Genomic DNA, 72,089 nt, shown 5'->3' with positions numbered 1-72,089 from the left:
AACGAGCCTTATCACATGTCCTGCTATCACACTATGTATGAGGAGAACCCAGCGTATAACGACGGGAAAAGTTGAGGGAGCCCTCCAACTAGGGAAGGGAGAGTGGAGACCCCTAAACAGATCTGACAACAAACCCTGACTCCCCTATAGACCCTAAATAGGTTCTGCACCTATCGCCAAGCAGGAAACCTGGCCCTAGCTGACCCTAAAGCTAGGCCCTAGGTAGGAAGCGGGAGTGGTGAGCACTAAGTCAGCCACACTACAAGCTAAAGTACACACAGGGGAAACAAACATGAAAATACACTTCGATCCAAGATGACACCGCAGAAAGCAGGTCAACAATCCACGAAGGAACTCCAAGGTAATTCTTGTCGACTACTAGAATTCCAAGCCTGAATAGGTATGACATGCTATCACTAGCAACTCTCTGAGGATCTGAGGGTATTTAAGGACACAGCAAGGAAGTGCTGATTAGCAGCAGAAAGGTGAGGATACCTCAGGGTCCTAAAGGGAATGGTATAATCCCCAAACAAGGTGAGGATCACAGCTGAGTCCTAAAGAGAGAGGAATCATAAAAGGATCAGGGAGATGTTTGTAAGGCCAAACGCAGCAACCTTTTACAGCTGGACACCGTATGACTGTCTGTCAACCCTTATACACCTGTGACACCTTGTAGCGTCGGCGTCCCTGCCTCCTGCTAGGCAGGGACGCCGTTCCCCTCACCTCTCCGCTCCATGCCCGGCGTCTTCCTCCCGCTCTGCTGGCAGCGCGAGCTGCTTCCCAGCCTCTGTGCTTAGGGCGCGCGCGCTCCCCCTCTCTTAAAGGGGCCGCACGCGCCGTCCTAAGGAGTCCCCGGCCAATGGCCAGAGGACCTCACCATATATAAGGCACCTCCTCCAAAATGGAGGTGCCCGAGCAATGTTGTTGCAAAGCCTTTCAACTCTGCTTCAGCCCTCAGTTCCCGTTACCAGTTACCTGCCAGTCACCTGCCAGATTCCTGCTTGATACCTGCCTGATACCTGCCTGATATCTGCTTACCTGCTTGCTATCCTGGGGTCTGACAGTCTGCCTACCAGCTCCTGCCAGTCTGTCTATGGATCAGTCCGCCTGCGGACCAGGAAGTACCTGCCAGATACCTGCCTGCTAGCCTACCTGGAGGCTCTTCCGTCACGTGCTGTGACCACCTGCTTGTCCAGAGACTCTTACCCGCTCACCTGGGAGCGCTCACCTGCTACCTGCCTGCTAGCCTACCTGGAGGCTCTGCCATCACTTGCCGTGACCACCTGCCTGTCCAGAGACTCTTGCCCGCTCACCTGGGAGCGCTCACCTGCTACCTGCCTGCTAGCCTACCTGGAGGCTTAGCCGTCACTTGCTGTGACCACCTGCCTGTCCAGAGACTCTTGCCCGCTCACCTGGGAGCGCTCACCTGCTACCTGCCTGCTAGCCTACCTGGAGGCTCTGCCGTCACTTGCTGTGACCACCTGCTTGTCCAGAGACTCTTGCCCGCTCACCTGGGAGTGCTCACCTGTTACCTGCCTGCTAGCCTACCTGGAGGCTCTGCCATCACTTGCCGTGACCACCTGCCTGTCCAGAGACTCTTGCCCGCTCACCTGGGAGCGCTCACCTGCTACCTGCCTGCTAGCCCCGTCTAGAGACTCTTACCCTGCTGTCACTTGCCGTGACCACTAGTGTTGAGCCACCCCCGTAGTGTTCGAGTTCGGTTCGGTTCATAGAACACCGATGTGTTCGTCGAACTGTTCGTCGAACACCTTCGAACACCGTTAAAACCAATGGCAGGCAAACAAAACACATAGAAACACATAGAAAACACCTTCAAAGGTGTCCAAAAGCTGACAAACTGCTCAGAAGACATAACTAACACATGGAAAAGTGACAAGTACATATAGTCATGCGAAAAGAGGTGGAGGAGTAAAAGGAGGGGGAGACACAGATATAGGCATGTCATGCCCTTCTGAAATCCAAAAAGTGAGAAGCCGACACGGCCAGTCCGCTCCTGCCCGTGCCACCTCCGTGTCGCCGGGATTGTGCCAGAGCCGTGGTGAACCCTGACGGCCAGCCCCCCTCTCCCAATACTGGTGCCTGTCCGCTGGTGGGTCGAGCGAGCCCCCCTGTGGTGGAGGCAGCTCTAAGCTTTTTAATTTAAATTGTCTCTCTAATTTGAATGAATACACTTTAAATCCATTTACAAGGATCTATTGGAGGGCAAGTCTCATGCCAGCAGCCACGTAATTCCAGCTCCAGTAGCGTCCACTAAAGCTGCTGCAGTTAAAAAGCTTTTATAACGATCGAGCTTGGCTGTCCACCGCAAGGCATCCTACTGCCAGTCCCAGCCCCTATGCCTTGGGGTGTCTCCTGATGCTTTTCACTGAGTATCCCGTGGTCCCGAAGCATTTCCTTTGAAAAAATTAAGTGTCCAAACTACAGGTGGTGTAGCTTGCTTAACAGCAGGGATAATCCGCTGACTAGCAGACACTGCTACTAGGAACAAAGTATTTCCTGGGCTAGATGCAGTTAAAAATTTGTAATTAGATACTCTCGTTGGATGCTGAGAAAGCATTCCATAGAGTCTCCTGGCACGCCATATATTATTCTCTTAAAAAGTTTGGGGTAGGGGACTAGGGGACCCTTTTATAGCCAAAATCACGGCCCTGTATCGCAATACGTCACCTAGGCTGAAGATAAATGGAACTGTAGCACCCTGAGGGCTCGGTTGCTACAGAGGTATTGCACCTCACCCAGAGGTGTGATATCTCGCTCTCAGGTAAGGATGGAGTGTGGATCAGGACCCGACACCTGCATGCATTACACCACATTGCCGTGGGGCAGGGCGACCAATATGCCCCTGAGATGGGCACGACAGTCCCTGTCCCTGGCTGGAGTGGGGGGAGGGAACACTGAGGAAGGGGAACCCTGTAGTGCAGGAGCAGGGAGGAAGCAGTTCCTGGGTGCATTGAGAAGGGAGTATAAAAGGTGGGCACCATCTTAGTTCAGTGCAGAAAAGTCTGAGCAGAAGTGACAGGGAGCAGGGGCTCTGCATGAGCTCTGCTCCGGAGGCGGGCCTAGTAACAGAGGCCCAGGCCTGGAAGAGGGAGAAGGAAGGAAGAGGAGCGGAGAAGGCTCCAGGAACGAGGAACAAAGGGATCCCAGGGGTGCGGACGGGCGAGTCGCCACCGCACGCCCGAATCCACCTGCGTGGAGGGGTCAGGCCAAAGGGGGAGACCGGTCCCCGAAACTAGTGGAGGCGGGAAACGACCCTCAGCTAGAAACCGGAGGCTGTGACATTTTATGTGGCGCAGCCCCTCGCTACAACCGCTAGGAAGGCACCACATAGGGTCAGGGAAACTGGCGCCAAGTTTACCAAGAGGAGGCCCGAGGCAGCCGGACAGAAGGGTTGGTAAGAAAGGCCAGACAAAGGACACACAAAGGGGGTCCTGTGAAGTGCTCCAAATTTATCTGGGAGTTGTCTGAGCCCCTCACCTGGTGAGCACAGTACGACGTGGGCAGCCGTTACCTTCAGACGTGGTCTGGATAATAAGAACTGTGAGTAAAGGCCCTGGACTGCATCACTGACTCCGTGTCGTTACTGCTGCTGCCCTGCATCATCACCCCCATCCTCCGCATACACTGCCCTGAGGCTATACTCCTCCCGTGGGGAGTTATGCTACGCTCTGCTGCACCCACAGCACCAGCCTCAGCGGTCTGCCCTGCAGCGGCGGTTCACTCTGACCGCAATCCACGGGTGGCGTAGTCGGACATTTAAACATCAAAACCACATAAATAGTTCCGCCTCTGGTTTGACCGCCCTGAGCAACGGAACCGGGTCGCCGCTACGGAGACTACAACCACCAGCATCCACCAAAAAGGGTCCGGCTCCGGGTGTCCCAAGGCCCAGGGGGCGCGTCAGAACATTTTCATCACCTTTCATAATCACCAAAGGGACAAGGCAGGGATGTCCTCTGTCCCCTCTCTTATACATCCTAGTGACGGAGCACCTGCTCTCATCATTTCGCCATAACCCCAATATTAGGTGGATTGAGGTGGGAGGCACCGAGTACAAGTGCTTTCTATTTGCTGATGATGTCCTAGTATATATCACTCAATCACATATATCCATCCCTGCTGTTATGGCTGAAATAGATCACTTTGTTACATGGTCAAATTTTAAAATCAATCCAGTTAAGTCTGAGGCCCTCGATGTCTCCCTCCCCAAATCCATACAGGATTCCATCCAGTCCAACTTTCCCTTTGCCTGGCCCTCACAGGGTATCAAATACTTAGGAATTCCTATTCATAGAGACCTCTCCCATCTATGTTATCTTAATTTTGGGCCCTTCATTGAACAACTCCATACAGACCACGGTTGGCAAGTTAGAACTGTAAGATTCACTACGTGAACCACTGGTGTTTTGTGGAAAAGCACATGTATACTGTGTTCCAAATTATTATGCAAAAAGTGTTTAGGAGTGATAAGGGAAGAATTTGTTTGTTTGCCAGTTAAACTCATTGATGGTGATGTGTGTCAGGGCTCTTTATATCACTGTAAGCAATTGCAGACACCTGTGCTAATTAGTTTGGCAGGTGTGTCCAATGAAAGGCAAGACTACTTAAGAAGGCTGTCCCACATTATTAAGCAGCCTACATTTTCTGCCAAAATGGGAAAGAAAAAGGATGTGTCGGCTGCTGAGAAGCAACAAATTGTGGAGTGTTTTAGGTCAAGGCATGACTACAATCAACATTGTGCGATGATCAGGATGAAGTGTCTTGGCAATCAAGAAGTATGTAGCTGATTCACAGTACACTCGTGTGCGTGCTGATAAGGGAAAATTGAGGACTCTTTCCTACAGGCAATTACGTCAGGTTAAAAGAGCAGCGGCAAAAAAGCCTTGTCACAGCAGCAGACAAGTTTTTGAAGCTGCTGTTGCCTCCAATGTCCCCCGAACAACAAGATGCAGGGTCCTTCAGAGGTTTGCAGCTGTGCATACGCCATACTGTCGACCTCCTCTATCCATTTCACACAAGCAGAAACGGCTCTAGTGGGCCAAACATTACATGAAGACTGATTTCAAAACTGTTTTGTTCACGGATGAGTGCCGTGCAACGCTCGATGGTCCAGATGGATGGAGTGGAGGATGGCTGGTTGAGGGACACCCCACGCAAACACGGCTACAGCGCCAACAAGGAGGAGGTGGAGTAATGTTTTGGGCTGGAATCATGGGGAGAGAGATTGTCGGCCCCTTTAGGATCCCTGAAGGGGTAAAGATGAACTCCATAATTTATGTGGAGTTTCTCAAACAGCACTTCCTGCCATGGTTCAAGAAGAAGAACCGTGTATTCCACAGCAAGATCATTTTTATGCATGATAATGCACCGTCTCATGCTGCACATAACACATCTGCATCTCTGGCTGATATGGGCATAAAAGGGGACAAACTTATGGTGTGACCCTCATGCTCCCCTGACCTCTACCCCATTCAGAGCCTCTGGAGCATCATCAAAAGGAGTGTCTATGATGGCGGGAGGCAGTTCACATCTAAACAACAGCTCTGGGAGGGTATTCTGTCCTTATGCAAAACAATTGAAGCAGAAACCATCCAAAACCTGACAAATTCAATGGACGAGAGAGTTCAGAAGCTCCTTTCGAACAAGGGGTCCTATGTGCAAATGTAACATCGCCTAGAATAAAGTTTTGAGTTGAAAACTGTTTGATTTCAGTTTCTAATAACCTGCTAATGCTTATAATTTCAAAAATGACCATTTTTTTGGTCTTTATTAAAATGAAAAGGTTGATCAAAGAGTGTGGGGGATCTAAGAGTGTGGCAACCCAGTAGTCAGGATTACTTCAAATTCTGACAATCTGAGGGTCATGTTGCAGGTAGTGCAGCAAGAAGGCACTTATGTGTCTTGCGCATCTCGGAGCCCCAAATTATTTTCCGGGCTAGATGCAGCTAAAATTATTATTCATTTTAAATCTGGTGGAGCTTAGTATAGATGGCCTAATAGAATCAGTACTGCACAGTACTGCACACTGCTACAAAGCCCAAATTATTTCCAGCCAAGATACAGATAAACATGATTAGTAATTTTAAATCTGGTGGAGCTTAGTATAGATGGCCTAATAGAATCAGTACTGCTACAAAGCCCAAATAATTTTCCAGCCAAGATACAGATAAACATGATTAGTAATTTGAAAGCTTAAAATGGTTGGTGAGGTGATTTTAACCAATCATCAAGCTTTTACTCTCCCCAGGATGACACAGGGGTAGAAAAGTCGTTTTGGATCCATGATTTGATCATCTTTAGAAACGTGAGTCTGTCTACATTATCAGTGGAGAGCCGCGTGCGCTTATCTGTCAGCACACCACCAGCAGCGCTGAACACACGTTCAGACAGAACGCTGGCAGCGGGGCATGACAAGATCTCCAAGGCGTAAGTGGCTAGCTCCGGCCATTTATCCAGATTGGAAGCCCAAAAAGAGCAAGGGTCCAGTGACACAGTCATGGCTTCAGTGTTTACTTGGAGATACTCCTGTACCATCGTCTCTAGGCGTTGACTATGTGTCAGACTTCTTGTCTCCTGTGGCCTTGCAAAGGATGGGCTAAAAAAGTGGTGAAATAATTCCGCAAAATTGATGTTACCAGCACATACTGTGTTTCTGTTACGGTTTGAGTGCAGAACACTCGACGGTCCCACGGTTGGCAAGTTGGAACTGTGAGATTCAGTACGTGCACCACTGGTGTTTTGTGGAAAAGCACATGTAAGATTCTGCAACAGTCTCTGCTGATACTCCTGCATGCGTGCATCCCTTTCTATGGCAGGAATAATTTCTGCAAATTTACTTTTGTACCGGGGATCTAACAGTGTGGCAACCCAGTAGTCAGGATTATTTCTAATTCTCACAATTGGAGGTTCATGTTGCAGGTAGTGCAGCAAGAAGGCACTCATGTGTGTTGCGCATCCAGGAGCACCAAGTCCCTGTTGTGTTGGTGGCGAGGTAACAATCATGATTCCTTCCTCTGTCCTCTCCCACCAACCTCGCACAACAGAAATGTGATCAAGGTCTCCCTCATCTGATGAGTCTTCCATCAGTTCGTCCTCCACTTCTTCCTGGGCTCCTGCACCTTCCTCACTAGTTTGGCTGCTACCATGCGCCCTGGTAAAACCATCTCCCCCACCCTCACATGCCTGCCGCCTTGGTGCTGCTGACCGTCTGGACCTTGCAGATGTTAGCCCTTCCGCATACAACTCCTCCTCCTCTACTTCCTCCACCTCCTCTTGTGCCACCACCTGACTCCGAATTCTGTTTAACATGTGCTCCAGCATGTAAATCACCGGAATAGTCATGCTGATAATGGCATCGTCAGCACTAAACATCTTCGTCGCCATTTCAAAACTGTGCAGAAGGGTGCATAGGTCCCTGATCTGAAACCACTCCTCCAGCATGATTTGCCCCACCTCTGGATCTCGTTGGCCCAGGCTATACATCAGAACGTATTGCATCAGGACTTGTCGGTGCTGCCACAGTCGCTGCAACATGTGCAGAGTTGAATTCCACCGGGTAGGCACATCGCATTTTAGCCGGTGAAGTGGCAGGCCCAACGACTTCTGTAGAGATGTAAGTCGCTGAGCTGCGGGATGCGAACGGCGGAAGTGAGCACACAGCGACCGTGCCCTCAGCAGAAGGCCATCTAGTCCGGGATAGTGGGCTAAAAACTGCTAGACAACCAGGTTCAACACGTGAGCCATACAAGGCACGTGTGTGACATTGCCCCGGCGAAGGGCAGCACCCTGGTTTGCAGCATTGTCGCACACGGCCTTCCCTGGTTTCAGGTCCAGTGGAGACAACCATTCATAAAATTCGTTCTCCAGAGCTGACCACAACTCCTCAGCTGTGTGACTCACATTTCCCAGACATTTCAAAGTAAAAACCGCCTGATGACGTTGAGCCCTACTGCCAGCATAGTAAGGAGGTGTGCAGGATCCCTTCTGTGCAGTTAGAAAACTTGTGGCATGACCAGACAGGCTTTGGGTGCAGGTGGAGGACCGAGAGGAGGTTGAGGAGGCAGAAGCAGTGGAGGAACTTTGAGATAAAGAGGATTGACGCACAACTCATGGGGATGGCAAGACTTGGACAGCAGCCCCTTGTCCTGCTGTCACCATAGTTACCCAGTGCCCAGTCAGCGACAGGTAACGCCCCTGTCCATGCCTACTCGTCCAAGTGTCTGTGGTGAAATGCACCCTGTCACACACAGAGTTTCTCAAAGAAGCGGTGATGTTGTGTGCGACATGCTGGTGGAGCGCAGGCACACCTTTCTTTGAGAAGTAGTGCCGACTGGACATCTGGTACTGGGGCACTGCGACGGACATAAGGTCTCGAAAATCCTCTGTGTCCACCAGGCGGAAAGGCAGCATTTCTGTAGCCAAGAGCTTGCAGATGGTGAAATTCAACCTCTTAGCTTTCTCATGGCTAGGAGGAAATGGTCTTTTACTTGTCCACATCTGAGGGACTGAGGGCTGGCAATTGTGCTTAAACGGGGTTGATAAGGGTGTCCCCGGCAAACTGCCGGTCTGTGAGGAAGATGCAGGCGGACATGTTAGGTTGCCTTGATCCAAAGGTGGTGCTATCAATGTCGGACAGTGCTCAACACCAGCTGGTGTTACCACCTCCAAAGAAAATGATGACCTGCCAATCACGCTGGCTGTTGCGGGAAAAGAGGTGGCAGGTCTGCGCCCCCAAACAGGTGTGACTGCTGTCCCCCCAGTCACAGAGGATGAAGAGGCCGCGGATGCACAAGATATGGCAGACGGTGGTTGGCCGGGCCGGCTAGGCCGCATTGTAGCACAGTGAGCTTCCCACTGCAACTTATGCTTCATGTCCATGTGCCGGTTCATGCATGAAGTACTCAAACTATGTATTTTTTGGCCTCTACTTAGCTTTTGCTGACAAATGTTACAGACAACACGAGTTGGGTCATCTTTATCGATCTGAAAAAATGCCCAGGCTATGCAAGGCTTAGCACCCATGTGACCTGAAGAGCCACCACGACTTGTGGTGAGAGGCAGAGTTGTGTTTGAGGATGCAGTTGTTGACGTGCTTCCAGTACTACGTCTCTGTCCAGGAAGGCGCAACCTGACCTCGTCGTCACTAGCATTCTCCTCCACCTCCTCTGCTGACCTCATCTCTTGGCTGACTGTAGGTTGACAGTAAGTGGGATCTCCAACCTCATCATCATCACCCTGTGCGTTATCACACCCGTCGTCCTCAGAGCCAACCTGTTCCTGCCCTGACAAAAAACTAAAGTTGTCGCTCCAATCAGGTATTTGAGTCTCATCATCGTCTTCCTCATTGTCTCCACCAACAGCAGTTACAGTTTGGGAATGAGGGTCTACATTATGGTCAGAACCTTCAGCGTCTGGTCCTGGATCCGACTCATAAAGATTCTGGGCATCAGTGCAGATCATTTCCTCGTCTGGATTCACAGAAGCGCTGGAGCCGACCTCTGATTCCCAGGCTATAGTATGAGTAAACAGCTCAACAGACTCAACCATCTGTTCTACCTCATACTCAGACGGGTAGCTGGAGATTTGGGAGCTGTGAGGAAGCAAGTGCGATTGGGGTAACACCTTTGAGGACTGGAGTATTTGTGATGTTGAAGTTGATGTGGAGGAGAGCCCACTTAAAGGAACACTTGATATCCGTTGAAGCACCTGCTGTTTTTGTGCCTCATCTGGAATTTGTAGCGATTGGCGTGGCCGTAAGAAAGAGATCTTATCACATTGTCCACTAAAAGAAGTAGACATTTTAGTTTGGCTGGAAGATGGTCTTTCTTCTGCAGATGTTACTGTTGCTTTAACACCTACCCCACGGACACAACCTTTTTTCCCCTTCCCAACACGCCTATTCCCCTTTCCACCAGCAGCAGGCCTTTTTCCACACATTTTGGTAGTTAACTAATTCACAACTCTGGAGTTGTTTGCACAAAAACACAATGGATGGGGACCGAGCAGAGCTGAGTGGCCAAACTGTGGTATTAGGCCAAAACTATTGGCTGGGTTAGAAGCAGAAAAAAATTATATTCAATTTGCAACCTGATGGAGGTCAGTATAGATGGACTAATAGACCAAGTCCCACACACTGCTAGAAGCCCAAATATTTTTTCAGAGCTAGATGCAGAAAAAAATTATATTCAATTTGCAACCTGATGGAGGTCAGTATAGATGGACTAATGGAACAAGTCCCACACACAGCTAGAAGCCCAAATATTTTTTCAGAGGTAGATGCAGAAAAAAATTATATTCAGTTTGCAACCTGATGGAGGTCAGTATAGATGGACTAATAGAACAAGTCCCACACACTGCTAGAAGGCCAAATATTTTTTTCAGAGCTAGATGCAGACAAAAAATTATTTTGAATTTGCAACCTGATGGAGGTTAGTATAGATGGACTAGTAGAACAAGTCCCACACACTGCTAGAAGGACAAATATTTTTTCAGAGCTAGATGCAGAAAAAAATTATATTCAATTTGCAACCTGATGGAGGTCAGTATAGATGGACTAATAGACCAAGTCCCACACACTGCTAGAAGGCCAAATATTTTTTCAGAGCTAGATGCAGACAAAAAATTATTTTGAATTTGCAATCTGATGGAGGTCAGTATAGATGGACTAATAGAACAAGTCCCACACACTGCTAGAAGCCCAAATATTTTTTCAGAGCTAGATGCAGATAAAAATTATTTTTAATTTGCAACCTGATGGAGGTCAGTATAGATGGACTAATAGAACAAGTCCCACACACTGCTAGAAGCCCAAATATTTTTTCAGAGGTAGATGCAGAAAAAAATTATATTCAGTTTGCAACCTGATGGAGGTCAGTATAGATGGACTAATAGAACAAGTCCCACACACTGTTAGAAGGCCAAATATTTTTTCAGAGCTAGATGCAGACAAAAAATTATTTTGAATTTGCAACATTATGGAGGTCAGTATAGATGGACTAGTAGAACATGTCCCACACACTGCTAGAAGGACAAATATTTTTTCAGAGCTAGATGCAGAAAAAAATTATATTCAGTTTGCAACCTGATGGAGGTCAGTATAGATGGACTAATAGAACAAGTCCCACACACTGCTAGAAGGCCAAATATTTTTTCAGAGCTAGATGCAGACAAAAAATTATTTTTAATTTGCAACCTGATGGAGGTCAGTATAGATGGACTAATAGAACAAGTCCCACACACTGCTAGAAGGCCAAATATTTTTTCAGAGCTAGATGCAGATAAAAATTATTTTTAATTTGCAACCTGATGGAGGTCAGTATAGATGGACTAATAGAACAAGTCCCACACACTGCTAGAAGCCCAAATATTTTTTCAGAGCTAGATGCAGATAAAAATTATTTTGAATTTGCAACCTGATGGAGGTCAGTATAGATGGACTAATAGAACAAGTCCCACACACTGCTAGAAGGACAAATATTTTTTCAGAGCTAGATGCAGACAAAAAAATATTTTTAATTTGCAACCTAATGGCGGTCAGTATAGATGGACTAATAGAACAAGTCCCACACACTGCTAGAAGCCCAAATGTTTTTTCAGAGCTAGATGCAGACAAAAAATTATTTTGAATTTGCAACCTGATGGAGGTCAGTATAGATGGACTAGTAGAGCAAGTCCCACACACTGCTAGAAGGACAAATATTTTTTCAGAGCTAGATGCAGAAAACAATTATATTCAATTTGCAACCTTATGGAGGTCAGTATAGATGGACTAATAGAATGATGCTATGCCCAAAAGGTTTTACTTCACTAGGTGCAGTAAAAAAATTGGTATTCTATACACAGGTGGTGTATCTTGCAACACAGATAGGCTACTCCACTGACTAACACACTCTGCAATAGGCCAAAAAGGATTAGCTTTGCTAGATTCAGCCAAATGCTGTGAAAAAAACTTGCACAGCACTGGCACAGACCTGCCTGGCAAAAACTGATAGGAACTGATGTAACTTAGTCCTGAAAAGGACTGCAATTACAATTAGTCTTTACTCCCACAACCTATCTATTTAAGAGCACAGACCAGCCTGATAAAAGTCGTAGGAAATGCTGCAACCTAGTCCTTAAAAGGACTGCAATCACAACTATTCCCTACTCCCAAGCTATCTGTAGATTTGTGCGAAAATTTGCTTGAAATTAACAAGGTATAGCGCACACAGCAACAGCGGTGCCGTCTAACACGCAGCTGCAGCAGTGAGAAAATGGTGGCGACGGGGAAAATGGCTGGGTCTTATAGGGCAAGGACATGTGACATACACTGCCAATGACACATGCCCTTGCTTGTGTGAAAAAAAGCACTTCGCTCCGTGTGTGCGCTGCTGATAGGCTGACAGATTGCACCTCCCCACTGTAAATGCGGGAAAGAGAAAAAAAAATGGAGATCTTCATTATTCCTGCAGAGATCCATCCCCTGCCCCTCCCCCCGCCCCGCTGTACACTCAAACTGCGTATTAACATTAATTTTCATCATTACTGAGAAAAAATCCAGTTATGATTTTGGTGCTCGAACAGTTATCGAACATAACCTCGAGCAGCCGAATTTTTCTCAAATCGTTCGTGTTTGCCGAACGGCTCGAACACCGCCCAAAACAGCTTGAATTTGAGATTTGCGAACAGTTCGAGTCGAACAACACTCATCTCTAGTGACCACTTGCCCGTCTAGAGACTCTTACCCTGCTGTCTTGACGTGACCACTAGTGTTGAGCCACCCCCGTAGTGTTCGGGTTCGGTTCGGTTCGTCGAACACCGGGATGTTCGAGGAACTGTTCGTCGAACTGTTCGTCGAACACCTTAGAACACCGTCGAACACCGTTAAAACCAATGGCAGGCAAACAAAAACACATAGAAACACATAGAAAACACCTGCAAAGGTGTCTAAAAGCTGACAAACTGCTCAGAAGACACTCTCTTTAAAAAAGCCGGCCGGCAAATTCAGCAGCGGCATACACCGGTACCCGACAATTTAGACAATAAGGAATAGAGCATCACACATAGATTAGATAGATAGAAACATGTCAGTCACACATATAAGAAGCACAGTGACAGTGTTGGTTACTGCACTTGTCATTTAGTGTAAAGGATTTATTAAAAAAAATATTAGTGTTTTCATGCACCGTCTCTTTAAAAAAGCCGGCCGGCAATTCAGCATCTGTACCCGACAATTTAGAACAGAAAGAATAGAGCTTCACACATAGATTAGATAGATAGAAACATGTCAGTCACATATATAATAAGTACAGTGATAGTGTTGCTTACTGTACTTGTCATTTAGTGTAAAGGATTTATTTAAAAAAATAATAGTGTTTTCATGCACTGTCTCTTTAAAAAAGCCGGCCGGCAATTCAGCAGCGGTACCCGACAATTTAGAACAGAAAGGTAGAGCATCACACATAGATTAGATAGATAGAAACATGTCAGTCACATATATATGAAGTACAGTGATAGTGTTGGTTACTGTACTTGTCATTTAGTATTAAAATAAAGGATTTATTATTAAAAAAATTGGCGTGGGGTTCCCCTTAATTTTAGGCTCTAGCGGAGGTTAAGCAGACGGCTGGGGCAGATGTTTAAAGCCTGGGAAGGGGGTAATACCCACGGAGCTTCCCAGGCTACTAATATCAGCCCCCAGCTGAATACATAGCCTTTACTAGCTATTAAAATGGGGGACCCCCCAAAAAAAATGACGTGGGGTCCCCCCTAATTTAATAGCTAGCAAAGGCTAGGCAGACAGCTGGGGGCTGATATTAATAGCCCAGGAAGGGAGCCATGAATATTGGCCCCCTCCCAGGCTAGAAACAGCAGCCGTCAGCCGCCCCAGAAATGGCGCATTCATAGGATGCGCCAATTCTGGCACTTAGCCTCGCTCTTCCACGCTGCCCTGGTGCGGTGGCAGGGGGTAATAGGGTTGGGGTTGATGTCAGCTTATAATGCCAGCTGACATCAAGCCCAGGTTAGTAATGGAGAGGCGTCTATAAGACACCCCCATTACTAACCCCATAGTCAAAGTTAAAAAAAACACACCCACACCCAGAATAAAGTCCTTTAATTGAAATAAAGACACAATCCTTTATTGTTCTAAATTAAACCATACTTACCATCACGCCCATTCCAGCTGAAGCCAACGATCTCCTGCAATAAAAGAAAAATAATAAAGCAACCTCATCCTTACCTTTCCATGGTTCCCACGACAGCTTCAGCTCTGCTACATCGAGATGACAGGCTGGACCGCAGCAGAACGCTGCCATCCAGCCTGTCATCCCGCAGACACTGAGAAGCGCAGGCTTGCTTGCGCTGCTCAGCGTCTCTCTGTGACGACATCCAGATGAGCCGAGTTCATGTCCAATGAACTCGGCTCACCTCATGCACGTCACTGACAGCGTGGGAAAATTCTCACGCTGAAGCGCTGATTGCAGGAGAATTTTCCCACGCTGTCAGTGACGTGCAGGAGGTGAGCTGAGTTCATTGGACATGAGCTCACCTCCTGCACATCACTGACAGCGTGGGAGAATTCTCCTGCACTCAGCACTTCAGCGTGAGAATTTTCCCACGCTGTCAGTGACGTGCATGAGGTGAGCCGAGTTCATTGGACATGACCTCGGCTCATCTGGATGCCGTCACAGCGAGACAGTGAGGAGCGCAAGCATGCCTGCGCTTCTCAGTGTCTGCGGGATGACAGACTGGATGGCAGCGTTCTGCTGCGGTCCAGCCAGTCATCTCGATGTAGCAGAGCTGAAGCTGTCGTGGGAACCATGGAAAGGTAAGGATGAGGTTGGTTTATTATTTTTCTTTTATTGCAGGAGATCGTTGGCTTCAGCTGGAATGGGTGTGATGGCAAGTATGGTTTAATTTAGAACAATAAAGAATTGTGTCTTTATTTCAATTAAAGGACTTTATTCTGGGTGTTGTGTTTTTTTTAAATACTTTACTAGAAATTCATGGCGGTCATGTCTAATACTGGCGTGACCCCATGAATTTTGGGCTTGGGGCCAGCTGATAATACCAAGCTGGCCCTAACCCCTTTATTACCCAGTAAGCCACCGCACCAGGGCCCTGGATGAGTTGGGTACAGCGCCAGAAGATGGCGCTTCTATGAACGCGCCATTTTCCGGGGTGGCTGCGGACTGCAATTTGTAGCGGGGGGGGGCCCAGAAAGCTTGGGCCTCCCTGCGCTGCAGATTCCAGCCCCCAGCTGCCTAGTTGTACCTGGCTGGACACAAAAATAGGGCGAAGGCCCACGTACTTTTTTTTTAATTATTTCATGAAATTCATGAAATAATTAAGAAAAAAAGGCCTTCCCTATATTGTTGTGTCCGGCCAGGTACAAATAGGCAGCTGGTGGTTGGGGGCAGCCCGTTCCTGCCTGCTGTACCTGGCTGGACACAAATATAGTGCGAAGCCCCACTTCAATTTTTTTTAATTATTTCATGAAATTCATGAAATAATTAAGAAAAAAAGGGCTTCCCTATATTGTTGTGTCCGGCCAGGTATAAATAGGCAGCTGGTGGATGGGGGCAGCCCGTTCCTGCCTGCTGTACCTGGCTGGACACAAATATAGTGCGAAGCCCCACTTCAATTTTTTTTAATTATTTCATTAAATTCATGAAATAATTAAGAAAAAAAGGGCTTCCCTATATTGTTGTGTCCGGCCAGGTACAAATAGGCAGCTGGTGGATGGGGGCAGCCCGTTCCTGCCTGCTGTACCTGGCTGGACACAAATATAGTGCGAAGCCCCACTTCAATTTTTTTAAATTATTTCAGGAAATTCATGAAATAATTTAAAAAAAATTGACGTGGGGCTTCGCACTATATTTGTGTCCAGCCAGGTACAGCAGGCAGGAACGGGCTGCCCCCAACCACCAGCTGCCTATTTGTACCTGGCCGGACACAACAATATAGGGAAGCCCTTTTTTTCTTAATTATTTCATGAAATAATTTAAAGAAAATTGACGTGGGGCTTCGCCCTGTTTTTGTGTCCAGCCAGGTACAACTAGGCAGCTGGGGGCTGGAATCCGCAGCGCAGGGAGGCCCAAGCTTTCTGGGCCACCCCCGCTGCAAATTGCAGTCCGCAGCCACCCCGGAAAATGGCGCGTTCATAGAAGCGCCATCTTCTGGCGCTGTACCCAACTCATCCAGGGCCCTGATGCGGTGGCTCACTGGGTAATAAAGGGGTTAGGGCCAGCTTGGCATTATCAGCTGGCCCTAAGCCCGAAATTCATGGGGTCACGCCAATATTAGACATGACCACCATGAATTTCTAGTAAAGTATTTAAAAAAAACACAACACCCAGAAAAAAGTCCTTTAATTGAAATAAACACACAATTCTTTATTGTTCTAAATTAAACCATACTTACCATCACGCCCATTCCAGCTGAAGCCAACGATCTCCTGAAATAAAAGAAAAATAATAAAGCAACATCATCCTTACCTTTCCATGGTTCCCATGACAGCTTCAGCTCTGCTACATCGAGATGACAGGCTGGACCGCTGCAGAACGCTGCCATCCAGCCTGTCATCCCGCAGACACTGAGAAGCGCAGGCTTGCTTGCGCTCCACAGTGTCTCTCTGTGAGGGCATCCAGATGAGCCGAGTTAATGTCCAATGAACTCGGCTCACCTCATGCACGTCACTGACAGCGTGGGAAAATTCTCCTGCACTCAGCGCTTCAGCGTGGGAGAATTCTCACACTGAAGCGCTGAGTGCAGGAGAATTCTCCCACGCTGTCAGTGACGTGCAGGAGGTGAGCTGAGTTCACTGGACATGAGCTCACCTTATGCACGTCACTGACAGCGTGGGAAAATTCTCCTGCACTCAGCGCTTCAGCGGGAGAATTCTCACGCTGAAGCGCTGAGTGCAGGAGAATTCTCCCACGCTGTCAGTGACGTGCAGGAGGTGAGCTGAGTTCATTGGACATGAGCTCACCTTATGCACGTCACTGACAGCGTGGGAGAATTCTCCTGCACTCACCGCTTCAGCTTGAGAATTTTCCCACGCTGTCAGTGACGTGCATGAGGTGAGCCGAGTTCATTGGACATGAACTCGGCTCATCTGGATGTCGTCACAGAGAGACGCTGAGCAGCGCAAGCAAGCCTGCGCTTCTCAGTGTCTGCAGGATGAGAGGCTGGATGGCAGCGTTCTGCTGCGGTCCAGCCTGTCATCTCGATGTAGCAGAGCTGAAGCTGTCGTGGGAACCATGGAAAGGTAAGGATGAGGTTGCTTTATTATTTTTCTTTTATTGCAGGAGATCGTTGGCTTCAGCTGGAATGGGCGTGACGGTAAGTATGGTTTAATTTAGAACAATAAAGGATTGTGTCTTTATTTCAATTAAAGGACTTTATTCTGGGTGTTTGTGCTTTTTTTAACTTTGACTATGGGGTTAGTAATGGGGGTGTCTTATAGACGCCTCTCCATTACTAACCTGGGCTTGATGTCAGCTGGCATTATAAGCTGACATCAACCCCAACCCTATTACCCCCTGCCACCGCACCAGGGCAGCGTGGAAGAGCGAGGCTAAGTGCCAGAATTGGCGCATCCTATGAATGCGCCATTTGTGGGGCGGCTGACGGCTGGTGTTTCTAGCCTGGGAGGGGGCCAATATTCATGGCTCCCTTCCTGGGCTATTAATATCAGCCCCCAGCTGTCTGCCTAGCCTTTGCTAGCTATTAAATTAGGGGGGACCCCACGTCATTTTTTTTGGGGGTCCCCTATTTTAATAGCTAGTAAAGGCTATGTATTCAGCTGGGGGCTGATATTAGTAGCCTGGGAAGCTCCGTGGGTATTACCCCCTTCCCAGGCTTCAAACATTTGCCCCAGCCGTCTGCTTAACCTCCGCTAGAGCCTAAAATTAAGGGGAACCCCACGCCAATTTTTTTAATAATAAATCCTTTATTTTAATACTAAATGACAAGTACAGTAACCAACACTATCACTGTACTTCATATATATGTGACTGACATGTTTCTATCTATCTAATCTATGTGTGAAGCTCTATTCTGTCTGTTATAAATTGTCGGGTACCGCTGCTGAATTGCCGGCCGGCTTTCTTAAAGAGACGGTGCATGAAAACACTATTATTTTTTTTGATAAATCCTTTACGCTAAATGACAAGTACAGTAAGCAGCACTTTCACTGTACTTCGTATATATGTGGCTGACATGTTTATATCTATCTAATCTATGTGTGAAGCTCTATTCTTTCGGTTCTAAATTGTCGGGTACAGGTGTATGCCGCTGCTGAATTGCCGGCTTTTCATGTTTCACTGTTGGCACTGTTCCCATCGATTTGGGCAATCACTGTAATGCCAAAACCACCATGGCTGTGGCATTACAGTGAGTGGCAGACAATCCCTGCATGATTGGTGCTCTAAATAGCGCCAGACATGCAGGACACGCTTTTGGTGCACGAACAGTTATCGAACATAACCTCGAACAGCCGAATTTTTTGCAAATCGTTCGGGTTCGTCGAACAACTCGAACACCGCCCAAAACAGCTCGAATTTGAGATTGGCGAACAGTTCTAGTCGAACACCGCTCATCTCTAGTGACCACCTGCCCGTCTAGAGACTCATACCCTGCTGTCACTTGCCGTGACCACCCGCCTGTCAAGAGACTGTCCCCGTCACTTGCCGTGACTTCCTGCCCTTCTACCCAGAGACTGTCCCTGTCACTTGCCGTGACTACCTGCCCGCCTTCCCTGGGAGCCACGCGCTTCCTTACAAGGACTGCCCCTTTGTATAGTTGCTCAGAGGTTCCACCTCCCAGACCCGTTACACACCTGCTTGCCCTTTTCAGAGTAGGTGAGTTATCACATGGCACAGCTACTGGCTGATATTTTGCTTGCCTTTCATCTTCATTGTCTGGCTTCTCTCTGCTGGGATTCAAACTCAACACCTGTGTTAAGTAAGGCAGAAATTTTAATACTGAGCCACAGGTCGCACTGTTAAACATGAAATAATTTTGTTTTTTTTAGCCTATCTGACAGTACATCATAGGTTAATAAAGCTGAGAACTAAAAATCAGATATATTTTCCCCCTGAAAGTTAGTAGAAAAGATAGCAGAGCAAAAATAATTTCAATGATTACATTAATGTAAGACACTTATTTTAAATAAACATCACACACCAAAAATGGGATCTATTTGGTATCGCTGTAATCATACCAAACCATACAATGTGTTACACTCCTAGGTGGCACAAGTGGTTCGTAGACCTACTGTGCCACAAATTAAACTTACCCTGGAGGGGCGTGACTAAGCAGCTACCTTGATGTTCACTGGAGCCTCTAGTGGTGAGGTCAGGCTTGCGTGGAAGGTAACTGCCAAGTGCCACTCCAGGGCGATGTCCGGCAGTAGCTGCTGACCTCAACGGGCAGAGATGTACTTCAGATTCTCAACAGGACAGGACCGCCACTTGGGAGAAGTTCAGACTGTGCCGACAGGATGGCCACTTGGGACAGGTTCTCACTATGCTGACTGGATGGCCACTGGGACAGGTTCACACTGTGCAGACAGGACAGCCACTGGGACAGGTTCAGGCTATGCCGACAGGACAGTCACAGGGACAGGTTTAGTGTTCTGGCCTGGGTATTTAGCCCCCCCGGGTGGCAGACAGGTACTGCAGATGCGGCCATTGGGTACAGGTGCTGCAGATGCAGTTTAGGGATATGGACACCACCGAAGCGATCACAGGAAACAAGGACTAACTATGATGGACTTACAGGACACAGGATATGGGATACTATAACAGGCTAGGGAAGGTGGACCTGGGAACATACAGTTGTATACACACCAATCACCTAACACAAAACTATAGGGGTTGCTCAGGCACCTCCCTATTGGGAAGGGTGCCTTAAAATACAAGATGACTTCCAGCTATTGGCTGTGTGACACCTTGCAGGTGAACACACATTGAGCTAAATGCCTCCCAGCTGTTGCTGGGAGCATTTACCTTGTGTGTGCTGCCCCTTTAAGAACAGGGAGCGCGCTCATACGTTCCCTGGGCATGCCGCTGGGACACAGTGTGGCGTGCACAGAGGAAGGAAAAGCCAGGTGCAGGAGCACATCGGGGATCATGCCATGGGCCGGAGCGGTGAATAAGCCGACATCCCTGCATGGAGGAAGAAGTGGACACCATGCAGGGGCGCCGGGCATAGAGCTACAGCATCCCCTCTGTACGCTCCCTCTGCTTCAAGCTCCTCATGACTCTTTGCAGAGAAGATGGAGCCAGATTCTTCTTACTGAACTTCCAAGACCTCTCATCAGGACAACATGCTCCCCAAGCCACTGGCAAGAAAGTCACATCTCTCATCTTTTTCTTGACCAGAGTGCCTCTCACTGGCTGGACATCGAAGCAGGATGGAGTGGATATGGAAACAGGGCCTTTAATTTGCAGAGTCTCTCTTAATCCAGTACAAATAGCTGTCCCCTTGGAAGACACGAATGGAACTCCTCCTCCTGGTTGGTGGACAGTAGAGACTCGGAGGATGCCTCTGCCTTGACGCTGTCACCCTGCAACCACCTGGAACTAGAAGATACCTTCACAGGGTCGATGTTCCCATTGGTCTCATCCAAGATGCGTCCTTCAGGCGGTAGGTTTTTAGAAAACCGGCCATTGGAATCATCGCCTGCCGGAGTGGATGGCAACACAGGCGATCCAGCTGGAAGCACAGGAACCAGACACTTCTTGTGACATGACTCTCCCCATTGAAGTACCTCACCAAACTTACAATCTAGTACAGGCTCATGAGCTCTCAGCCATGGAAGACCTAAGAGAAGCGGGTGAAACATGTCAGTAAGCATAAAGAAGGCAATCTTCTTCAAATTGAGTTCTTCAATCTGTAGCTCTATTGGTTCTGTGATGACTTGAACAACTTTAGGGAGATGCTTCCCTTCAACAGATGACACTGTCAGCAGATTCTGGAGGCGTTGAATGGGAATACGATACCAATCCACCACAGCCTGTTGTACTAAATTTCCCGCCGAACCATAGTCAAGAACGGTTGTTTGGTTGAATTGGATTCCTCCACAGAACCCAGAAACATTCAAAGTCAGTGATGAAAAAGCCCCTCTGTCACCTAGGGAAGCTTCACCCACAAGCCCTAGTTTTTAGAATTTAGACCTCTCAGGACAGTCCCGAATAAAGTGCTCCGCCCTACAGCAATCGACCTGCATGGGTTTGGCCATTATGGATGTTTCAGGAGGCTGAGGAAAAAGCGGTCTTTGGAAAGACGGAGCCAGACATGCCAGTCTCCTTTCACACATCACCTCTTTGATTCGCTCTTAAACCGAAGGTCGATTTGGATTGCCAGGGAGATTAATTTGTCCAGAGATGTCGGAATGACACATCCAGCCAACTCATCCAGCCAACTCGTCCTTGATCCTTCCAGATAATCCTTCCCAGAAGGCGGCTACCAAAGCTTCGCTATTCCATCCCAGTTCAGAAGACAATGTACCGTACCGGACAGCATACTGGCTGATGGACAATTCTCCCTGACACAGTCTGAGCAGGGAAGATACAGTGGAGGAAGCACGACCAGGTTTGTTAAATACCTTCTGGAAGTTCAGCAGGAAGGCCTGCAGGTCCATGATCACAGGATCCCCTCTCTCCCACAAGGAGTTAATCCATGCTAATGCTTCTCCAGTAGAGTTGGGACATTAGGAATCCCACCTTCACCCGATCAGTCTAGAACTGATGGGCCAAAAGTTCATAATGCAGGGTGCACTGGTTCAAAAATCCACGGCATGGCTTAGGATCTCCGCTGTTTCATGGTGGAGCCGATAAACGAAGTTGAACTGCAGGAGCATAGGTCGCATGATGCGGCTTCAGATACGAACACTGCCAAAGCAGTCACAGGAAACAAGGACTAACTATGGTGGACTAAAGGGACGCAGGATACAGGAAACGGGATACTATAACAGGCTAGGGACGGGGGACCTGGCAACATACAGTTGCATACACACCAACCACCTAACACAGAACTATAAGGGTTGCTCAGGCACCTCCCTATTGCGGAGTATGACTTAAATACAAGAGGTCTCCCAGGTATTGGTTGGGAGACACCTTGCAGGTGGACATACATTGAATTAAATGCGCATTTACCATGTGCGCACTCTGCACCTTTAAAAACAGGGGAGCTCGCACTCACGCGCCCTAGGCATGCCACGCCCTAAGCATGCTGCCGGGATATAGTGTGGCGTGCACAGAGGAAGGAGTAGGACGGAGCAGGAGCACGCCGGGGACCGTGCTGTGGGCCAGGGCGGTGAGTAAGCTAGCATCCCTGCATGGAGGGAGAAGGGGACACCATGCAGGGGTGCCGCGCATAGCGCTAGACAATGCAGTGAACACATTACTTATGGTGATAGATAAATGGCATTAATAAAAATTATGCAATTTGTTGATGTAAACATAAAACTTACAAACGTATTATCAAAATGATGCCTAAACAAACACAGCTCATCGTGCAACAAAGCAAGACCTTTTATAGCAAAGTTTGCACTAAAATAAAACGTTATGGCTGATATGATCATGAGAAGGTTAAAAACTATTTTTTTTCGCCGCCTGAACAAGTGCATCACCAAAAACTACATGAGAAAAAGGATTTAATTACAAACTTGATTAAAGCTGCATTTCTCCTTGTTAGGGTATATTTACATATGCATTTTGTTTTGAGCATTCTTTAGCATAAAATATATTTTTGACAATTTTTCACTTATATAATGTATATAATCATGTGTATGCGCATATTTTATATATGAAAATGTTTATTTACAGCAGCAACATAACGTGAGTGGAAGGGGGTGACAAACACAAATTCTGCATGCTTCTTCCAAATGTTAATCTGTAGTCAATCATGAAATGCTATATAAACTTTTGATGTTTTTTTTAGGGGTGGATGGGGTGGGAGGGTATAGCTTCCTTTTAAATTGTATATTCTAGGTGTGACTTTTTTTCAGGCATTTTCCCTAAGGAATAAACAACAGAAAATGTAAAACATTATGTGCCAAAAAAACACCACCACAAAAAATGCCTGAATTTCTTGGTGTTTTTTTGCAGTTTCAGAAGAATGCATGAAAAAACTATGTGAAGGAAGCAAAAATCTATTTACCAAGGATGTATCCCAAGTAGAAAAGAAGCAAAACAATGGGGTAGAGTGCCCAAAAGACAATTTTGCACAGGGCAGCATTCAGTCTAAGGCCAGCCCTGAGCCCCAAAAAATATGGAGAGAAAATGCTGATTTTGTCCTTACCTGGATGAGAACGTATAGCTATAGTGCTGTAAGACAACTGATATCCCACTGCCAAAAAGCTGTGATCAATTTCTACAACTTTACTATAAGCTTTGTATGAAAAATGGTACATGTATGTACCAGTCAAAGGACAAGGGAAAAGTAAGTTCATATGCCCATATACCCAAACTAAACAATATTTCTTTAGTTTGGAATCTGACCACTGAGACTATGACTTGGACCTCTTTTGCTTATGTCTGGACCTTCAGTCCCCTTTTCCTCTTTTGTGGAACAAAAACTCTAGAAAGAAAATGATGACAAAAATTGTTTATAGGATTTGTGTGTCTGGTGACAACAAAAAATGCCACATATGGATTTGTGCCTTACCTCCCATTTAAGATTCACCTTGATTAGCAGCTCACATGCAACTACTGTACATCCTCATGGAGGAAGAGGATGACATGACAATACAACAAAATTGCACATAAGACATTAATTCGAAGAACTGTACAAAAGTCTAAAGATTTTTAATGCCCTTTCTAAATGAGGCTGTGAGGTTAATCAAGAACTCACAACTAATTTGTGTTTTAAAGGGAGTCTATCAGAGATGACTTTTCAGCCTGTGATGTGAACACCGGGGGCAAGGTCAGCAGTCATCTCATTACTCTATGAGGGCAGTATTACAATAAAATGTTACATCTCTAAAGCTGAAGGCAGATAGCACACAATCGTACCACTGACAATAAAAAATAAGACAGCAAAGCTTATCCTCAGTTCTCTCCTCCATGCAGAGTAAATATTGCATATGACATTGCACACACTCACTACAGCATACCAAAGAAGCCATTAGCTGATAACATGAAACTGGTAACAGATTACCATTACAGTGAGCCAAATATTGAATAGAAAGGCGTCAAAGAGGCTTTCCAACTTCTGCAAGATACCTGTCAGGGAGAGCTGGGCTTATGTGCTAAAATGATAGGAGAAGCATTGGTCGCCTGATAAATCTTGCACTTACCCCGAGGCAGCGGTCGGGACCAGCACTCATAGGGACGGCTCCAGGTTTTTGTGGGCCCTGGGCGAAAGAGTCTCAGTGGGTCCCTTTAACACATACCACTATTCATGATGCACAGATAGGGCAGAGAAATATATATATATACAGTACAATGCCGAAGATTTCACTTGCTTCTTCCATTACATGAGTGATATCAATTGTAAATTCTACAATAGCTCAGACACGGGCGAATCCTCGCAGCGCACAGTGCATGGGCAGGGGGGATTCAAAAGTTTTCATTTTAGACTGGACAGTATAGTCCTCAATACAGTATTATGGGCACCGCAGAGTCCTCCATACAGTATTATGGGCACCAAATAGTCCTCCATACAGTATTATGGGCACTACATAGTCTTCCATAGAGTATTATGGGCACCACATAGTCCTCCATACAGTGTTATGGGCACGACAGAGTCCTCCATACAGTATTATGGGCACCACATAGTCTTCCATACAGTATTATGGGCACGACACAGTCCTTTATACAGTATTATGGACACCACATAGTCATCCATACAGAATAATGGACCCCATATATTGCTCCATACAGAATAATGGACCCCGTATAATGCTCCATACAGAATATTGGACCCCATATAATGCAGCATACAGAATAACTGACCCCATATAATGCTCCATACAGAATAATGGACACCATATAATGCTCCATACAGAATATTGGACCCCATATAATGCTGCATACAGAATAATGGACCCCATATAATGCTCCATACAGAATTATGGGACCCATATAATGCTCTATACAGAATAATGGGCCCCATATAATGCTCCATACAGAATGGGCCCCATATAATGCTCCATATATAATGGGCCCCACATAATGCTCCATATATAATTAATATACATACAGAAAAATGGACCCCATATAATGCTCCATACAGCAGAATAATGGACCCCATATAATGCTCCATACATAATTATGGGCCCCATATAATGCTCTATACAGAATAATGGGCCCCATATAATGCTCCCTACAGAATGGGCCCCATATAATGCTCCATATATAATTAATATACATACAGAATAATGGACCCCATATAATGCTCCATACAGCAGAATAATGGACCCCATATAATGCTGCATACAGAATAATGGACCCCATATAATGCTCCATACATAATTATGGGCCCCATATAGTGCTCTACACAGAATAATGGACCCCACATAATGCTCCATACAGAATGGGCCCCACATAATGCTCCATATATAATGGGCCCCATATAATGCCCCATATATTGCTCCATTCATTAAGAAAAAAAAATCTAATAGTCACCTCTCCTTGCTGGTCGTTGCTCTGCTCCGGACTCCTCATCGTCACCGTCTCACCGCTCTCTGCACTGTGACTCTCAGACCAGAGAGCGCGCTAGAGTGCCCTGAGCATGCGGGGGGCTGACTCACAGGCCACATAGCATGCTGGGGTCACTGACGGCAAGTGAGCCCCCCCCCCGCTTGTTCAGGGCCCCGGCACTTGCCCAGGTGCGCCGGGTGCTGACGCTTGCCCTGAGCACTCACCTATATAGATCAGCCTCATGACAGAAAGGAGCACTGTAACTGGACTTTACTGCTTTCATTATTTTAACCCATTTTCTACCTTTATAGTTGTTAGGCTGTGTCTGAGGAAGAGCTCATTCATTAGACAGACCAATATACCCAAAGTCTTTATGGCAGTGAATAGAGACCATGGAGAAGATTTATCAAAACTGATGTGAAGGTAAGCTGGCTTAGTTGGCCATAACAACCAATCAGATTCAACCTTTCATCTTCCAAAAGAGCTCTTAAAATGAAAATTAAGATCTGATTGTTTAATATGGGAAACTAAGCTAGTTTTCCTTCACACAATTTTGACAAATCTCCCCCATATGCCTCCCTAGTGCAGAGCTTCCATGTTGAGCCGTACAATAAGGTTGGGAAATCAATAACTGAAATTCAAATGCAGCTGTTACGATGTTGGGTGGTGGAACCACTGTGCCGCGGTACAAGGAGGGACCAGAGGGGCATAACTAGGGACCTTACGCGTACCGACCTTGGCTATTCGGAGGCTTAGTCGACTCAGTGAACCAAGGAGGGACCGGGAAGGTGGACCAAGTGCTACTCTGGGACCAACCTCGTGTGAGAGCAGGCGACTCTCATGGGACTGACAGCTAACACTGACTGGCACGGCAGATAGGCTGATAGACAGGCACAGCTAGTAGGTAGGTATACAGGTTCGGCTGGCAGGCAGGCTGGTGGGTACAGCTTGATAGACAGGCTGGCGGACACGTCTGACGGACAGGCTTGCGAGCACGGCTGATAGACAGGCTGGCGGGCATGACTGTTAGACAGGCTGGCGGGCATGGCTGATAGACAGACTGGCGGGCATGGCTGTTAGACAGGCTGGCGGGCATGGCTGTTAGACAGGCTGGCGGGCATGGCTGATAGACAGCCTGGCAGGGTCAGCTGATAGACAGGCTGGTGGGCAGCACTGGGACCTGAGAACTGACAGGAAGGTTAGGAATCAAACGGACAATGTTGCACAGGCACCTCCATGTTGGGGGAGGTGCCTTAAATAATACCTGTACTCCGGCCATTGGCATATTGACATATTAGGACGGTGTGTGCTGCCCATTTAAGAGACAGGGAGCACGCGCGCGCCCTAAGCACTGTGCCCGGGGATCTGCGCGCGGTGCCCGCACCAAGGGCACAGCCAGCGTGGGAGACAGGCGGCAGCGTGGGAGACACCGGTCTGGGGGCCTCGGCAGTAAAGGTGTTGGCGTCTCTGCTGGGCAGGAGGTAGAGATGCTGGCGCTACAGTACCCCCCCCTTTACGCCCCCTCTTCTTCAAGCCCGCAAGAAATTTTTCCAGAAGAAGAGGAGCATGAATGTTCTCCATGGGCTCCCATGACCTCTCCTCAGGACCAAACCCCTTCCAATCCACAAGAAAGAAATTTTACCCTCTTGGTAGCAAGAATGTTCTCTACCTCAAAAACGTCCTCAGCGGAGACTGGAGCTGGAGTGGTACCTGGATCGTCAGAGAAAGGATTGAGGATGACAGGCTTGAGGAGAGATATGTGAAAGGAATTGGGGATCTGTAACGAGGCAGAGAGTTTCAGCTTGTACTCCACGGAATTGATCTGTCTCAGAATCTCAAAAGGACCAATGAACCGCGGACCCAACTTGTAATAAGGTATCTTGAGATGAACATATTTGGAGGATAACCAGACCTTGTCCCCTGGACGGAATAGAGGTGGATCCAGATGTCTCTTGTCTGCATGTTTCTTCATCCGCTCAGAGGACTGCAGTAACGCAGACTTAGGCTATGTGCCCACGATGCAGAATTGAAGCAGAAAATTGCCGCAGCGTTTCTGCATGTCTTTGCCAGTAAAAACGCATGCGGATTTTACACACGTTTTTTAAGCGTTTTTGCAGCGTTTTTACATGCAGATTTGACATGCGATTTTCAAATGCATTGTGAAGTCAAATGTGGAAACGCACAAATAATGGACATGCTGCGGATTTTTCAGCAATGATAATCCGCAGCATGTGCACAGCAAATGCGGATTATCATTGGGGACCATGGGGCACGGATTACCAAGCGTTTAAGCATTTACACTGCGGAAATTCCGTATCAAAAACGCTTGAAAAATGCATAGTGGGCACACAGCCTTAGTGTCCTCCCAGACCTCAGAAAAGTTTTTATCGAGAGACTCCGCAGCTAGATTGTCAGCAGAAGTAGAAACAGAAAACAGAATATTGGAAAGCTGACCGTACACCACAAAAAACTGAGATTTGGCTGAGGATTCACTCACATGGTTATTGTAGGAAAATTCGGCCCAAGACAAGAGTTCCACCCAGTTGCTACGATGTGCTGGAGGAAGCTGGTAAGGATATGATTGATACGCTCAACCTGGACATTAGACTGTGGATGATAAGCCGATGAAAAATCCAATGCGACGTTCAGAAGCTTGCACGTGGCTCTCCAGAAGCGTGAGGTAAACTGGACCCCTCTATCCGAGATTATATGAAGAGGTAGGCTGTGGAGACGGAAGATGTGAAGAATGAACTCTTTAGCCAGCACAGGCGCAGAGGTAAGACTCGGCAAGGAAATGAAGTGAGCCATCTTGGAGAAGCGGTCAGCGACCATCCAACTGACAGTACAACCAGCCGTTACAGGAAGATCAGTGATGAAATCCATTGCAATATGTTGCCACGGAGCGGAATGCACAAGTAAAGGAAGTAGTCGACCAGTTGGAAGTTGCCTAGGAGTCTTGTTTCGGGCACAGGAAGAGCAGGCAGAGACAAAATCTGCAACATCCTTGCACAGGGTCGGCCACCAATAATGTCTGGAAATGAGCAGAACCGTCTTCTTCTGACTGGCATGGCCTGCTAGTTTGGACGAATTACCCTGGAGTAGGACCCTCTTCCTATCTGGAGCTGCCACAAAAGTCTTACCAGGAGGAAGATGAGACAGATCAAATGGGGCAATGGCAATTAATCTGGAGGGCTCAATGATGTGTTGAGGCTCCTCCTCTTGGTTGGTCACAGAAATGATCTGGAGAGCGCGTCTGCCTTGATATTTTTATCTGCCTGCCGGAAGTGGAGAGTGAAACTGAAGTGGGCAAAGAACAGAGACCATCTGGCCTGACGAGGGTTAAGCTTGGAAAAGAAGCCGCAGGTCACCATTCGTCCGGACGAAGATTTCTGGGTGAGAACTGCTCCGGCCCCTGAGAAAGAGGCATCAACCTCCTGTCAGGACGATGTAGCACCGGAGCAGAAGAGAAGGCTTGTTTCAAGGACACGAAGGCACTCTCCGCCTCGGAAGTCCATTCCTTGGGATTAACCCCTTTGCGGGTCAGAGCAGAGATGGGAGCATTCCGGAAGGAGAAATGAGGAATGATTAGCAAGGCTAATCGAGGATAAGATGAACCCCAAGACTGTTGAGGATGTGTGGCCGGGCTCATCAAAAACCTTCCGGAAGGCCTTGAAGAAAGCCTGAAGGTTGGAAACCAGAGGATCTCATCTCTTCCATAGGAGATTGAGCCACGCCAATGCCTCTCCAGAGACATGAGACATGATGAATGTCACTTTAGCCTGGTCAGAAGCAAACTGATGAGCCAAGAGCTCGAAGTGAAGTGCACTGATTGATGAAGACAAAGCGTGGAGGAGCAGACAGTCAGGGTCCAAAACTGGGTGCAACACCGCAACTGGGCTGAGGTGCCGCCACAGTGGACACCGCTTGGTTAGAGCCAGACACAGCCGGGGTGGACAGTGCATCTAAGCGGGAGTTTACTGTCCGTAGAAAGGACAATGTAGCATCGGCGTCTCTGCCTCCTGCTGGGCTGAGACGCCGTTTCCCTCACCGCAGCAGTCAAGGTCTGGCATTCTCCCGCTCCCCTGCTGCTGTGGCATGCACCGCGTGCAGCCTCCCGGGCTCTGTGCTTAGGACGCATGCGTGCTTCCTTCCTCTTAAAGGGGCCACGCGCGTCGTCCTATAGAGGCCCCGGCCAATGGCCGGAGGACTGCCCCTATATAAGGCACCTCCTCCAAAATGGAGGTGCCTGTGCAAGGTTGCTGTTCTGTGTGCTAAACTTGCTTCAGCCCTCAGGTCCCGAGGCCTGTCAGTCCTGCTCGCCAGTCTGTCTACAGTCCAGCCCGCCAGCCTGTCTATAATTCTGCCCACCAGCCTGCTTACCTGGAAGCACCAGTCAGTTAGCTGTCCTGCCCGCCAGCCTGCTTACCTGGAAGTGACGCGCCCCTGGGCCTGTGCTGAGTAGCGTTGCGGGCTTTTCGGAGTCCACGCCCCTCTTCTTCCCGCGCGGCGTCTTCAAGATGGCGTCCAACGGCGGGAAAACTCCACGGATGGCGGGAAGAAGGCAGAAGATGGCGTCCAACGGCGGGAAAACTCCACGGATGGCGGGAAGAAGGTAGAAGATGGCGTCGGATGGCGGGAATCTTCACCACAGGTAAGTTGAAAAGTCTCTTTTTCAGGCACGCAGTACCCGGTGGTTGCGGGCACGAAATCCTGCCGACTACGCCAAAGTTGACGCGCCCCTGGGCCTGTGCTGAGTAGCGTTGCGCACGCGGGGGCCTACCCGGAGCCGGATCTGACAGGGGTAGTAGTTTCGTGGCGGTGACCCGGTCCGTGCCCAGGGAGTCAAACTGAGCGGCAGTATTTAGCAGTAGATGTTAGAATGTTCGACTACGCCACCCGTTGAATGCGGTCATGAGACCGCCGCTGCAGGACAGACCGCTGAGGCCGGTGATACGGTTGTGCAGCGGGGATGGTATAACCCCCAAAGGGAGGGGTATGGCCTCAGGGCAGCGGACGTGGATGATGAAACACTCAGAGACGGTGTGGTGTAGTTCAGGGTCTTTACTGGTGGCAAAGGTAGACCCTCCCGGAGTACTGGCTAGCGATCGGGGCCTGGTCAGTCCGTGAGCAGATGGAATCTCCCCTGGCCAGGTGGAGTTGTAGGCCTCCCCAACTAATCGTACTCTTCTGGCTACCTTGCTAGAGGCTGATAAAAGTAGCCCACGTCCCTGAGTGTACCGTGTGGTGCTCACCCGTATGGCCGGTGACTCGGGGCCTTCTGGTAGCTTCCGCTCCACGACGGCGGTGCTGGTCCCTTGCGTGTGACCGTGCCTTCGGGTTTCTTGGCCAGAGGACCTGAAATCCCCTGCCGGGTGGTTTCTGCTGCTGGGTAAGGATTAGTCCCCACAGCCTCGGACTCCGGGTCCGGTAAGAACTCTTCAATCAGGGCGAGCTCTACAGCTTCCAGCCCCTGATTCCTTTTAGCACTGCTCCCACTGAGCTCCTGATCTTTCTTTCCTATAGCCGCTCCTCTCCAGACTAGACTATGTCTACATCTGGGACTCCTCTTCTTCTTCTTCTCCTAACCCTGCCTCAGCCCTAGTTTTATATAGGGGAAGTTCTTCCCCTCCCAGGACTGGGCAGGAGGTGTGGCATGCATAGGATTCCTGACCAGGAGACCTCCCACCTGCTCTCAGACGTAATATTGCTATTACTGTGGAAACCAGACCCCTGGGGTGCCACAGAAGCATCTGTCTGTTACCAGTAGTGCCCACCAGCCTGCCTACCGGGAGCACCTACCTGTTACCTGTTATGCCGGCCAGCTCGCCTATCCGGAGCACCCGTCTGGCTATCTGCCGAACCAGCCTGCTTATCTACCCGGACCACCCGTCAGCCTTCCTGCCGTGCTCATCCACTGTACCGGTCAGTTCCTGCCATCTGATCCGTGGGAGTCACCTGCTCTCACACAAGGTCAGTCCCAGAGTGGCACCTGGTCCCCCTGCTTGGTCCCTCCCTGGTTCGCGAAGTCGATTGAGCCACCGTGCGACCTTGGTCACGCCGAGTAGGCACTTAGTCACGCCCCTCTGGTCCCTCCTTGCACCGAAGCACAGAGGTTCCACCACCCGGACTCGTAACAGACAGGAATGTATCCTGTTGAGATCTCTGGCGGGAGACCTCTTGGTACAGGTCCGAGACTGAGGGAGCCTGGGAGCCAAAGGATTCCATGGCCTGTGCAAACTGTTACGATGCCAGGTGGTGGAACCACAGCGCTGTGGTACAAGAAGGGATCAGAAGGGCATAACTAGGGACCTTACTTGGAACGACCTTGGCTATACGGCGGCTTTGTTGACTCTGTGAACCAAGGAGGGGCCGGTGGGAAGGTGAACCAGGTGCTACTCTGGGACTGACCTCGTGTGAGAGCAGGCGACTCCCACGGGACTGACAGCTGACGCTGACTGACATGGCAGATAGGCTGGTAGACGGGCATGGTTGGTAGGTAGGCAGGCTCGGCTGGCTGGCAGGCTGGCGGGTATGGCTTGATAGACAGGCTGGCGGACACGGCTGATGGACAGGCTGGCGAGCACGGCTGATAGACAGGCTGGCAGGCACAGCTGATAGACAGGCTGACGGGCATGGCTGATAGACAGGCTGGCGGGCTCGGCTGATAGACAGGCTGGCGGGCACGGCTGATGGACAGGCTGGCGGGCAGCACTGGGACCTGAGAACTAAAAGGAAGGTTAGGAACCAAACAGACAACGTTGCACAGGCTCCTCCATGTTGGGGGAGGTGCCTTAAATAATACCTGTACACCAGCTATTGGCCGGGGACATCTTAGGATGGTGCGCGTGGCCCCTTTAAGAGACAGGGAGCACGCGTGCGCATGCCATAAGCACAGTGCCCGGGGATCTGCACACGGTGCTCGCACCCTGGGCACACCCAGGATGGGAGACAGCCGGCGGTGCAGGAGACACAGGCCGGGGGTCGTGGCGGTAAGAGGGTCAGTGTTTCTGCCGGGCAGGAGGCAGAGACGCCGGCGTTACAGCAGCCTTATACATCCAGATGATCTTGACCATGTCAATTATTTCAGTTACCTCAGTTGCAGCTGACACTGTGGTACTCAAAGTCACCTGTTCTTTAGATGTTTGTGACGCGCCCCCTGGGACATATTCCTTTTTGAGGGGAATACCCGGCACCGGATCAGATGGGGGGTTGTAGTCTCCGAGCGGCTGTGACCCGGTCCCGTGCCCAGGGCGTCAAGCTCAGTGTGATGTGGCAGTTCTACAGATGTTACTAAAGTTCTTTTTGTGTCGACTACGCCACCCGTTGTGATGCGGTCACTGTGGCCGCCGCTGCAGCAGGGTCCGCTGAGGCTGATGGTGGGTGCGCAGCTTGGTGAAATAACCCCCAACGGGAGGGGTATAGCCTCAGAGGGGACAGGCGCAGAGGATGGGGGTTGTGGTGGTGTAGTGCAGACGGCAGTGAAGACAGAGTCGGGTTGTGCAGTTAAGGGTGTTTACTTACTGCAGATGTTGTACTGGTCACTCCAGCTGCTAGTGACCACCCGAGCCGTGCTGCGTCCACCAGGTCCTGGATCCAGCCAACCCCCAAACAAGTCCGGAGCGTGGCCCTGAGCTCTCCCTCTGTCCTTTCTTCAGCCGTCCCCACCAGTGATCCACCTAGGTCCAGCTCCCTCGGGCCTTCTGTTGGGACACCCTTGGCCCTGGGTTCCCTGACCCTTCATGTGGTGTGCCTTCGGGGTGAATGTGGTGGGTGACCGTGACAGACACTGCCCACGGTCTCCGGTCTCTGGCTGGGGATTGTTTTCTGCCCCCACCAGCTTGGGTTCCGGTACCCTGATGCTGACTCCTCACCCGGTGCTCTGATTTGGGTTCTTGGGTCCCTTCTCTTCTGTGCTCTGGGTCTTTCTATTTTCTCCTCTCTCACTCTGGGTCTTGGTCTTTCTTCTCTCCTCTCCTGACTTGTTTTCTGCAGCTGATCCTCTCTGCATCTGACTCTCTGCGTCTGACCCTGATTCTAGTTGGTGCCCACCTTAAATATCCCTCTATGTGTGAGCTCAGGTGACCAGCACCCAATGAGCTCCTAACTTTACCCAGGCTGCTCCCCCTATCTGCCCCTACACTACATGGGATGTACCACCCCCCTCCCACTCCAGCCAGGAACAGACTCGGTCGTACCTGCACATTTCTAAGTGGGAGTACCGTCGGCCTGTTCCTCGGAAATGGGATGTATGTAGTGCATGCAGCCTACCGAGCTCAGATCCACACTCCATCCTTACCCGGGAGTGGAATATCACACCTCTGGGTTGAGGTGCAATACCCCTGTAGCAGCCGAATCCTCAGGGTGCTACATTCCCCCCTGGTAAATCACAGCACGTCCTCGGGCTGTAAGACATAAATAACACCAAAAACATACAAAATTTTCATATAAACATAATAAACATATAAAACACTATATAAATAACATATCTTAGCAGATAAAACTTTCTCGTCGTCTCTTGTTTCTGGTTCCTCCTCCGGACGCTGTGCACCGTGTGTCCGGGAAAAGTGCGACAGTCTCTTAGAAAATCTGGTTTTCTATAAAACCGCTAGGGGGCGCTTTAGGAAGCGCAACTATATACAGGGGAAGTTGGCCGCTCTCAGTCCTCGGCCAGGTAGAGGGAAGGGAATGGCTGCTCACAGTCCTCAGCCTGTGGGATTAAGGGGTTAACGGGTAAACAGTTCACTCAGCTGGTCCCAACGGGGACTATTTTAGCAGCAACGGTTCACTGTGCCCCGACAGGCAACTATATACAGTCTCTACTCCCGTCCTCAACGACGGCTCCCTCCTGCTTTTTCTTGGTGATATGGTGTTGCTTCAGACCCGTCCGGGTCCTCTTGTTATGGGCGCGGTGGTGTTGGCGCCCGGGTTGCCCGGGCCTTGCGGCCAGGCCTGGGGTATCTGGAAGGTGAAGGGCACCGTAAGGACGGCGGCGCCCTGGGCTACCTGGCCTTGCGGCCAGGCCGGAGGCTCCGCGGAGGTAGGGGGCGCTGTTGGTGGTGCGGCGCCCGGGGGTACTAGGCCTTGCGACCAGGCTGGTGGTAATTCCTGCTTTGTCACGCTCCGGATCGAGGCGCGTGACGTCACAGGGGTCGCTGCGGCGGCTTCCGGTCGGGGCCTAGTCCATAGCGGTGACATGGCGGCTACGGGCACAGCAGGGGGACTTTCGGGCTCTGCGACGGGGAGCTGGGGCAGGTAAGCGGTGTCACGGCTTGGGGTATAGGCATCCCCTTTACCTGCCTCCATGCGTTCGGCTCCCTCCTCGGCGCCGTCTCCGGCCTTGGGTCCTCCCGCGCCATCCTCAGAGGCGGTCTGCTTCCTCTTCCAGGGTAGCGTGCTCCGTTGACTGGTCTCTGCTTGCTGGGCCATCTCCCGGCTCCACTCCGCCAGTATCTCACGCTGTACCCGGGCCATCCTCCTTGCAAGGCCCTCCAGGGCAGTTTGTGCACACTCCCGGTCTCGGGGGAGCTGCGCTAAGATCTCCGCTAGACCTAGCGGGGTTGTGGACTCTAGCAGGCTCCTGACCATCGGGTCGGTGCTGCTCTGCTCTGCTTCCGGCAGGCTCCTGGCCAGCGGGCCGGTGCTGCTCTGCCCTCCTTCCTCGGTCTCTAGCAGACTCCTGGCCAGCGGGCCGGTGCTGTTCTGCTTTCTCTCCATCTCCGGGTGAGCTCCTCCGCTACTCCTCGTTAGACCTCTTGCCTCCGGGTGCGCTCGCTCCAGCCTGCTCCAAGCGACACCCATCTTTTCTCTTCTCTTTCGTCTCCTCCCACTTCGAGGGCGGTCCCGGGGCAACTCGGTGACTGTCAGCTCCAGGGGGAGTTCTTTCACGCTGACAGACACCTCCAGCATCACAGTCTCTGTTGGTGGGGGCGGTTTCCACTTTTGGCGCCATTTTCTGTCCTGGCCCACGATGGGAGGTGGCCTCTTGCCCTCCTTTGGCACGCCCATAATGGCGTCCGCTGCTCTTCCAAGGCGGGAAATCTGCGGTTTTGGCGGGAAGCGTCGCCCAGTGGCGGGAAACTCTGCAGATGGCGGGAACAAGTTGGAAATGGCGGACAATCGGCGGGAAACGACTGGTGATGGAGTCCGATGGCGTGGACCCTCCGGAACCGGCGGGAGACTTCTTTCTGAGGTAAACTTGCACTTTTCTTCAGGCACGCAGTACCCGGGTGTTGCGGGCACGTAATCCTGCCGACTACGCCAAAGTTGACGCGCCCCCTGGGACATATTCCTTTTTGAGGGGAATACCCGGCACCGGATCAGATGGGGGGTTGTAGTCTCCGAGCGGCTGTGACCCGGTCCCGTGCCCAGGGCGTCAAGCTCAGTGTGATGTGGCAGTTCTACAGATGTTACTAAAGTTCTTTTTGTGTCGACTACGCCACCCGTTGTGATGCGGTCACTGTGGCCGCCGCTGCAGCAGGGTCCGCTGAGGCTGATGGTGGGTGCGCAGCTTGGTGAAATAACCCCCAACGGGAGGGGTATAGCCTCAGAGGGGACAGGCGCAGAGGATGGGGGTTGTGGTGGTGTAGTGCAGACGGCAGTGAAGACAGAGTCGGGTTGTGCAGTTAAGGGTGTTTACTTACTGCAGATGTTGTACTGGTCACTCCAGCTGCTAGTGACCACCCGAGCCGTGCTGCGTCCACCAGGTCCTGGATCCAGCCAACCCCCAAACAAGTCCGGAGCGTGGCCCTGAGCTCTCCCTCTGTCCTTTCTTCAGCCGTCCCCACCAGTGATCCACCTAGGTCCAGCTCCCTCGGGCCTTCTGTTGGGACACCCTTGGCCCTGGGTTCCCTGACCCTTCATGTGGTGTGCCTTCGGGGTGAATGTGGTGGGTGACCGTGACAGACACTGCCCACGGTCTCCGGTCTCTGGCTGGGGATTGTTTTCTGCCCCCACCAGCTTGGGTTCCGGTACCCTGATGCTGACTCCTCACCCGGTGCTCTGATTTGGGTTCTTGGGTCCCTTCTCTTCTGTGCTCTGGGTCTTTCTATTTTCTCCTCTCTCACTCTGGGTCTTGGTCTTTCTTCTCTCCTCTCCTGACTTGTTTTCTGCAGCTGATCCTCTCTGCATCTGACTCTCTGCGTCTGACCCTGATTCTAGTTGGTGCCCACCTTAAATATCCCTCTATGTGTGAGCTCAGGTGACCAGCACCCAATGAGCTCCTAACTTTACCCAGGCTGCTCCCCCTATCTGCCCCTACACTACATGGGATGTACCACCCCCCTCCCACTCCAGCCAGGAACAGACTCGGTCGTACCTGCACATTTCTAAGTGGGAGTACCGTCGGCCTGTTCCTCGGAAATGGGATGTATGTAGTGCATGCAGCCTACCGAGCTCAGATCCACACTCCATCCTTACCCGGGAGTGGAATATCACACCTCTGGGTTGAGGTGCAATACCCCTGTAGCAGCCGAATCCTCAGGGTGCTACATTTGTGTCCCCCAACTGCATCCGCCTCCCACCATTATCAACTACAATCAATAAGTTGCTTATCAAGAAACACTTTCATATGGTGCAGTGCAGAATACAATTCTTTTGCACACTGTATAGTTTGCTAAAAGGCACATGTTTTAGTGAGAGAGGGCAAAAGATGAACAAATAAAAAAATGTTTATGGTAGCTGTAGTGTGGGCCCATAGAGTCAATTCCCCTGGTGAGCCCTAGGCACCCTAGTCCGATCCTGGCCACAAATCTTATCACAATCATGGACTAAAGTAAGAATTGTGTTGGAAGGCACACCATAGCTCATCATGAATTTGATGAGTGAGCACTGCCAAGTCCCACCATGCCCCTGACCCATCCCTGCTCTTTGGCAGAGCTGGTGTCATGATACTGTTGTCTGATAACTCGGGACCAGTGGTTCCTACCCTGTCCCTAATCCTAGGGGAGCTCTAGCTACCCCTGCTCCCCAGGTTACTTCTAATGGTTAAGATGCTGGGGCCACGTACCTTGCTGTTCTCCTGAATCAGCCCTTATCTGTCCCTTCTTCTACCCAGGGAAGTGGGGAGGAATATTGTAGGTAAATACACAAACCAGACAAACAAGGAAAGGACGTACAGGGATAAATGAAAATACCAATCATACAAAATATGCACTCACAGACAACAGAAGGAAACGCCAAAGGGATTAGGAAGGTAAACACAAATAGAAGAGGAAGGGACTATGCACACAGCCAAAACACCAAGCAACAGTCACAGAACAACTCTCCTTAAATGCCTCTACTGAACACCAAATCCTAACTCCGGCACTGCTGAAAGAAACAAGCACAATTTAATAAGAGGGAAAAGTGCTTCTATTCAATGCAGGAGTGCGTGTAATCAGATGCTGCAGTCTTCTGGCTTCTCTCTGTCGCGGAAAACCCATGACAGCTGGGAGAAAAAAAAATGGCAAAAGTAAAAAAAATTTGAGCTATTCTGCATAACGCAAAAATGTTGCCACTTTTCAAAGCATTTTCACACCAGTTTTTAATGTTATCGCTTTGAGGAATCAGGGCTTATGTTCTGCAAGACTATGCCAGCATTTTCAGAAGGATGAGCCTGAAATAAAGGCTAACCAAATATAAACTCCCTTATTTGCCCATATAACTTTGTACATTTTGTACATTTATTACATGTTTAGGTGCATGGAAGCTAATCACATTTTAAACTGTTTAAAAGCACCGAAGCAGTCTACACAGTGATGAAGCCCAGATTTTACTTTCAGATAACATGCTGTCATCAGCATGGTATCACTCTACTGATCCCATTTAGTGGTAATCCACATCAATCCTCAGTACTCATGTCTCTGGAGATAAGAAAAGACTTCTTACTAATGGTTTCATGTTAGCAATCAGTAAAGTGGAAAAACTGAATTTTCCAAGGGAATAATAAGGGCAATAGTAAAGGGCAAGAAAATGTATAAAATCTCTGAGAAATAAGTCTACAGACCATAAGCCTTTTCCTATAAAAAAAAGATTGCAGAACATATTGAATCTTTATTACTATCAATAGACACACATCACAACACACAGCAAGCACCTGTCCGACAGCTATCTTGGGTGTATTAGCACTTTATGACTGACAATGCAATGTGTCATGATTGTAGAAATTAAATATGTGACATTTCTTTTCTGTGTTCTGTCCAGTCATCATTTGGCAGATCGGTTCCTTTAAAAAAATTCTTATCACCTCAAGAAGCACTTTTTTCTGCAGATATAGTGGAAATATGCAGGTAAATAAAGCTTAACCGGTTCCCGACCGCCCACTGTACATAAACGTCGGCGCTGCCTGGGCTCTGTGCAGCGCCGATGTTTAAAAACGGTGGGTGGTCCCGCAGCGCTCAGGACCCCCAGGGTCCTGCTAGCGCTGCGGTACCGGTTCAGAACGATAGCTCTGACATGTGGCATCATGGGGACCTGATTGGATCAAGTGGCCATGATGTTAACCTGTTCCTATCTTCTAGATGCCGCGATCCATAGCGATCGCGGCATTTAAAAGATAGTGACAGCCGGTGGTCGGCGATCGGGACCCCCCACATACCTGCCAGCGGCGGGGATCCCGGTGCTGTGACCTCTGACATCATCGAGACCTGATTGGCTCAGGTCTCGATGATGTCAGCGTCACACCAGCCAATCAGAGAGATCACCAGGGAAGTTTGTTTTAGCAACAAACTTTCCCGGGCGATCTGCCTGATAAATACATTGTTTCTCCTCCGATCTCAGTGAGAGAGCAGAGGAGAAACACTGTGACAAGAGCTGTCAGCCTTGCCACAGTAAAAGTGAAAAAAATAAAATAAAAAAGAAAGTAAGAGTTAGGGTTAGTCAGTCCTGTCAGATCAGTCAATCAGTCCTGTCAGATCAGGCAGTCAGTCCTGTCAGATCTGTCAGTCAGTCAGTCCTGTCAGATCAGTCAGTCAGTCCTGTCAGATCTGTCAGTCAGTCAGTCCTGTCAGATCTGTCAGTCAGTCAGTCCTGTCAGATCTGTCAGTCAGTCAGTCCTGTCAGATCTGTCAGTCAGTCAGTCCTGTCAGATCAGTCAATCCTGTCAGTCAGTCAGTCCTGTCAGATCAGTCCAGTCAGTCAGTCCTGTCAGATTTGTCAGTCAGTCAGTCCTGTCAGATCAGTCAGTCCTGTCAGTCAGTCAGTCCTGTAAGATCAGTCCAGTCAGTCCTGTCAGATTAGTCAGTCAGTCCTGTCAGATCAGTCAGTCCTGTCAGGTCAGTCAGTCCTGTCAGGTCAGTCCGGTCAGTCCAGTCCGGTCAGTCCGGTCCGTTTAGTCCGGTCCGTTCAGTCCAGTCAAAAAATATAAAAATAAAATGGCCCGTCAGACTTATACCGCAGAAGAGGTGTATGCCCTGCTATGTTCTGACACTGATGACAGTGCAATCTCAGATGGAGATATCGATTTTGAGGGCTTTAGTAGCGGCGACACCGAGAGCTCAGAAATGAGCAGTGATTCTCTTCCATCCTCAAGCCCAAGGACCAGTACAGCAAAAGGGACAAATAGCGCTACTGGAGAAACGTCTCCAAATCAGGGAACACTGCCCAGTACAAGCGCTGTCCCTGCTACTAGTGAATTGGCGCACGCCAGTGTACAAGGGGCGTTGCCACATGATCTAGCATTTCAAAGATGGGAGACTTCGGATTTGGCTGCTCCATTCAGCCCTGATTTCAACGCCATTCCTGGTATAAATGTGGAGGTGGAAGATTTTGGACCAATTCATTTTTTTAATTTGTTTTTTTACAGACAGCTTGCTAGAGCATATTGTCGTGCAAACAAATTTATATGCATCCCAATTCATAAGCCAGAATCCCCGATCTTACTATGCTAGGGCAAATTTATGGACACCAACTAATGTCCCGGAAATAAAAAAATTTTTAGGACTTACATTTGCCATGGGGCTTGTTAAAAAACCGAGCATTCGATCCTACTGGTCCAACCGCCCTGTTCAAGCCACCCCTATGTTTTCAGTCGTTCTGCCTAGGACCCGTTATGAAATGCTCATGCGGTTTTGGCATTTTAACGACAATAGTCAATGCCTGCCCAGAAATGCCCCAGAACATGACAGGTTATATAAAATTAGACCCATCATTGAAAATTTGTCAGAAAAATTCTTAAGCCTCTACACCCCAACACAAAATATTTCTATAGATGAGTCCCTTGTAAAATTCAAAGGAAGACTGCACCTCAAGCAATTTATCCCATCTGAAAGGGCAAGGTTTGGAATAAAGATCCATAAAATGTGCGAAAGTTCAACCGGATACACATCCGCTTTTCGCATATATGAGGGGAAAGATAGCCAACTAAACCCACCAGGATGCCCTGCTTATCTGGGGACATCTGGAAAAATTGTTTGGGAGCTGATAAGTCCATTTTTTCAAAAAGGCTACAATCTATATGTGGACAATTATTACACCAGCATACCCCTATTTAAAAGTCTGGTTGAACACAACATCGGGGCTTGTGGGACCATCCGTAAAAACCGTCAGGGGTTTCCACAACCATTGGTCAACCAAAAGTTTCAAAAGGGGCAGTCAGGGGCTGTACGCAACGGAGAGCTGCTTGCCCTGAAATATAGGGATAAGAGGGATATTTTTGTCCTCAGCTCGATCCACACAGATGCCACAAGGGCCACTGTAGAACTAGGATCCACCACTCCGAAGCAAAAACCTGTGTCAGTCATTGACTACAACAAACACATGGGGGGTTTGGACCTTGCAGACCAGGTTCTACAGCCATACCAGGTATCAAGAAAGTCCTATACCTGGTATAAAAAGTTGGTTATTTATTTGTTTCAGGTGGCCACATACAATTCTTTTGTGTTGTACAAAAAAGCAGGAAATTCAGATCCTTTTCTTGATTATCAAGAAAAGGTAATTGAAAATCTTGTCTTTCAAAGTGTTAGCCCCGCTCATCCATCAGAATCTGAGGATGTGAAAAGACTCACTGAGTGACATTTTATTGCACGTATTCCAGCAACGGAAACAAGAAGGAACCCCCAGAAAAGATGTCGTGTATGTACTAAGAGAGGAATGAGGCGTGATACCCGCTACTATTGCCCACAATGCCCATCATTGCCAGCCTTATGCGTCACTGACTGCTTTAAAATCTTCCACACAGAACCACGTTTTTAAACTGTAAAAATGTATCCCAATTTGTCATTCAAACATTTGGCTCATTTAGTGAATGACACATTCGAGTAGAGCTCACTTAATTTCCAGTGGGGGGGTTCTCCAGAATCTAAACCTTCCATTGCGTGCTTGTTTCTGGAAATCATCCATTGAGTTAAAATGGTCACTAAACCCATAGATGAATTCCCAGAGGGGTGTCATTTCCAAAATGGGTCACTTCAGGGGGGATTCTTTAGCTCTGGTACTCTGAAAAGTGCCAGAACAGCATAATCCCCCCTGAAGTGACCCTATTATGGAAATGACACCTCTGTGGGAATTCATCTATGGGTTTAGTGACCATTTACCTATCTACTTATTTTCCCACCACTAGATTAATTTATACAGAGGAGTAGATTGTAAAATTCGGTCACTTGTGGGTTTCCTCTGTTTAGGCACCTCAGGGGCTCTCCAAATGCAACATGGCGTCCGCTATCCATTCCAGTCAAATTTCCATTCCAAAAGTCAAATGGCGCTCCTTACCTTCCGAGCCATTCCGTGCGCCCAAACAGTGGCTTTGCACCACATATGGGGTATCAGCGTGCTCAGGAGAAATTGCACAACACATTTTGGGGTCCATTTTTTCTGGCTGCCCTTGTGAAAATTAAAAATTTGAGCCTAAAGTAGCAGTTTTGTGTTAAAAATGTGTTTTTTTATTTTCACACTTCAACATTATAAAATTCTGTGAAGCCCCTGGGGGTTCAAGGTGCTCACCACACATCTAGATAAGTTCCTTGAGGGGTCTAGTTTCCAAAATGGGGTGACTTGTTGGGGGTTTCCTCTGTTTAGGCACCTCAGGGGCTCTCCAAATGCAACATGGCGTCCGCCATCCATTCCAGTCAAATTTCCATTCCAAAAGTCAAATGGCGCTTCTTACCTTCCGAGCCATGCCGTGCGCCCAAACAGTGGTTTTGCACCACATATGGGGTATCAGCGTGCTCAGGAGAAATTGCACAACACATTTTGGGGTCCATTTTTTCTGGCTGCCCTTGTGAAAATTAAAAATTTGAGGCTAAAGTAGCAGTTTTGTGTTAAAAATGTGTTTTTTTATTTTCACACTTCAACATTATAAAATTCTGTGAAGCCCCTGGGGGTTCAAGGTGCTCATCACACATCTAGATAAGTTCCTTGAGGGGTCTAGTTTCCAAAATGGGGTGACTTGTTGGGGGTTTCCTCTGTTTAGGCACCTCAGGGGCTCTCCAAATGCAACATGGCGTCCCCTATCCATTCCAGTCAAATTTCCATTCCAAAAGTCAAATGGCGCTCCTTACCTTCCGAGCCATGCCATGCGCCCAAACAGTGGTTTTGCACCACATATGGGGTATCAGCGTGCTCAGGAGAAATTGCACAACACATTTTGGGGTCCATTTTTTCTGGCTGCCCTTGTGAAAATTAAAAATTTGAGGTTAAAGTAGCAGTTTTGTGAAAAAAAGTTAAATGTTCATTGTTTTCTTCCACATTCCAAAAATTCCTGTGAAGCACCTGAAGGGTTAATAAACTTCTTGAATGTGGTTTTGAGCACCTTAAGGGGTGTAATTTTTAGAATGGTATCACTTTTGGGTATTTTCTGTCATAAAGGCTCCTCAAAGTCACTTCAAATAAGATGTGGTCCCTAAAAAAATGTTTTTGTAAATTTTGTTGTAAAAATGAGAAATCGCTGGTCAACTTTTAACCCTTATAGCTTCCTAACCAAAAAAATTTTGGTTCCAAAATTGTGCTGATGTGAAGTAGACATGTGGGAAATGTTATTTATTAACTATTTTGTGAGACATATCTCTCTGATTAAAGGGCATGAAAATTCAAAGTTTGAAAATTGCAAAATTTTCAAAATTTTTGCCAAATTTCCGATTTTTTCACAAATAAACGCAAGTGATATCGAAGAAATTTTACCACTATCATGAAGTACAATATGTCACAAAAAAACAATCTCAGAATCAGGGGGATCCGTTGAAGCGTTCCAGAGTAATTAACTCATAAAGTGACAGTGGTCAGAATTGAAAAAATTGGCCCGGTCACGAAGGCAAAAACAGGCTCTGGCGCGAAGTGGTTAAACCCTGAGTAGTAGCCTACAGGGAGAAAATGATGTTTTATTCTTACTATAGCGACTAGCTTCCCATCATTGGGGCGGTGCAAGCAATGATTAAGTCACCCCTCACTATACTGTCAAGTCAGCTGGAATAACTTCCCAGCACTTTGATTGATTACTTGCTGTGCACCCACATTGTGAAGCAGGGTATTAATCAAAGTGCAGGGCCGTGATTACAGCTGCACTTGCAGTTTAGTGAGAAGTGACTGTAACCGCTCCCTGCACGGCCACAATGAGTGGAAGTGAGCAGCTGCAGGGAGAATAAAACAAATTTTTCTCCCTTTAGCCAATGCCTGCTATGCAGGGTTTAAACATTAATTAACTGCAGATTACCCCTATATCTTGTAGATTGTGAGCCTCAATGGAGACCGTTATGATGATAAAAGCAAAATAAATAAATAAAATAAATATCTGCAAGTAACAGGTTTCCTTTAACACACTGGACAAGAGCAGGAGATGTGTGTGGACATCTAGTAGTAGTAGCAGTGATGTAAAAATATGACTGGTCAGGCAATCAGATATCTGGCAAAGTACAGCCATCAACGGTAGCTCCAGTAGCAGTAGTGCAGTAAAGCAATATAAAACACAGTGTGCAGCCATGAGATGTGTGGCTGTACAGTAGCAGTGAAATGTCTGGCAGTGTAGAGCCAGAAACAGCAGCACAGCATATTGACATGATGGACAGGAAGTAGATGCCCAGCTGAGAATGGGCCATCAACACTGGCGGCAGCAGAACAGTGTAGAAGACAGAGAAAGGACTGGTAGTCAGGTAGATGACATGATTGATCTAATCTTTGGCATCAGCTAGAGGTGAATGAAAGTCGGCACTGACCCATGCCTGATTCCTTTTTGACAAATGTAAGCATGGTCCTCTTGGGTGTGAGAAAGCCACCGACCACACTGTATACCCTCTCTTACAGTACACTGGTAGCAGGACATGAAGTACACATAAACTGGGCTAGTTCTTGCCACTGGTTAAATCTGCAAAGCCTAAAGTACATAGGGCCAGGGTAACTGCTTGAGAAAGGATACAGTCTAGGTATGACTGAATTTGTCTATTCAGTCAGCGCATCTCTGTTGGCTGTAGAGCATTAGGTTGCCACAGCGGCAGATAAAACATCTTGTACATCACGTCAAATATACTTATTGCTGCTTTTGCTCTTATAGAGAGGGTCTAACAGCATGGCTATCCAAAAATCATCCTTTTGCTTCATAGTATTGAAATGTCAATCATCCCACAAGCATTCTGACAAACAGCCGAGGGCCCCATTGGTTCCCTTTCCGCACCCCGCTACATCGGTTGGTTGTCATGACTAATGTACTCGTCATTTTCTCTCTGTCAGCCTTTTCTCCTTTGCCAACTCAATGCCAGCTCCCCGTCAGACCTGGTGCTGTTCCTCCTCCTCTTCCTCCCCATCATGCCGCATGCAACATGGAATTTCAGGGCCCCCAGCAGCCACATAGCATTCAAGTTGATTTACTTCTGCCATCTTTTGTTGCATGCTACTGAATGTTTTCTCCAGAATAAATATGAGGGGGGTGACATAATTGATGCCACACTTTTCCTTATTGACAAATTTTGTAGAGTCCAAAAGTGGATCTATTGGTTTAAAAAAGTCACAAACATGAAAATAGAAACATTTACTACGCTCCACTTTTTTGGGATATTAATTAGTGATACTTCACTTGCCATCTTATAATAAAGGGATAAACCAAAAGTAAGAGGATTGGTATGTCCAGGCTCAAACTGGCCCACAGTGAAAAAGGTGAATTCCCCAGTGAGCTCCTGTGCAGGGGTGGACCCCCCTCACCCTCAGTGAGCCCCTGTGCATGGGTGGGTCTTCCTTCCCCCCAGTGAGCTCCTGTGCAGGGGTGGGTCCCCCTCACCCCAATGAGCCCCTGTGCAGAGGTGGGTCCCCCTCCGATTATATGAGCATCTATTGTCAAAATACACATAGCATAGGTGGATTATAATGAGGTCAATCTGGTCTACCGTCCAAGGCAAAAGGTTCAGGGGGTCATATGGCCAGATTGCCCTCATTATAATGTTTGGAGGTGCACATCTCCAGGAAGGGAGGTTTTCTGAAGCTCCGCTGCCAGCAATACAAATGAAAAAAAAAATGCATTGTCAAGGTTGAGTGAGTTATGAATAGTTCCAAATATCAGTCAATTTTGCATTCATACCCTCAGGCTTCTGCTCAAAGAACTGAAGATAAAGAGGAATTTCACCTTTCACCACGACAACAACCCTAAGCATAGCTCCAAATCAACAAAAGCATTTGCCAGAAAAAAATCATAGTTTTGGAATGGCCCAGCCAGAGCCCAGAACTAAATCCAATTGAAAATCTGTGTGTTGACAAGAAAAGGGTTGTACACGGGAGATGCCCTGACAATTTGACAGATTTGGAGAGCTACTGCAAGAAAGATTGTGCAATTGCTAATTATAGATGAGCCATACTGATAGACTCCTACCCTAAATAGACTGAATGCTGTTGTAAATTCATAGGAAACTTCAACAAAATATAAATTTAAGGGTGTGCACATTTATCAAACCACATTATTTTAGTTCCTTATTTTTCTTTTTCCACTCAAAAACATTTCAGTTTTTTTTTTCAATTGAATTGTACAGATTATAATAATTATAGGCGACAATAAAGATGACCTTTCACCAAATTTTTCATGTTGAACTGGACGCATGACATAAGCGTGGTTGTAGAGTGGAATAAAAAAAATGTTCTCTATTTTTTAATTACACCTCTCCGTTGTGGAGATATGATCAAATCAATGTATATGGCTAATAATGAGTTTCATTTTAAGTCCAGGTGGGTGTTATCAGTGTTATCGAGTGTTTTGATTGGGGGGGTGTACTTCGTCCCACTGTATGATGCCGACCAAGGAAAATGAGGCACTCAAAGGATAGAACATGCACCCACCATGGCTTGGAGTAAGTTTTTCAATGTGTGAGATGTAATGATACAGGTCTGATCTCTTGGTCTAACTTCCTGCATGAGTCAATATTGGTGGTTAGGGGCAGCTCAGCTGTGTAAGCTGTGTCATATTACAAACCCTTCTATTAGCTCTCCTTTCATAGCACTGTCATCTCTACTGTACTGACCCTCTCCCCACACTGCCTGTCCAAAGCTGAGAGCTCAAAGAGTCAGTTTCCCAATTTTGTATGTAGTGCTCAACTTATAATTGCTCTGCAGTGAGATCAAAGCAGGATGTCATTATATTCCACACAGGAGTATTCCAGAGCAGGCAGTTTATTCATGTGAAGACATAGTGACAGCCCTGATCTCACTGCAGAGCGATTACAAGTTGCCTGAGCACAAAATAAGAATGATTATCGACACATCTCCAAATAGGCATTATGAGCGAAGGGAAAGTACAGCGAAGCTGACCATGCTATGAATGGAAGACAGCTGATAGAAGGGTTTTTTATGTAACACTGCTAAACTCTGCTGTCCCACCCCTCTACCCACACTGAATCAGGTACGAGGTTAGACCAGGAAATCAGGAGATCGGGGCAGTCTGACATACATCTGCTTCAAGCTACTGTTTGGGCGCGTTTTTCTTTCCTTTGAGTGCTGCCTGCTTACAATTGGTTAGCATCATACAGGGGACAGAAGTACACGTCCTCAGTGAAAATGGTCTGATAGCACTCACTTGGACTTAATGAAAATTAACTCATTACGGGCCAAATACCTTGATAGCTAATATCTACATAACAGTGTGCCCAAATCAATCTTGCAGCGGTCAGAACCTACTTAACAATTTACAGGGTACATACCCCCAGAAGCACAAGCTGTGCACAATGTGACACGCCTTGGGCCGTGGGGTACTCGGTAGCTGGGCCTGTCGTTGCTAGGGAAGATGTCACAGTGGTGGTGACCCGGTCCGTAACCCAGGGCGGTCAATAAAAGGGGGGTTTTATAGTTTTTGTATTTAAATGTTCATGACGCCACCTCTGGTATGCGGCTAAAGGGAGCCGCCGCTGCGGAGCAGGTCCTCTGGAGCTGATGTTAGTGCAGCAGAGTTGGTTTAGCTCTCCACAGGTAGAGCCTAGCTCCAGGGCGTTGCAGGGATGTTATAGATGGTGTGTAGAGTGGTGCAGGGGATGATGGCGCAGTAATAATTCGCAGAGACAGTGGGGTGCAGTCTTCAGGGTTTTACTCACGATTTTTAGACTCCAAGTTACCAGGGCCAGGGTAACTTCCCATGTTGTCCTGTGCTTACTCAGGGAGGGGTTCAGCAAACCCTCAAGCAATTCCAGAGTACTTAGCGGGCCCCGTTCTGTGTGTTCCTTCTGGCCGTCTCCCTGCACCTCACACCCAGTGTCCCAAGCCAGTGACCATGGACCTTGTCGGGCGACATTTTCTCTGTCCCCTGGGTCCTCTAAGGCCACCTTTTTGGTGAGTTAAATGTGGCTGTTGGCTGCAGCACCTGAAATGCTGCACCCTCCGGTTATCTAGTTGAGACTTGAAGAACTCTGGTAGTTTAGGGGCCGGTCCCCTCTCTGCTGCCTGATCCTTCCACTCCTGGTGGGTTCGGGGCGTACGGGTGGCATCCGCACTGCCCGTGCCCCTAGGTTCCTTTCTGTCTTCCTGGAGCCTTCCTTCCTGCTCCTCTCCTCTCTTCAGTCTGTCCTTGGTCTCTCTCACTAGGCCCTCCTCATGAGCACTCAGACTGTTCTGACTGAACACTAGACTCTAGACTGAACTCCCAAGATGGCTTCCCTTTTTATATCCTCCTTCTCAAGTGCTCCCCTAACCTGCTTCCTCCATCCACACCCACTACATGGTTCCCCCTCTATTGGTTCCCCCCCACTCCAGCAAGGGTCAGGGCTCAGCAGCGCAGCAGTGCATCTTGCCCCTCCTGCTGATCTGGAGTAGTGTAGTGTTGAATGCAGGTGTTTGGGTCCCGGGCAATGCTCAAACCTTACCTGAGAGTGGGACACCACACCTCTGGGTGAGATGCAGTAACTCTGTGGCGACTGAACCCGCAGGGGTGCCACAAATGTATTCAGCACTAAAATGGCATATTTGCAATTTTCACTCTGCAACACCAACTGCATGCTTATTTCTGGAAAACATCTGTGAGGTCAAAATAGTCACTACACCCATAGACACATTTCCAGAGGGGTGTAAATTCCAAAATGAGATCAATTGTTAGGTATTTCTGCACACTTCAGGCTTTGCAAATTGCACTCACAAACTATTCCAGAAAAGTTTGTTGTCCAAAAGTCAAATTACTTTCCTTTCCTTTCGAGCCCTATCATGTCTACAAACAGTAGTTTCCAAGCACAGATTGGGTAATATCGCATTTCGAAGAAATAGCATGACAAATTGCAGAGTTCTTTTTCTCCTAATATTTTATGTAAAAATGAAAAAATTGAGGCTAAAGCAACATTTATTGGAAAAAAAATAAATTTTTCAATTTTTTCATTCAACTTTGTGTTAATTGCTGTGAAACACCAGAAAGATTAACAAATTCTCAGAATGCAGTTAATTTATCCTTCAATAAGGGGTGCAGTTTTCAAAGTGCGGTATTGTTTTGGGGTTTTCTTTGACATATAGGTCCCTCAAAGTTACTTCCTAAAAAATACATTTAGTGAGTTTTGCTGAAAAATTTAAAAATGTTGATATAAAAGAGACATACGGTAAATATTATTTCTTGACTTTTTTTGTATGTTATGATTATCTGGTTTAGCGGCATACATTTTAAATATGGCTAATATGTCAACATTTTAGTAAAAAAGTATTTTTTATAAATGAAGGCAAATAATATCAAACTAAATTTCCACTAACATAAATTACAATGTGTCACAAAAAAAACTTCAGCATCACTGGGATCAGAAAGTTACTATTGCTTAAAGTGAAACATGTCTGAATATGAAATATGATCCGATGTTTTGATCGCCCGTTATTGCATTTTATTGCAAGGTTGTAGCGACCAAAAAAACTTAATTCTGGCGTTTAAAATTTTTTTCTCGTTACGCCGTTTACTGATTGTATTAATTCTTCTTTTATATTGATAGATCGGGCGATTCTGAACGCGGCGATACCAAATATGTGTATGTGTTTTTTTTTTTATATATATATATATTTTATTTTGAATGGGGCGAAAGGGGGGTGACTTAAACTTTTATATATTTTTTATTTTTTTAAAAACTTTTTTTTACACTTTCTGATTGCTTCTATAGTCTCCAGAGGAGACTAGAAGCAGCAGTTGTCTGATTGCTTCTACTGCATACAAGCGATGAGCAGATCGCTTGTATGCGGGAGAAATGCTCACTTGCTATGAGCGCTGACCACTAGGTGGCGCTCATAGCAATTGAGACATGACAACCACAGGCGTCTGCTGCAGACCCTGAGTTGTCATGCCCACCTATTGGTGACCCGCGATCACGTGACGGGGTCACTGATGGGCGGGGCTTAGGACTCCCGGAAGCGCGAGTTAAATGCCACTGTCAGAGATTTAACATATTAACAGCCGCGGGTGGATTGCGATTCCAATAATCAGCTGACATGTGCTCGCTTCAGTGCGGGCTCACCGCCGGAGCCCCCGCTGAACCGGCCTTCCCGACCTGGTGCGTACTATTACTGACCAGGTCGGAAAGGGGTTAAGGAACATCCTTTCCAGGGTAAAGACTTGTGTATAAGGTAAAATAAATAACCAAAAACAAAAATACTCCTCCACACCTTGGGCTATGTTCACAAGTAGCATTTTTTATGTGTTTTTGCACGTTTGTATTGCTTTCAACCGTGACAAATGCATTCACCGGGAAATGTCATTTTAACATTTTACAACCTTATCTGGCCATGTGCTGTGTGACACATGCATACAGTGCTAAAAAGACATGGGAACAGCATGCGGAAGACCCCTGGAAGCATCTCTGACACCCAGGTCACTGCCTAAAAGTGTGCCCAACAGAAGTGATCCTTGCCGCATCAGAAGATGCAGACTTGCAACTATCCCCGTGCAAGTCCTTGTCCCAGGGCAGTGTTCAATTGTACCTCCCCCATAACTTACAATACAAGTGCAAGTATGCAGCCTGCCACCCACCCACCCCCCAGGCTGCAATACCATACTGCTAGATTGCTTGCACTTGAAATTGGGCCTTTTAGGCATGTGGAGGTGGAATCTGGCCACCACGTCATGGCTGCGTCGGTAGCCTGGTATTCATACTCAGTCCCCAGCCGCCCGGCGGCCGGGTGTCCACGCTTGGTCCCCAGCCGCCAGGGGGCGGCCGGGTGTCCATACTCAGTCCCCAGCCGCCCCGCGGCCGGGTGCCCACACACAGTTCCCAGCCGCGTGGGGGTGGCCGGGTGTCCATAAACGGTCACCAGCCGCCCCTATTTGTCCCGGTGCGCCTTATACACAAGCGCGCATACCAAAACATTACCTGTGCCCTCCCCAGTGCATTTAGTGGGAAGGACAGCCTAACCACAAACACGTGGACAAGTGAATGTGGCCAGGAATGGTCCATCTCACTGATGCCTTCACACTGGGTTAATATTGTGGAAGCCGGGACACAGTTGGACACTGGGATGTAACACGTCCTTCAGACATAGAGGATTGCGGGTCCTAGGTCAATCAGGCTTCAACACAAAGTTCAGAAGGTAGACAGCAGCAGTGGTCGGCCTCCTACACAACGAGTAAATTATTCATGATCATGAGGCCATCCACCTCCTTAGCTTTCTGTTCCTTGGAATGCAAGCGCATGTATGTAGTAGCAGCTAGGCCTGAGGTGGTCAGCGTTTTGGCGCATATTCTACCTCCTTCGAGGATTGCTGGATGTTTTCCTGCTACTATCCCAGTTCTATGACTCCCGTTAAAACAAAGCTTCAGGTGATGAATGATGGATGAGGTGGTGGCAAAGGAGAAAGAGCAGGAGGAACAGGGACCATTCACATCAATATCAGGCCAGCCAACCACACATGTCTTGTAGGATATGTTTCCGTACCAAAAGGAGCGGTTCAGCTACACAGTTATAAGGCATACAGTGAATGCAATGCCTACCAAAAATTTCGAGGCACTCCAATGCCCCTTGGAAGTGACATGGAGGTCAGAGGGCCTTAACTAAACCGTTTTTTCCATTTATAGCAACTGGGTCTCCTGTACACTGTTGGCCTAAGCAGGGAATGGAAGGCTTTCCAAAAATTATTAGGCACTGCAATGCCCCTTGAAACAGACGTGGATTACAGCGTATTAAAAACCTTCTACCCATTATTGGGGAGTGGGTCTCCCTTAGTGTTCGCCTATGCATTGAAAAGCAAAAGCTGACAAAAATTAGGAGGAAATGCAATGTCCGTTGCAAGAGTCGTGGAGGTTAGAGGTAATTAAAAACAACATGTCAATGCCCCTTGGAAGAGCTGTGGAGTTCAGAGTGGTTTAACAAGACGGTTTTAATGCCCCTTAGAAGAGACGTGGAGTTCAGAGTGGTTTAACAAGACAGTTTTAATGCCCCTTGGAAGAGATGTGGAGGTCACAGTAGCTTAACAAGATGGTTTTAATGCCCCTTGGAAGAGACATGGAGTTCAGAGTGGTTTAACAAGACAGTTTAAATGCCCCTTGGAAGAGTAGTGGAGGTTACAGTGGAATAAAAAGACAATATCAATGCCCCGTGGAAGAGACGTGGAGGTCACAGTAGCTTAACAAGACGGTTTTAATGCCCCTTGTAAGAGTGGTGGAGGTCGCAGTGGAATAAAAAGACAATATCAATGCCCCTTGGAAGAGTGGTGGAGGTTACAGTGGAATAAAAAGACAATATCAACGCCCTGTGGAAGAGACGTGGAGGTCACAGTAGCTTAACAAGATGCTTTTAATGCCCCATTGGAAGAGTGGTGGAGGTCGCAGTGGAATAAAAAGACAATATTAACGACCCTTGGAAGAGACGTGGAGGTCACAGAAGCTTAACAAGATGATTTTAATGCCCCTTACAAGAGCCATGCAGTACAGCATATTAAAAACATTATTCCCATTATTGGAGAGTGGGTCTCCCATAGTCGTTGCCTATGCCTTCCAAGCAAAAGCTGCCAAAAATTAGGAAGGGGGAACTTGCAATGTCCCTTACAAGAGCCATGCAGTACAGCATATTAAAAACATTATTCCCATTATTGGGGAGTGGGTCTCCCATAGTCTTTGCCTATGCCTTCCAAGCAAAAGCTGCCAAAAATTAGGACAGAGGAACTTGCAATGCTGGCAACATGGACCACGGTCACCCTGGTGGTATAGTGGTCGTGGAGGCTGAGGATAAGGAGAAGAGCAAAAAACAGCCGAAATGAGGAAGCGTATACCCATGTGTGGGTGTGAAGCGATGCATGGGAATACACCTCCCGAAATAACACAGTGGATTTGACCTTATGTTACTCTGCTGTCATTTGGTGGTGATGAGAAGTCTGGCCCAATCCAGCCCTTGTTCATTTTGATAAGGGTCAGCTTGTCAGCATTGTCAGTTGACAGGCGAGTGCACTTATCAGTTATAATTCCCCCAGCGGCACTAAAAACACGCTCCGATAACACGCTAGCGGCAGGGCAGGCCAGGACCTCCAAGACATACAGAGTGAGTTCATTCCAAGTGTCCAGCTTGGATACGCAATAATTAAAAGGCACAGAGGAATCACGGAGGACGCTGGTACTCCCTCACCATCTTTTGAAACTTTCCACTCCTTGTGAGAGTACCCTGCGCCTCAGGACCTGTAAGCTGGGCAGGTCTCAGAAAACTGTCCTAGAACATTGACAGTGTTCCCCTGCCTCTGCTGGATTGGAGTTGCGTCTCTCTCGCCTGTATGCCTTAGTTGGGCAGCGAACTGTGACCTCTGCCGCTACCGTGTTCAGATGGAAATTTTTTTAATAGTTCTGCAGCAAGGGCCTTCTGGTACTGCCCCATTTTTGTAGACCTCTCCAACTCAGGAATAAGAGAGTGAAAGTTCTCCTTGTAGAGGGGGTCTAAAAGTGTCATCAACCAGTAATGACTGTCACCCAACATTTTGACAATGCGAGGGTCACGGTTAAGGCAGCGTAACATAAAGTCAGCCATGGGTGCCAGACTGGTAACGGGCAAGACTTCCGTGTCCTCACCAAGATGACGACTGATAGTGTTGAGCGATCACTAAAATGCTCGGGTGCGCGAAGCTCGGGCCGAGCTTACCGTGATACTCGGGTGCTCGACCCGAGCAACGAGCCCAATGTTAGTCTATGAGAGACCCGAGCATTTTTGCGGCAGCACCCCCGGCAGTTTGTAGAAAGCCTAAAAAGTGCCCAAAACGATAGTGACAGTGCTCAAAAGACATGGGGGCAGCATGGGGATCGCACCTGGAAGCATTTCTGACCCCCAGGTCACTGCTGTCAACAACGTGGTCAGAGGTATTAAGCCACTTTTGCGGGCTCACAATAAAACGTTCAAAAACGAAACTGAAACAGTTTTCCTGTGAAATATGTTAAGGAATTTCCTTTCCAGGGTAAAAACTTGTGTATAAGGTAAAATAAATAACCAAAAACAAAAATACACCTCCACACCTTGGGCTATGTTCACAAGTAGCATTTTTCATGCGTTTTTGCACTTTTGTATTGCTTTCAACCGTGACAAATGTGTTCACCGGGAAATGTCATTTTAATATTTTACAACCTTATCTGGCCATGTGCTGTGTGACACATGCATAGAGTGCTGAAAAGACAAGGGATCAGCATGGGGAAGACCCCTGGAAGCATCTCTGACCCCCAGGTCACTGTCTAAAAGTGTGCCCATCAGAAGTGATCCTTGCCGCATCAGAAGATGCAGACTTGCAACTATCCCCGTGCAAGTCCTTGTCCCAGGGCAGTGTTCAATTGTACCTCCCCCATTCCTTGCAATGCAAGCGAAAATATGCAGCCAACCACCCACCCACCCGCAGGCTGCAATACCATACTGCTAGCTTTCACTTGAAATGGGGCCTTTTAGTTTGGAGGAGGCCGAAGCTGGCCACTACCTCATGGCCGCTTCGGCAGCGAGGTATCCATACTCTGTCCCCAGCCGCCCGGCGGCCGGGTGTCCATGCTCGGTCCCCAGCCGCCAGGTGGCGGCCAGGTGTCCATACTCGGTCCCCAGCCACCCTGATTTCTCCTGTCACCTTCCCCCACACTTTTCTTAGCCTGGCCTGCTTTAGGGCAGCATTGGACGAGCCCACCAGAGAGCCAGACTCCTCCGGTGGGCCCTGGCTTCTCCATCAGGGGAGTTGAGAGTGCCTAGGTGAGGAGCATGATGATGATGATAGAAGTTAGCATCTGCTTTGTTTTCTTGGAATGCAAGCGCATGTATATAGTAGCGGCTAGGCCTGAGGTGGTCCGCGTTTTGGCGCATATCCTACCTCCTCCGAGGATAACTGGATGTTTTCCTGCTACTATCCCAGTTCTATGACTCCCGTTAAAACAAAGCTTCAGGTGATAAATGATGGATAAGGTGGTGGCAAAGGAGAAAGAGCAGGAGGAACAGGGACCATTCACATCAATATCAGGCCAGTCAACCAGATATGTCTTGTAGGATATGTTTCTGTAACAAAAGGAGCAGTTCGGCTACACAGTTATAGAGCATACAGTGAGTGCAATGCCTACCAAAAATTTCGAGCCACTCCAATGCCCCTTGGAAATGACATGGAGGTCAGAGGGCGTTAACTAAACCTTTTTTTCGATTTATAGCAACTGGGTCTCCCGTGCACTGTTGGCCAAATCAGTGAATGGAAGGCTTTCCAAAAATTATTAGGAACTGCAATGCCCCTTACAAGAGCCATGTGTGGCACCCCAGGGGTCTGGTCACCACAGTAATAGAGATATTACGTCGGAGAGCAAGTGGGAGGTTTCCTGGTCAGGATCCCTTAAACATGCAACATCCTCCTGCCCCAGTCCTGGGAGGGGAGAATTCTGTCCTTATAAACTGGATCTGGGGCGGGGTTGAGTGAGTCAGAGAACAGTCAGAGTCAGAGTGAGAGCAAGGGAAAGTAACAGCAAGGAGCTCTGTAGGAGCTAGGAGCTAAAGACCAGGGGCTGGAAGCTGAGCAGAGCTCGCCCTGGCAGAAGACAATAGAAACTGGACACAGGAGTCCGAAGCTGTGAGGACTTATATATCCAGCAGCAGAAACCAGCCGGCAGGGGATTTCAGGTCCTCTGGCCATAGAAGCCCGGAGGCTCAGTCACAAGCAAGGGACCAGCACCGCCGTCGTGGAGCGGAGGCTAACAGAAGGCCCCAAGTCACCAGCCATACGGGTGAGCACTACACGGTACACTCAGGGACGTGGGCTACTTCTACCCGCTTACAGCAAGGTAGCCAGGAAGAGTGCAGACAGACGGGGAGGCCTACAACTCCACCTGGCCAGGGGAACTCCTGCTTGCTCACAGACTGACCAGGCCTCTTATGCTAGCCAGTACTCCCGGGAGGGTCTACCTTATAATCATCAGTAAAGACCCTGAACTGCACTGCAAAGACTCTGAGTCATTCCTGCTGCGCTCGTGCACCATCACCCCCATCATCCACACTCACTGCCCTGAGGTTATACTTCTCCCGAGGGGAGTTATCCCATTCTATGCTGCGCACACAACACCAGCCTCAGCGGTCTGCCTCGCAGCGGTGGTACTCCCTGACCGCAATCCACGGGTGGCGCAGTCGGACAATTAACCTCAAAACCTAAGAAAGACTGCCACTGGTTTGACCAGCCTGAGCCACGGGACCGGGTCACCGCCACGGAGACTACAGACCCCAGAGACCCGGCACCGGGTATCCCACACACGTGTACACACGGCCCAGGGGGCGCGTCACATGCGGTACAGCATATTACAAACATAAGTCCCATTATTGGGGAGTGGGTGTCCCATAGTATTTGCTTATGCCTTGCAAGCAAAAGCTGCCAAAAATTAGAACGGAGCAACTTGCAATGCCCCTTACAAGAGCCATGCAGTACAGCATATTACAAACATAAGTCCCATTATTGGGGAGTGGGTCTCCCATAGTATTTGCTTATGCTTTCCCAGCAAAAGCTGCCAAAAATTAGGACGGAGCAACTTGCAATGCTGGCACCCTGGTGGTATAGTGGTGGTGGAGGCTGAGGATAAGGAGAAGAAGATTAAACAGCCGAAACGAGGAAGCGTATACCCATGTGTGGGTGTGAAGCGGTGCATGTGAATACACCTCCCGAAATAACACAGTGGATTTGACTTTATGTTACTCTGCTGTCATTTGGTGGTGATGAGAAGTCTGGCCCAATCCAGCCCTTGCTCATTTTGATAAGGTTCAGCTTGTCAGCATTGTCAGTTGACAGGCGAGTGCGCTTATCAGTTATAATTCCCCCAGCGGCACTAAAAACACGCTCCGATAGCAAGCTAGCGGCAGGGCAGGCCAGGACCTCCAAGGCGTACAGAGCGAGTTCATTCCAAGTGTCCAGCTTGGATACCCAATAATTAAAAGGCACAGAGGAATCACGGAGGATGCTGGTACGATCGGCAATGTACTCCCTCACCATCTTTTGAAACTTTCCACTCCTTGTGAGAGTACCCCGCGCCTCAGGGCCTGTAAGATGGGCGGGTGTCAGAAAACTGTCCCAGAACGTTGACCGTGTTCCCCTGCCTCTGCTGGATTGGAGTTGCATCTCTCTCGCCTGTACGCCTTGGTTGGGCAACGAACTGTGACCTCTGCCGCTAGCGTGTTCAGATGGGAATTTTTTTAAGAGTTCTGCAGCAAGGGCCCTCTGGTATTGCCCCATTTTTGTAGACCTCTCCACCTCAGGAATAAGAGAGTGAAAGTTCTCCTTGTAGCGGGGGTCTACAAGTGTCACCAACCAGTAATGACTGTCACGCAACATTTTGACAACGCGAGGGTCACGGTTAAGGCAGCGTAACATAAAGTCAGCCATGCGTGCCAGACTGGTAACGGGCAAGATTTCCATGTCCTCACCAAGATGACGACTGACCATGCTCTCCTCCTCCTCCTCCTCTTCCTCCTCCCCCCTGTCCTCAGGCCACCCACGCTGAACCGACGGTATGACACTTGTACAGGTACTACCGTCTACAACGCATGATAGCAGCTCCTGTTCTTCCTCCTCCTCCTCCTCCTCTCCCTCATTGTCCCCCAATGCACGTTGGGATGAGATGAGGCTGGGCTGTGTGTAATCGCCCGCTACGGCTTCTTGATCCATCTCATCATACTCTGGCTGCAATGCCTCCTCTTTAATTCTCTGCAGAGAGCGTTGCAAAAGACAGACAAGTGGGATGCTGACACTAATGATGGCGTCATCGCCACTCACCATCTTGGTGGCCTCCTCAAAGTTTGTCAGGATGGTACATATGTCAGACATCCAGGTCCACTCCTGAGGTCTTATGTGTGGAGTCTGACCTGAATATCGACGGCCTTGTTGCAGCTGGTACTCCACAACTGCTCTCTTCTGCTCACAAATCCTTTGCAACATGTGGAGGGTAGAGTTCCAACGTGTGGGGACATCACACACCAGTCGGTGTGCCGGAAGCTGCAAACGCTGCTGCAACACAGCAAGGGCGGCGGAAGCTGTAGCCGCCTTGCGAAAATGAGCAGACAGGCGGCATACTTTCACGAGCAGATCTGGCAACTCGGGGTACGATTTAAGAAACCGCTGAACCACGAGGTTAAGCACATGAGCCAGGCATGGTACGTGTGTGATCTCACCTCGCCTCAGAGCCGCCACCAGGTTACGGCCATTGTCACACACGACCATGCCGGGATGTAGGTTCAGCGGTCTCAGCCACAGATCTGCCTGCTCTTTTACAGCTGTCCACAACTCACAAGCAGTGTGAGGTTTATCACCTAAGCTTATGAGTTTCAGCACAGCCTGTTGCCGCTTGGCGCAGGCAGTACTGCAATGCTTCCAACTTGTAACTGATGTGGTGATATCTGAGATGGAGGCTGAACATGAGGAGGAGGAGGAGGAGGAGGATGCGCAGGAGCTGTACACTGTGGGGGCAACTCTGACTGACATAGGGCCCGCAATCCTCGGTGTGGGGAGGATGTGTTCCGTCCCAAAGTCCGACTGGGTCCCGGCTTCCACTATGTTTACCCAGTGTGCCGTCAGAGAGATGCACCGTCCCTGGCCACAAGCACTTGTCCACGTGTCCGTTGTCAGGTGGACTCTCCCAGTAACTGCGTTGTTGAGGGCACGGCAGATGCTTTGGGACACGTGCTTGTGTAGTGCGGGGATGGCACACCGGGCAAAATAGTGTCGGCTGGGGACCGAGTACCGAGGGACGGCCACCGCCTTAAGATTGCGGAAGGATTCCGTCTCCACCAGCCTAAAGGGTAGCATTTCCAATGCAAGAAGTCGTGAAATGTGAGAATTTAGGACTGTGGCCTGTGGGGCGTTAGCTGCGAATTTCCGCTTTCGTTCAAAGGTCTGGGATATGGACAATTGAACGCTGCGGTGGGACGTGGACGTGGACGTTGATGCGGTTTCTTGAGAAACTGCCATAACAAGTGAAGACTGAGAGGAGGGGGCATCTTTACATGCAGTATGGACAGGGGATTGCCTTGCACACACAACAGGGGGTTCTATTGCACGCACAACAGTGGAAGAAGCAGTGGTGACACCCGCTGACACTGGTCGTGGACCCTGGGTTTCGCCCCACAAAGTCGGGTGCTTTGCTGCCATGTGCCTGATCATGCTGGTGGTGGTCAGGCTGGTAGTTTTGTCACCCCTGCTGATGCTGGCATGGCAGGTGGAACACATGGCCTTTTTGGGGTTATCAGCAGAGTCTTTAAAAAAATTCCAGACTCTGGAAGACCTACCGCTTGTACTGGCAACGTCCCTCGTGTTGATGTTACGGGGAACGGTTGCCTGCCTTCTGTCTGCGGCCACCACACTGCTTCTTCCTGCCTGTTGGGGTACTCTGCCTCCCTCCCCCTGTGTGCTGCTGGCCTCACTCTGCATGTCCTCCTTCCACGTTGGGTCAGTTACTAGATCATCCACCGCCTCCTCCTCTTCCACTTGCGCACCACGATCCTCCTCCTCACTTCCTGGCAATTGTGTCTCGTCATCATCCACATCTCGTGACAGATTGCCAACGTCGACTTCCTGTGGCCGTGGCTGTTCAAATATTTGGGCTTCGCAACATGGGATCTCCTCTTCCACCACTTCAAGCGTATCAGGCGAGGGGCCCAAATATGGAAATGGACCAGTGAACAGCTCTTCAGAGTGTCCAAGTGTGGGATCACTTGCTGTCTGACGACACTCGGCATGGTGGGAGGAAGGAGCATCAGGGTGAGGAGGAGTGTGCGGTCGAGACTCACGGCTACTAAGAGTTGACCGTGTGGAAGACAGACCGGAGGTGGTGGTGCCCAGGTAACTGGAAGTATTGTCTGCTATCCAATTAATAACCTGTTCACACTGATCAGTTCTCAATACTGGTGTTGTTCTGTGCTTCCCTAGTAATTCGGTCAAGAAGTGGGAGCGAGAAGATGTGGCTGTTGGTTGTGGCACATTTTCAGCTTGGCCACGGCCCCGTCCTCTGCACGAACCATCACCAGAACGTCCACTTCCACGTCCCTTGCCACGTGCCTTGCCCATTGTAAATGAAGTAAAATAGCTTACACTTGCACTATCAATGGAAAAAGGGTAATAAAGAGTAGAGTAGAACCGTGGAAGAGGAAAACCACAGTTATTGTTTACTGGGGTATACCACACTTTTTTAAATAGAGATATTTGCGGCTGAACAATGAGCGACACACTCAAACTGCTTTTTTTTTAGATACCAAAGGCCCAAAACTGGATAGTACAGCGATTTGACCCGTGGAACTGCGAAACCACACTGGGATGTCGGGCCTACACAAGACTATTTTCAACAGATATATTTTTGTGTCACAACAGTCAGGAGACACTACTGTTTTTCTTTACGGAAAAAACTACCAAAAGCTGAATAATAGAGATTTTTTACCATGGAACAGCAAAACCACAGTTATAATTTACTGGTGTATACCAGGCTTTTTAAAATATATATATATTTGCGGCTGAACAGTGAGCGACACACTCAAACTGTTTTTTTTAGATACAAATGGCCCAAAAGTGGATAATACAGAGGTTTGTACCGTGGAACTGCAAAACCACACTTGTATTTCTCGGGCCTACACCAGACTATTTTCAACAGATATATTTGTGTCTGAAAAATCAGGGAGACACTATTTTTTTTTTTTACAGCAAAAAATGCAAAAAGCAGGATAATAGAGATTTTTTACCGTGGACAGCAAAAGCACACTTCTGTCTCTCTGGCCTACAGCAGACTATTTTCAACAGATATATTTGTGTCTGAAAAATCAGGGAGACACTATTATTATTTTTATACAGCAAAAAATGCCAAAAACAGGATAATAGAGATGTTTTACCGTGGAACATCAAAACCACAGTAATAATTTACTGGTGTATACCAGGCTTTTTAAAATATATATATATTTGCAGCTGAACAGTGAGCAACACACTCAAACTGTTTTTTTAGATACAAATGGCCCAAAAGTGGATAATACAGAGGTTTGTACCGTGGAACTGCAAAACCACACTTGTATTTCTCGGGCCTACACCAGACTATTTTCAACAGATATATTTGTGTCTGAAAAATCAGGGAGACACTATTTTTTTTTTTTACAGCAAAAAATGCAAAAAGCAGGATAATAGAGATTTTTTACCCTGGGACATCAAAACCACAGTAATAATTTACTGGTGTATACCAGGCTTTTTAAAATATATATATATTTGCGGCTGAACAGTGAGCGACACACTCAAACTGTTTTTTTTAGATACAAATGGCCCAAAAGTGGATAATACAGAGGTTTGTACCGTGGAACTGCAAAACCACACTTGTATTTCTCGGGCCTACACCAGACTATTTTCAACAGATATATTTGTGTCTGAAAAATCAGGGAGACACTATTATTATTTTTATACAGCAAAAAATGCCAAAAACAGGATAATAGAGATGTTTTACAGTGGAACATCAAAACCACAGTAATAATTTACTGGTGTATACCAGGCTTTTTAAAATATATATATATTTGCGGCTGAACAGTGAGCGACACACTCAAACTGTTTTTTTTAGATACAAATGGCCCAAAAGTGGATAATACAGAGGTTTGTACCGTGGAACTGCAAAAAATAACATTGGTCCGAGTGTGATACGATGTTTTGTCGGATCGTACTCTGACCAAAAATACGGTCATGTGCATGAGCCCTTGTAATCATACAAAGTTCTGCAGTGAGACCAGGAGAGCAGAGAGCAGTCATTACATATCCGCTCCCACTTTTATTTTAGAATAATCTTTGGAGGCAGATTCTCATGAAGATCAATGTCCTGCCCATAGCTCGGAAAAGCTCATTTACATATACGAAAAACATGGATATCGCTACAAGACATTGGATGGCAGATATCAATGTATCATTTTATTCAGCTTCCTATGATCTGTATGCCCGTATAGGCGGTGTAGAAGGATTGATTCTGCTGACAAATGCCCTTTAATTGCTAGCAAACTCTATAGCACAAGGTTTAGACTAGTTATAAAAAATATATATTTCAATAGAGAATATTAGTTATATATAGTTTGAATATATATATTTCAATGTTACCCATTAGTCTAAACAACTCATAGGGGAGAGGTAAATATGTCATCACTAACAGTTAATACTGTTTTTCATATCTATAATCAATTTATACCTAAATCCCTGGATTAAAAAAGTACAACATGTAAAAAACCCATATTAGGCACTGTTTCCTTCTGCGGTTAGGCATACCAATTTTACGGCCCTGATTCATCAAGACCGAAAATGTTTGTGCCTGTCTTGATGAGGGGGCATGTTGAAGTCAAATGCTCCAGTTTGATTAAGAGACATACACCTACTGAATCAGGAGCATTTGACAAGTGGCCTGCTCCTCGCCTCAAATCTTACTCCAGTCAGAATTCTGGCATAATCGCTTTCATTTATCGGGGCCTATAACTTTTAGGCAGATAACAGAATTCCCTGAAGTACAACCTTTGAATCAATTGAGTAAGTCAGAATTGTCAGAATGATTAGTTGTTCATGTCTATAAGACAAATCATAGGGTTCAGAGGTAGCAGCTTCACCTCTATTTTGGTGCCTGAAAGAGCCCAAAGTCTCCTTTCCTACATATAAGTATATACATATTAAAAATAGCATGTGATCAGTGGGGGATGTGCTTCAGATTCAGGCAAACATACCTCAAATTATATCTCTGCTATTACAATGGGCAACTTGTGCCGGTGTCCAAGTTAGGTCGTTTCACACTTTAAAAGGAATCTGTCAGCAATATTTCACATCCCAAACTATTCATATGCGCATGTAGCTCTTTCACAGACAAATCCAGCAATAACTTCACATGGCCAGTCCATTCCTCCAATACTGAGAAAGAAGCGTTTCAATTCATATGCAAATAGATATGGTAAATCCGAAGCCTCTGTCACTCCAGCTCTATTTCCCACGAAGTGCTGCCTCTACCTCTGGGGAATAGAGCTGGAGGGACAGAGGCTATATGTCTACCATAGCTATTTGCATATCAATTCAAACACTAATTTCTCGTTAATGGTGGAATGGATTGGCCATGTAAAGGTATTGCTTGAATTGTCTTTGCAAGAGCTACATGTATAGTTTAGGTTGTGAAATCCAGCTGACAGATTCCCTTTAAAGTTTGTCTTCAAGAACCGAAAATAAATAATTAAATAATGTCTGATAGTACTAAGAGAAAACTAATGTAAAGAGGAATATCATAGGGCTCAATGAAAGTCTGAACAATTTAAATGTAGGTGCCGTTCTCCCTCAAGGCTCAAATAGACTGCAATTGGGTTAAACTTGGAATATGTTAATTAACTTTTTAACATTTCATCTGTTCTTAAAAACGTCCCTTGATGAGTTGTACAAATAGATTTAGGCCAGGATTCTCAAATGAGGTTGCCCTCAGGGAGGCCACTCCAAATTTCTGTTTCTCTTACTTGGGAAAATAGGATCTACGAGTGAAAATGTAAGGTGAGAACATCCTTGTTTGTGCATCTGCTCTACACTATACTGGTAAGACCATTCAACTGTTTTGCAATAATAATATTGCTTTATATTACTCTAAAATATCCAATGTCTATAATTTAGGCTAGTCTTTTATCTTAACTACTAGACTGATTTTGTTAAGAAGTGGAGTTTGTCTTCCTAAAACAGCAAGTATCTCAACAAAATTATTTGGCACTAGGGGGGTACCGCTATGGGGCCCTTTAATCAAAGCGTGGAGCCTTGTGCCTATCATCACTATTTCAGACGTAAACGCAACTTCAGGACATGGATACCATTGATAGCCAAAGGATCACCGATCCAACATTCAGCTCACCCCAGGTCTGGGAGTCTGATACGTAATGCTTTTTTTATGTCAGTAATTGTGAGGGCCATCATACTGAATGGTGGGCTGGTGGGGGAAAATCAGACTGATTGGGGAGCTGGTAGGGAACATATTACTAAGTGGGGGGGCTGGTGGGGGCCATAATACTGAGTGAGAGGTTGGTTGGGGTCATAATACTGAGTGAGGGGTTGGCAGGAATCATAATACTGAGTGGGGGGCTGGTGGAGGCCATTATACTGAATGGGTGGCTGTGGTGGCTATAATACTGTGTGAGGGGCTATAGGGGACTTTAAGGACCCCCATATTTACTTGGTAACTGTTAGGGCCCCATACTGAGTGGGGGCACTCATACTGCGTGGTGTGCTGTGGGATTCCTCATTATATGTGGTGGCCTTAATACTGTGTGAGGGTCAGTCAGGCATTATACTGAGTGGAGAGCTGTGGAGATATATATATATATATGTGTGTTTTCTTTTTTTTGCGAGGTCGGGCAATTTGAACATTTGCTATGAGGCCCTGTAATTTCTATGCATGCCACTGTTTGTAACTCCTACTCCTACCCAGGTATTTTAACCCTTTACTGCCAAAGCCAGTTTTGACCTTTCTGATGGAGCCCCATTTTTCAAATCTGACATTACACTTTATGCAGTAATAACTTTGGAATGCTTTTTACGATCAAACAGATTGAGACTTTTTTTTTTGTTACACATTGTATTTTACAACCCCAATTCCAAAACAGTTGGAAATATCTTATAGCTATATTTTATTCACAGCAGAACACGGAACACATACTGTATCAGAAGTTAAAAGTTAGACATTTTTTCATTTCATTTAAAAAAGTAAGTCATTTAGAAATTATTGGTAGCAACAATTCTCAAAAAATTTGGAACCTGGCTATGTCTACCATTGTATACCATTCTACCATTCTCATTAGACATAGGATTCTGTTGCTAAATAGTCCAAGGTCTTCTTTGCTGGATTTTTGTTTTATAGTGCATAAATTTTTTTCTGTTAGTGAGAGTTCTGGACTGCAGGAGGACAGTTTTGTCTTCTGTGAAGCCATGCTGTTTGTGATGTATGCAGTATGTGGTTTAGCACATTGCAACCATCTAAACTAACAAATGTATAATAATGAGGTTGTAACGGACTGGGTGTTGGAATTACCATGCCATGGTCCAAGGAAAGCCTGGAGGGGCATGACTAGGTGCCTCACCAAGTCCGACCTCGGTTGCACAGCGGCTGACGATACCACGATCCGAGGAGAGATGAATGAGGTGGGACCAGGTGCTACACCAGGACTGACCTTGGGTCGATGGCAGCTGTCCACCAAGGAACTGGAGGCAGGAACGGCCAGTATTGGCAGACTTGGCAAGTACTGGCTGGCATGGCTGGTACAGTGGCTGGCACTGCAGACACACAGGCTGGTACTGGCGGACACAACTGGTATTCTGGTAGACAAGAGCAGCCGGGCACGGCTGATGGACAGGCTGGTGCAGGTGGACACGGCTGATAGACAGGCAGGCACAGCTGATGTACAGGACTGGTATACTGGATACAAGCACTGGGACCTGAGAACTAGCAAGCGTGTTAGAACAGACAAACAACGTTGCTCAGGCACCTCCATGCTGGAGGAGGTGCCTTAAATAGTAAGTGTCCTCCAGCTATTGGCTGGGGACACTTTAGGACAATTTGCGCTGCCCCCTTAAGAAAGGGGGAGCGCGCACGCGCCCTAAGCACGGTCCCTGGGATCTGCGCGCCATGCGCTTAACCCGGACAGCCGCCAACCCAGAAGATGGAGGAGGTGAGGGACGGGGGCCGCAGCAATGAGTGAGCTGGCATCCCTGCTGGGGAATAGGGACAGCGTGCAGGGATGACAGCGCTACAGAGGTGAGAAATATAACCAAAATCTAACTATACAAAAAGTTACCCCCAATAAAGATAACTTAATTATCACAAAAAAATATCACAATAGTTCCTGGAATATACAAATAATGTTGACCTGAGTGAATTTGGTTATCCACTATTATACCAGGCAAACTACAGGACTGAGTAGGTCAGGATACAGGGCAAAGAGGACATGATACTTTCCCTATCTGCCCTACCTGAACGCGGAGGTTGGCACCCTAAATAAAGCACGCAAGATTTGGCGCCTCAACTTAACGTTGTCTAACCTTAGAGAACCCTAAGGAGCCCTGTACTCACAAAAAGTCACCCCTAATCTGAATTTGTAAGAGCAAAAAGACAGAATATCCATAAATATGGACAAAGTGACTATCAAAGAATAGGTTATATGTAGATGTGATACATGTACCACACATGTGCATAAACATACACACCAAAAGGACAACAAGGATATACCACATAAAAAAGTGCCAGTGCAAATAATATATACATCACAGATAAAGTGCCAATAGTGCTTAGATTGTGAAGGTACCTGGTCCAGCTTGAGAAAAAAAACACTGCTAGGTCCAGCAGGCGGTAAACCCAAAATAAGGAATATAAGTCACTTGTAAATAATGGACGCCATATGGCTACCAATTTACTCTGACCTCGATGCGTTTCCCCATCTTTGATATAGGTTCATCAGGAAGTATTAGAGGGTAGTCCAATGCAGATCCTTGAAGTCATGATTAGAGATGAGCGTTGTTCTACTCGAACTGTTCGCCAATCTCAAATTCGAGCTGTTTTGGGCAGTGTTCGAGCCGTTCGGCGAACACGAACGATTTGAGAAAAATTCGGCTGTTCGAGGTTATGTTCGATAACTGTTCGTGCACCAAAATCATAACTGGATTTTTTCTCAGTAATGATGAAAATTAATGTTAATACGCAGTTTGAGTGTACAGTGGGGTGGGGGGAGGGTCAGGGAATGGATCTCTGCAGGAATAATGAAGATCTCCATTTTTTTTTCTCTTTCCCGCATTTGCAGTGGGGAGGTGCAGTCTGTCAGCCTATCAGCAGCGCACACACGGAGCGAACTGCTGTTTTTCACACAAGCAAGGGCATGTGTCATTGGCAGTGTATGTCACATGTCCTTGCCCTATAAGACCAAGCCATTTTCCCCGTCACCACCATTTTCTCACTGCTGCAGCTGCATGTTAGACGGCACCGCTGTTGCTGTGTGTGCTATACCTTGTTAATTTCAAGCCAATTTTCGCACAAATCTACAGATAGCTTGGGAGTAGGGAATAGTTGTGATTGCAGTCCTTTTAAGGACTAGGTTACAGCATTTCCTACGACTTTTATCAGGCAGGTCTGTGCTCTTAAATAGATAGATTGTGGGAGTAAAGACTAATTGTAATTGCAGTCCTTTTCAGGACTAGGTTACATCAGTTCCTATCAGTTTTTGCCAGGCAGGTCTGTGCCAGTGCTGTGCAAGTTTTTTTCACAGCATTTGGCTGAATCTAGCAAAGCTAATCCTTTTTGGCCTATTGCAGAGTGTGTTACTCAGTGGAGTAGCCTATCTGTGTTGCAAGATATACCACCTGTGTATAGAATACCAATTTTTTTACTGCACCTAGTGAAGTAAAATCTTTTGGGCATAGCATCATTCTCTTAGTCCATCTATACTGACCTCCATCAGGTTGCAAATTGAATATAATTTGTTTCTGCATCTAGCTCTGAAAAAATATTTGGGCTTCTAGCAGTGTGTGGGACTTGTTCTATTAGTCCATCTATACTGACCTCCATCAGGTTGCAAACTGAATATAATTTTTTTCTGCATCTAGCTCTGAAAAAAAATTTGGCCTTCTAGCAGTGTGTGGGACTTTCTCTATTAGTCCATCTATACTGACCTCCATCAGGTTGCAAATTAAAAATAATTTTTATCTGCATCTAGCTCTGAAAAAATATTTGGCCTTCTAGCAGTGTGTGGGACTTTCTCTATTAGTCCATCTATACTGACCTCCATCAGGTTGCAAATTAAAAATAATTTTTATCTGCATCTACCTCTGAAAAAATATTTGGGCTTCTAGCTGTGTGTGGGACTTGTTCTATTAGTCCATCTATACTGACCTCCATCAGGTTGCAAACTGAATATAATTTTTTTCTGCATCTAGCTCTGAAAAAATATTTGGCCTTCTAGCAGTGTGTGGGACTTTCTCTATTAATCCATCTATACTGACCTCCATCAGGTTGCAAACTGAATATATTTTTTTTCTGCATCTACCTCTGAAAAAATATTGGGCTTCTAGCTGTGTGTGGGACTTGTTCTATTAATCCATCTATACAGACCTCCATCAGGTTGCAAACTGAATATATTTTTTTTCTGCATCTACCTCTGAAAAAATATTGGGCTTCTAGCTGTGTGTGGGACTTGTTCTATTAATCCATCTATACTGACCTCCATCAGGTTGCAAACTGAATATAATTTTTTTCTGCATCTAGCTCTGAAAAAATATTTGGCCTTCTAGCAGTGTGTGGGACTTTCTCTATTAGTCCATCTATACTGACCTCCATCAGGTTGCAAATTAAAAATATTTTTTTTTCTGCATCTACCTCTGAAAAAATATTGGGCTTCTAGCTGTGTGTGGGACTTGTTCTATTAATCCATCTATACAGACCTCCATCAGGTTGCAAACTGAATATAATTTTTTTCTGCATCTACCTCTGAAAATATATTTGGGCTTCTAGCTGTGTGTGGGACTTGTTCTATTAGTTCATCTATACTGACCTCCATCAGGTTGCAAACTGAATATAATTTTTTTCTGCATCTAGCTCTGAAAAAATATTTGGCCTTCTAGCAGTGTGTGGGACTTGTTCTATTAGTCCACCTATACTGACCTCCATCAGGTTGCAAATTCAAAATAATTTTTTGTCTGCATCTAGCTCTGAAAAAATATTTGGCCTTCTAGCAGTGTGTGGGACTTTCTCTATTAGTCCATCTATACTGACCTCCATCAGGTTGCAAACTGAATATATTTTGTTTCTGCATCTACCTCTGAAAAAATATTTGGGCTTCTAGCTGTGTGTGGGACTTGTTCTATTAGTCCATCTATACTGACCTCCATCAGGTTGCAAATCGAATATAATTTTTTTCTGCATCTAACCCAGCCAATAGTTTTGGCCTAATACCACAGTTTGGCCACTCAGCTCTGCTCGGTTCCCATCCATTGTTTTTTTGTGCAAACAACTCCAGAGTTGTGAATTAGTTAACCACCAAAATGAGTGGAAAAAGGCCTGCTGCTGGTGGAAAGGGGAATAGGCGTGTTGGGAAGGGGAAAAAAGGTTGTGTCCGTGGGGTAGGTGTTGTCCAAGTCTTGCCGTCCCCACGAGTTGTGCGTCAATCCTCTTTATGTCAAAGTTCCTCCACTGCTTCTGCCTCCTCAACCTCCTCGCGGTCTTCCACCTGCACCCAAAGCCTGTCTGGTCATGCCACAAGCTTTCTAACTGCGCAGAAGGGATCCTGCACACCTCCTTACTATGCTGGCAGTAGGGCTCAACGTCATCAGGCGGTTTTTACTTTGAAATGTCTGGGAAATGTGAGTCACACAGCTGAGGAGTTGTGGTCATCTCTGGAGAACCAATTTCATGAATGGTTGTCTCCACTGGACCTGAAACCAGGGAAGGCCGTGTGCGACAATGCTGCAAACCTGGGTGCGGCCCTTCGCCGGGGCAATGTCTCACACGTGCCTTGTATGGCTCACGTGTTGAACCTGGTTGTCCAGCAATTTTTAGCCCACTATCCCAGACTAGATGGCCTTCTGCAGAGGGCACGGTCGCTGTGTGCTCACTTCCGCCGTTCGCATCCCGCAGCTCAGCGACTTACATCTCTACAGAAGTCGTTGGGCCTGCCACTTCACCGGCTAAAATGTGATGTGCCTACCCGGTGGAATTCAACTCTGCACATGTTGCAGCGACTGTGGCAGCACCGACAAGCCCTGGTGCAATACGTTCTGACGTATAGCCTGGGCCAACGAGATCCAGAGGTGGGGCAAATCACGCTGGAGGAGTGGTCTCAGATCAGGGACCTATGCACCCTTCTGCACAGTTTTGAAATGGCGAAGAAGATGTTTAGTGCTGACGATGCCATTATCAGCATGACTATTCCGGTGATTTACATGCTGGAGCACATGTTAAACAGAATTCAGAGTCAGGTGGTGGCACAAGAGGAGGTGGAGGAAGTAGAGGAGGAGGAGTTGTATGCGGAAGGGCTAACATCTGCAAGGTCCAGACGGTCGGCAGCACCAAGGCGGCAGGCATGTGAGGGTGGGGGAGATGGTTTTACCAGGGCGCATGGTAGCAGCCAAACTAGTGAGGAAGGTGCAGGAGCCCAGGAAGAAGTGGAGGACGAACTGATGGAAGACTCATCAGATGAGGGAGACCTTGATCACATTTCTGTTGTGCGAGGTTGGGGGGAGAGGACAGAGGAAGGAAGCATGATTGTTACCTCGCCACCAACACAACAGGGACTTGGTGCTCCTGGATGCGCAACACACATGAGTGCCTTCTTGCTGCACTACCTGCAACATGACCCTCGAATTGTGAGAATTAGAAATAATCCTGACTAGTGGGTTGCCACACTGTTAGATCCCCGGTACAAAAGTAAATTTGCCGAAATTATTCCTGCCATAGAAAGGGATGCACGCATGCAGGAGTATCAGCAGAGACTGTTGCAGAATCTTACATGTGCTTTTCCACAAAACACCAGTGGTGCACGTAGTGAATCTCACAGTTCCAACTTGCCAACCGTGGGACCGTCAAGTGTTCAGCACTCAAACCGTAACAGAACCACAGTATCTGCTGGTAACATCAATTTTGCGGAATCATTTCACCACTTTTTTAGCCCATCCTTTGCAAGGCCACAGGAGACAAGAAGTCTGACACATAGTCAACGCCTAGAGACGATGGTACAGGAGTATCTCCAAGTAAACATTGAAGCCATGACTGTGTCACTGGACCCTTGCTCTTTTTGGGCTTCCAATCTGGATAAATGGCCGGAGCTAGCCACTTACGCCTTGGAGATCTTGTCATGCCCCGCAGCCAGCGTTCTGTCTGAACGTGTGTTCAGCGCTGCTGGTGGTGTGCTGACAGATAAGCGCACGCGGCTCTCCACTGATAATGTAGACAGACTCACGTTCATAAAGATGAACAAATCATGGATCCGAAACGACTTTTCTACCCCTGTGTCATCCTGGGGAGAGTAAAAGCTTGATGATTGGTTAAAATCACCCTACCAACCGTTTTAAGCTTTCAAATTACTAATCATGTTTATCTGTATCTTGGCTGGAAAATAATTTGGGCTTTGTAGCAGTGTGCAGCACTGATTCTATTAGGCCATCTATAATAAGCTCCACCAGATTTAAAATTACTAATCATGTTTATCTGTATCTTGGCTGGAAAATAATTTGGGCTTTGTAGCAGTGTGCAGCACTGATCCTATTAGGCCATCTATACTAAGCTCCACCAGATTTAAAATTAATAATAACTTTTAGCTGCATCTAGCCCGGAAAATAATTTTGGGGCTTCGAGATGCGCAAGACACATAAGTGCCTTCTTGCTGCACTACCTGCAACATGGCCCTCATATTGTCAGAATTCGAAGTAATCATGACTACTGGGTTGCCACACTCTTAGATCCCCCAAACTTTTCGATCAACCTTTTCATTTTAATAAAGACCAAAAAAATGGTCATTTTTGAAATTATAAGCATTAGCAGGTTATTAGAAACTGAAATCAAACAGTTTTCAACTCAAAACTTTATTCTAGGTGATGTTACATTTTCACATAGGACCCCTTGTTCGAAAGGAGCTTCTGAACTCTCTCGTCCATTGAATTTGTCAGGTT

Source organism: Phyllobates terribilis, unplaced genomic scaffold (genome assembly GCF_046119375.1).
Source record: "Phyllobates terribilis strain yellow unplaced genomic scaffold, ASM4611937v1 Scaffold_3__8_contigs__length_932513732, whole genome shotgun sequence".
Taxonomy (NCBI): Eukaryota; Metazoa; Chordata; class Amphibia; order Anura; family Dendrobatidae; genus Phyllobates; species Phyllobates terribilis.
Note: the sequence above shows the minus strand (reverse complement) of the source record.